Source organism: Monodelphis domestica, chromosome 1 (assembly GCF_027887165.1).
Source record: "Monodelphis domestica isolate mMonDom1 chromosome 1, mMonDom1.pri, whole genome shotgun sequence".
Lineage (NCBI taxonomy): Eukaryota > Metazoa > Chordata > Mammalia > Didelphimorphia > Didelphidae > Monodelphis > Monodelphis domestica.
This window is the reverse complement of record NC_077227.1, coordinates 387053710-387125798: the sequence shown is the minus strand read 5'-3', so window position 1 is coordinate 387125798 and position 72089 is coordinate 387053710. Positions and strand designations below refer to the sequence as shown.

The 72089-nt window shown below is 37.8% G+C and overlaps 1 protein-coding gene across 1 annotated transcript; it reads left to right on the top strand.

Annotated features, from left to right (window-relative positions):
- Positions 1-25972: 25972 nt before the first annotated feature.
- LOC103105631 (serine protease inhibitor Kazal-type 1-like) lies at positions 25973-47556 on the top strand. Its single transcript, XM_007474088.3, has 4 exons — positions 25973-26063; positions 41098-41129; positions 42230-42327; positions 47435-47556. The coding sequence occupies exons 1-4, from the start codon at positions 26009-26011 to the stop codon at positions 47478-47480; spliced, it is 231 nt and encodes a 76-aa protein (XP_007474150.1). The 5' UTR covers positions 25973-26008; the 3' UTR covers positions 47481-47556.
- Positions 47557-72089: the final 24533 nt, after the last annotated feature.

Sequence of the window (72089 nt, the reverse complement as noted above, 5' to 3'; positions counted from 1 at the left end):
TTGAGTGCTAATATTAGAGGGCAGTGAAGCTGACCACTCAGTGGTCAATTCTGTGACTACAGCAGCTACAGTGTAGCATATGCCCTTCCTCATAAAAGGGGAACCATCAGTAAATAAAACCAGATCTGGTTTGATTCAGGGAGTGTCTGAGAGATTATCTCAAAGCTTTTCTGCCATGGACACTATTGTTTCACAACTGTGTAATGGTTCTCCTGAAGTTGGCAAATCTGGAAGCAAGGTGGCAGGGTTAAGAGTTGTACAGCATTTCAAGGTGATGTTTTTATTGTTTAACAAGGTTATTTCATACTTTGTAATTTGCTGATCTGAGAATGCCTGCATTCTATGCCTTAGCAAAAATGTTTCTACCTGACGTGGGCACATAATTGTTAATGGGCATCCTAATACTAGATCAACAGTTTTTGTCACTAGTAAGGTTGTAGCAGCTACTCCTCTAAGACATGGTGGTGTTCCTGATGCTACTGGGTCCAGTTGGGCAGAATAATAAGCAATTGGGCACTGAGAAGGTCCCAAAGTCTGAGTTAAAACACCTGAAGCTACCCCTCTTTGCTCATGTACATACAATGTAAATGGCTTGTTGTAATCTGGGATGCCTAGAGCATGGGCAGACAGGATAGCCTGTTTAAGATCTGATAGAGCTGACAGGGGTTCTGGCTCTAATTTGAGGGGTTCAGGGACTGAATCCCTTGTTAGTGCTATAAGGGGTTTAGTAGTTTTCCCATACCAAAGAATCCATTGTCTACAAAATCCTGTTGCTCCTAAAATTGCTCTCAACTGTTTCTTAGAAGTAGGAGCTCTCAAATTTTGAATATTTTCAATTCTTTGGGGAGAAATAAAGCTGGCATCTGCAGTCAGGATGAAACCTAAATAATCTTCTTTAGGGAAACACTACTCAACTTTATTCTTTGAGATCTTATGCCCTCTTTTGTGTAACTCAAAAAGAAAGTGTTTACTATCTTCTTGATATGCTTCTGCATCTGTTCAAGCCAAGAGTAGTTCATCTATGTATTTTATTATTTTTAAATGTTATGTTTTTTAATACTACTTTTAAATGTTATATTATCTGTGTCTTGGTTCAAAATTTGTGGAAATAAACTTGGGCTTTCCACAAACTTTTGTGGCAGATGACTCCATGTAAATTTAGAGCCCTTCCAGGTGAGAGCAAAGATATGCCTGGAGTTCTCATGTATGGGTATGGAAAAAAAGGCTAAACACATGTCCACTACTGTAAACTATGAAGTTGTGCTAGGAATACAAGAAATGATCCTATGTAGGTTGGAAACTACAGAGTGTCTCTTTATAATGTAATTGTTCACAGCCCTCAAATCCTGTATGAATCTATAGAGGTGTGTGCCATCGGTCACTATTTTTGTTTTTTTTAATGGGCAGGATGAGTGAATTGTATTCAGATTTACAAGGGATTATTATTTCCTGGTCAATTGATGAGTTTATTACTGGAGTAATACCCTCAATTGCCTCTTTTGAGAGGGGATACTGAGGAATGGAAGGAGGTGGGCTAGATTTAGTTTTTATCTGCACAGGAACAGCTGACTTACATAAGCCTACATCAGAAGAAGATGTGGCCCAAAGTGACTCCAGTATATTTGCAGGTATTATAAAGGTGGGATGCTCTTTTTCCTCTGGACTCTCAGAGAGAATTATAGGGAGTCATTTAAAGATTCCTCAGGTACTTCCAATGATAAGGAAACATCTGGGAAGCAAGTTATTGTGGCTCTGAGTTTGCATAGAAGATCCCTCCCCAGAAAATTTAAAGAGAAGTTAGGCATCAAAAGGAAAGAATGTAGGGGTCCTACAGACACCATTATAGGGGAAAGCTTTTTAACTCTTTGGGGTATCCCTGACACTACCATTACATTCTCTGAGCCAATTGAATAGCAATGTAAATCAGGTGTACTCTTTAATATAGACATGGAAACCCCACTGTCCAAAAGACAATCATAATAGGTGTTACCCACTTTTAAGGTAACATGGAGCTCATCAGTATAGGGGATCAGTGGATAGGGACAATGGGTAGTAGGACATCAGGGTCCGGAAAATCAAAGGTTGTATCCTCTGATTCCTGTGCCCCCCCCACCCTGGACACTGTCATAGCATTTGGGAAGTTCCTTGGGCACCCCCCTGAAGGCACCCCCCTGAGGAGCATTAGTACCCCGAATATTTTTTGGACAAGCACCACATAAGTTATATTGTTGTGGATTCATTTGGTTTGAGTTATCATTTTCCCAATATCTATTCCTTTAGTTATCATTCCTAAAGTTGTGGTTTCCATTATCATTATTAGAGTTATCTCTATAATTATCATGTCTATAGTTGTTATTAAACAGCATATTCCTTCTGATTGCCTTGAATAAAGTTCTACACTCTTATCATTCTGTGTCCCTTTTTCTCACAGAATTGGCTGGTAATGGATCAATAATTAGATTTTTGGAGAGGGGAAAGTGCCATTGGTTGAATATCATGCCCTTTTTCCAGTTTAACAACCCTATCTGTTAAATATGTTAATTGTTTCTCAGTTTTCTCCATGAAATCATTATTCTCTTCCTCCTTTCTTTGTTTCCCTTTGAAACATATAGAGCTGTTTTTTGCAATTCTTCAAGGTCCATCTCTGGCCATCTTTGGCAATGTGTTCTAAAATAATCCCTAATCAGTTTGCAAGAGTTATTGACAAAGTGCCTTCTCATTTGTCTTATGCAATTTTCCTTAGAAAGGTCAAAATCCAGGTATCGATCCCCAAACTCAATTATTCTGTCCATGAATCTGGAGGGTGTTTCTTCCTCATTTTGCTCAAGTTCTGCCCACTTATCTGTATTGTCTGCACATTCTCTCATTGCCGTTAGGATGGCCTCTCTACAACGGTATAGTTGTAAAAGATCCACAGAGTCATTATAGTCCCATTTGGGATCCTGAGATGGCCAATGTGCTGCATTATGCCCCTGGGTTTTGTTGACATGAACAATTATTTTATTTTTCTCACATTCAGTTAAAAAAAGCCTGTAGCAAGTTTTCAATGTCTTTATAAGACGGATTATGTTGAAAAAATATATCTGTCATCTTTTTCATTACCAGAAAGGGATCTTGTTTATATGTGGGAACATTTTGCATGCATTCATTTGTTTCTTGGGGAGTAAATGGTTTATTGTGCCTTAGAGTCACTATATCCCCATTGCGTCCTATTTCAGGTACTTCTCTTAGAGCAAAAAGGCCTCTAGTTGAATTTATTACTGTAAAAAAATTGACTTGAATACAGGACTTCAATCCCCAGAATTCCTTGCTCCACTTCCCCAGAATGCTTTGTAATATCACTGAATTCTCACCTGGGCTGAGAGCGAGATGGGGTATTTAAACCTGGTTGTGAATAGGCTCAGCCTCTTTTGGACTTCCGTTTTGGAGTGTCGCTTCCATGATGTGAGGTTATCCTGTCTAGGCCTCTCTGGTCTAGGCATGTGCTTTCCTATTCTGTATTTTCTTTAATCCTTAACCTTTAATAAACCTCATAAAAATATAATACTCCTTGCAGAGAGAAACTAATTTCTACCTGCCTCAGTCTCCCCAAATTTTAATCTTTACAGTACCTGTGGGTCAGTTTGACTAGAACGAGTTTTTTTAGAAGGATGGGATTTCCTTGGGGCTGGAAAGGGTTTGAGGGCAGGAGGACATTTCCTTGGTGCTGGGATTGGTTTTGGGGTAGTAGAAGGAACAGCAGAAACTGGGATTTCAGAAGTTTGAGTTTCAGGTGAAGGGTCTTAGGGATTAAGTTCAGCCAAGATTTGCAAACCATGAGAGAACAAGTCTGTTAGCTGAGCATTAGGAGAGGTGTTTTCCATCTCCATTTTGGGGGAGGGAATTTCCTCATTTATAGGTTCAGAAACAGGTTTTTCAGGTTGAGACATGTTTTTGGTGGGGTTAATATTTGCCAATTGATCCTGTAAGAAGCATTTAAATTATCCAATTGGTTTTGCATGCTTTCCTGCATTTTAGCTTCAAATTTTTGCATGTTTTCCTCTATTTTAGCTTCAGATTTTTGCATGTTTTCCTATACTTTAGTTTCAGATTTTTGCAAGTTTTCCTGCATTTTAGCTTCAGATTTTTTCAAGTTAGCATTTCTCATCATAGTATTTAGGAGTATAAAAATGAAATTACCTTATAACATAAGAAATTGGAGGTATTATGAAATCTTTAATGTCCCTAATTCTTCAACTGCCATACAAATGTCATAGAATGTAGTATTCATTTATGTATATATATGTACATGCATATATATGTGTATGTATGTATGTATTTATGTATGTATGTATTTTGTAGTTGTTTTCCTAGAGCGCCTCACAGGGTTTTTTGTTTTTTGTTTTTTTACTCCTCACTTAACTTTAAAACTACAGACACATGGAAAGCAGGACAAGGGCAAAATTTCCTCCAGGTTTCTCTCACTGCTAATTAAGAGTAATCTAGGCAGTATTGCCTAATTGGGTTGTTTGTTCCCTAAGGGAAAGGGAATTGGTAGGTAAACAGCTTCTCAAGTCCTGACACTTTTAAATTAAAAAAAAAAAGGCTGTGTTCAATTCAAATTAAGGAAAAAAGAGAAAAAAATATTTTCTACTCACCTGATCTCGCAGCTGTTTCAAACTGCTGAGTAGATGCTTAAAAATCTGACTTGAGGAAAGAGAGAAAGGAAAGAGGTTTCACAGAAATTTGAGGGTCCTGGTCATCCCTTCATGGTTGTCAGACTATAAGGGTAATTTTAGGGTTGTGACTTAATCTAAATTAATTTGGTCATCAGAGAATATCCCAAATAAAATACCAAATTCAGTTTGGAAATTTTATGGTAGTTTAATTGATATAGAGGGAAAGAATTAAGGAGAAGAGAGAGGGAAAGGGTATAGGATTTCTCCCACCTGCCCTGTGCCAGGGGGAGTTCAAAGACCTCCGCCACGAGGTTTTTTCAGAAGATTAGAGGCTTTCCTAAGAGGATAGTGTTTGGAAGGTAAAGGAGAAAAGAATCAGCCTAAACTCCAAGAGAGTTCAGTGAAGATTCCTCACCTGAACTAGGCTACTAAGCTTCTACCAGTATTGTATCAAGGAAACTCACTGCATAACCTGGAAAATAGCTGCTGCCATGCCAAGATGCCAAGACATTCAGCACACTGCTTCTAGAGCCACCTCTCTGTGTAAAGAGGCCAGAGAGAGGAACTGACGTGAAATATATAGAATGTTTTTACATCACCTTCCTGCATCTCACATGTACCAATGGTAGCTTAAGCTTGACTTAGGACAGCCCAGGGGTCTCTCAGTTGTTTCTGATATGTCATTTGCTAGCCCATGTCTGTCATAGGCCATCCTCTTCAATACTTAATCCTTAAATAGGGGTGTAGACATTGCTGTTTTGTTAGACTAAGCAAGGTGGAGTAAATCTAAAGTTCACACAGAGGAGAAGAGAACCACCTTCAGGTTATGGATAATAAGGGATAGTCTCTGATATTCCCTCACTAATGCCTACATCCTGAATGCTAATATTCTCTTTCTGCTTTTGGTAGAGACTCTGACATCAGGTAGGAAAAAAAATAACCAGGACCTTTTAATGGAAGGATGTTCTGAATACAAAGCAGTGGTGAAATCATAATGTAATATGATGCTTCTCTTTTATCTCCATCCTATTGTAGTAAGTAAAGCCTTCTTGCAAAAATGATTGACAGGGATATGTGACACAGAATCACATGAGAGCCTGAGTCAAGATTCTAAGGTCCTAACTGAAACCAGACTTCTTGGGGAAGGTTTTGGAGGTAGCTGTGACTTCCACCTATTCTACAAGATTTTGTGCCCTTTGTGAGATACCAACTTGAGAGGAGAGAGAGACTGTTTGAACAGGCTGCTGGCAGCTGGATTGAAGACCAAAGAAGAACCATCAAAGATCTACTGGACCTAATGTGGACTAGGATCTTGGCTCATTTCTGGACTCATTTTGTGAGGTTCTGTTTGTGGGGAACTTATTTAACTTAGGTAAGTTAGCCAATAGGATAGTATTAAGGGAAACTAGTTTTGGGGATAAGATTAAGAATTTTTCCTTCTCCTTTGTTACCCCCATTCCTATCCCTTTTCCCCATCAATAAACTTAAAATATTTAAATATTACCTCTTGTCTCTTCCCCTTAAAAATCCCACAATAACACTATAGATGGTGGAATATAGAAGTCCATTCTACTGTCTTTGGACACAGCACCTGCAGAGGTGCCAGGAAGTCATTACCCTACCAAATTACTCAGTATTATCCCAGGGTTTCCTAGTCCTACATCTCCTATACATCCCCAGGTAAACTGGGTCTTCTGGACCAGGTGGGAAGATAGGTGCCCATTGTTTGATGATAGGGCCACAACCCAACAGCTTTCCCTATACCCTAGTCACATATACCTGGCCCATAAAGATTTAAAGAACCAGGGTACTTTCTACTTCCTTTGTCTTTCTGAAAGAAAGGAGGACAGTAGAAAGACTGTGAGATGTGTGGTCAAATGAACTGGTTCAGATTCTGATTTTGTTCATTTGTCCATCTCTGTGACCTTAATAAATTCAACTAAATTCTTAGCATCTCAAGTTCCTGTAAAATGTGATATTTGGGCATCAAAGATTTCTTCCAACTCTAAATCTATGATCTTTTGACTGTGAATTCAGTACATTGATTACTTATATTCTTTTGTAAAAACTAAAATTATTCTCAATAATAAAATATTATATTTTAAGAGACTTATTAATAATCATTAGAAATAAAGGAATAAAAGGGATACAAAATAAAAACCATGTGCCCATGTCTAGTTAGCCTGTTCAAAATCCTTGCACTTACCACCACCATGCTTGGGACATCAAGCCAAAGAGAGACCAAAGCAGGACTACCCACTCAATTTATTCCCTGTCTACAGGAAGTACATAATGACAGGAAGTCAGTGGGTTCCAGTGAAATATAGTTCTTTGTTTAGGGTAATAGTTTTTCAATTATACAGTCCCCCCTGATGATCAATTTGGAGGACTAGTTTTCCCAATTTGATCATTTAACATAATCAACTTTTAAATTACAGTAATTTGGGGATAAAAGGGAAGAGAACAAACCCATGATTTCTAGGCACATGGACAAAAAGCCAGATAGGGGGCAGTCCCCTTTGGCATAATAGTATACATACTAAACAAATACATTCAACCCCACACAGCTCAGATCACCACATCCCAATGTTCACTCTGGATCTTCTGGTGCAGCATGTTGTCTGTGAAAGCATGTTCATGGTGCCTTCTCCAAACAGTTTTGCTTTCTGGATTCGGAGAAGCAGCATGTTTCTTATCCTTCAATTAATTTCAAAAGAATTTAAACTTTGCAATTTAAAATAATAATACATTCTTCCCTGAGGAGGGCATTGAAAAAACACAGGGATAATTTAGGGATGCATGGCTAAGTTATGAGGTATATGAATCTACTGGCAAGAGAAATAAAAAAAAATAAAAAATCCAAATAAAAGGGAAAAGATAACTTCTGTATGAAATAGAGACTATCAAAGTCTTATGTGTAAAAATTTAAGTAAAGGAAAAATAAACCTATAACAGGTATTTGAATCAGGGCCCAATTAAAGTGATTTAAGCAATTATGCACTTTCCAAATCAGTAGCCAGGACTACAGAAAGTTTTTCACTCTATGAAAGACAGAAAAGGGACTAGATTATAGGAACAAATGGGAGCCAGGATGGAGATGATATAATCAATTTATGCATTTGATATAGAATGTGTATTACAAAGAAGTCCTGCATTTAACACATGTTAACCAAACCCAACCTAAAGTCTTACACATGATCAAGCCCTTGTGTTCTTTGCACAGAATGTCATCAGTGCACATAAGATTGGTTTGGTCTCTTTGACCTTGTGCTCAATTGGCACTATGTAAGTAGCTTTGTGCTTCTTTGGCATTGTATAATGGCTCTTTTATATTCCCTTCTCCTGGAATCAGACAAAATCATTAAGCAAAGTCCCATAGCTTTTTTAAACAATCAATGGCATCATTTTTGATAGTCTAAAGCTTTTTTGGGTATGCATTGACATTAGGGAAAATATATTTTAAACTTATATTACTGCAAAATCAAAAAAGTTAAAGAAAATCTTCTCAATACTAGGGTAACATGTGCTTCAAATACAAAAAGGAGAGAAAAAATGAAACTCAAATAGTATATTGCACATGCAAGCCAAGACAATAATAAAAAAAAAAGTTTTAAAAATCAAAACTATATATCTTACAATCAGTGACACACTGTATTAGCTAAGGAAAGGTAGAATACAAAAGTTTCTCAATACACATTCAAGAAGTATCAAAATCCCCAAAAATATAATAGCCCATTTAATGATAATAGCAAACAAACCTACTATCATTAGTGTAGCAGTCCACCCCTAGCTATGGGCAAGAGAAACAGTATGTACAGAGTGGCTTAGAAGAGAGCATGCTCAGTCTAGAGCATGGCTGGGAAAGCCTCTGACCCTTGACCCCAGCTTCCCCCAGGTTAGGTGGGAAAACAGGTATCTTTGTGTTCACCTGGCTAAGAGAAACCACACCTATACCTTGTCATTAACCAATGATAATCATCCCTATGTATTGTGTATATTTGCATATCAAAGAGATCAAATACAGAGCTGCAGCAAGTTCCACCCTCTTCCTCTCTTGGATCTTAGCTCTCACTGATGTCTGTCTTTAATTCCTTTCCTTATCTACCTCTCCCACCTGGGACCTGGCTTTTGGCCAGGCACTCTCTTTTCTCTATCATGGCTCCGACCTGTGTGGTATTAAATTTGGATCTTTGGACGGGTATAAGCCTTCTGAGTAGTCCACTGATCGGAGTTTTTGCTGTGGCTCCTTGATAATTAATAAGACCTGGATTTCTGACTCATTCCTGCCACCTCATATCTCTAACTTGGCTGCCATCCCCCTGGCAGCATCCAGAACTTCTATCCTTCTTCTATCTTCCTACCTTGAGGCTTCTCGCTGGATCAGAAAGCCTTAATTAGGATTCACATGAGTCTGCTGTATGAATTTTAAAGCTAATGGACACTTGTCACAGGTTTTTCAGATGTATGAATCTTTCAACCTTGGATGAGATTTTTTTAAAAATCTATTACTGCCATAATTACAAAAATGTGGCAGAGAAGTCCAGAAAACACCAAACCTCTGTATTTTTGATGTTGGGTCTAAAAATGTCACCAAGAATCTAGATCATTCTGGTGGAAGGGTAGAATAAACATAAGAGTTACAAATGGGATATGCTCAATCTTGGAAGCCATCCAAGGAACAACTTCCCAGATCCTTTGGTATAAGACTTTTATGTCTTACTCATTATAATTTACAAATGTAAAGGTGGGGATATAATTGCACTTCATTTCAGTTACTAAAATGGACCATTTAACTCAGAGTTAGGCAAAATTGTCAGTCAGAGATATTGAAAAAAAAACCTAAAAATAATGTCTGAAGACCCCTTAAAATCAATTTGAGATATTTAACTCATTAAAACTTTCAAAGGTTGTTAACAAGGTTGACAGAGACCATCTATTATCTATGTGACAATTAACAAAGCCAAAATGGGGGATAAAAGCTGTTTCTATGGGCTTTTACAATGATATTTTTTTCATTATAGTTATAGGGGAAAGGTAACAGAACATATCTAATAGTTAAAGCACAGTAGATTAAAATATTTCAGTGTAACAGAATAGTATTGATCAGATTAATATGTGAACTTAAAACAACAAAAATAAATCTTGAAGCAAATCATCACTAAAATATGATAAAATACAGACTTTTATAAAACAATGGAGTCTGAAAAGGCATAAAAATTTTACTTCTAGACTCTTTATAGTTCCTTTCTCTATTTGTTCAGAATACTTTTGTCAGAGTTCTGGGATCTCCCTTAGTGAGGGAGAATTTCTTGCTGAACATGGTTTTGGAGGAATCCCAAATTGGATGAATGTTAGAGACTGGGTCAAGCCCAAATGACAAAAGGTTGAAGGGAGATGGATTTCTCCCCTGAATCTCAGACAAGATAATTGAAAGGACCAGTGCACCCAGGAATGGTAGAAAGAAAAAAAAAATCCTAAAACTGGAAGCTGTTTGAAATAGGCAAGGTACTGCTCTTCCATAGAGTGAACCATGCTTGCAATTTTACTTCCTGTTTGTAAGAGTAAACTTTCCTTCCCCTTCCCTCTTGAGGTAAAACACTAGGGAAAAGACTAATTGTTGTCCAAGGAAAACACACTCATGGAGAACAGCTCCATGGACTCCCAGTTTGTGAGTTACCCACAGCACTGCAGGATCAGTAATAGCAGTCAGGATTGGGGCTGGAGATGATGGCTGGGACAGCCCAGGAGCTGGATCAGCAGCAGGAACAGGAGCAGGAGTTCAGCTATAGTGCTGGTGCCAGAGGCACCAGTGTGGGATGAGGAACACAGGCTCAAGTAGATGGGTGACAGAAGTGGCTTATTGCTTCTCTGCCAAGAGTCCCAGGCTAAGTCCCTCAAACTAAAGCAGCTGGGCCAGTAGGGAGAGCAACTGGCAAAAAATAGGGAAAGAAAAAAACCAGCAGAAGCAGGAGCAACAGCTCCAGTAGAGAGTTTGGAATTCTCTCTGAGTTTGTGAGGGGATGGGGGTAGGGTAAAAATCCTTAGCAGGATAAATGTGGCTTAAAAATAATTATCTACACCATCTTAAAAAATTGAGAATTCATTTTTCAACTAGTGTTTGCCATCATTGTAAAAAATAAATTTTCTCTCAATAATAAAAATATAATATTTTAAGAGATTCATTAATAATCATTATAAATAAAGGAATAAAAGAGATACAAAATTAAAACCACATGCCCATGGCTAATTAGCCTGCCCAAAACCCTCAAGCTTACCACCACTATGCTTGTGACATCAAGTCAAAGAGAGGTCAGAGCAGGACCGCCCACTCAATTTATTCCCTGTCTACAGGAAGTATGTAATGACAGGAAGTTGGTGGGCTTCTGGGAAATGAAATTATTTTTTAGGGTAACAGATTTTCAGTTATACACTTTGCAACATTTTATTTTATATTTAATATTTGTATTATAATAAAACTTATAATAATGTCCTAATTTTATTGGAAAAAATGATGAGCAAAGAAAAACGTTTGCATAAATTTTTTTAATGAAAAGGAAGTGTTACATTTTTTTTTTGGCTTAAAATGTAGTGTCAAACAGGAGAGTTTACATCTTATTCTAAGGACAATTGTAAGTCAATAGAACTTCTGGAACAAGGGAGTAATATGATCAGATCTGGGTTTTAGGAATATCAATTTGCAAACAGGGAGGAGAATAGAGTAGAAAACATAAGCATTAGATTCATGAAGATCAATTATGAAGTAATTGAAATTGTTCAAGTAAATCACCCAGGAAATTTGCCAAGATGACTAAAGAAGGGAAAAAGGGAAAAATATTTCTTAAGCTCCTACTCTGTGCCAGCTCTATGCTAAACCCATCATAATTATTATCTCATTTGATTTTCACAACAACAGTTAGTTAGAGGTAGGTATTATGATCTCCACTTTGCAATTGAGAAAACCGTGGCAGACAGAGGTTAAATGACTGACCCAGGGTCATATAGCTAGTGTCTGAGGCCAAATTTGAACTCAAGTCTTTTTGACTGCAAACCCAGTCCTCTATTTGCTGTGCCACCAGTTATTATTCAAGCATTCAATGGTGTCTGACTCTTTATGATCCCTTGGATCATTGCTTAACAATACTGTCCATGGGGTTTTCTGAGCAAAGATATTTTTTTCAGTGGATTAAGGCAAACAGAGATTAAGTGACTTGCCCACAGTCACACAGTGTCTAAGGTCAGGTTTGAACTCAGAACTTTGTGACCCCAATCTCATTGTTCTATCCACTGTGCCACACAAACTCCTTCTGTGAAATAATCCCTATAAGAAACAATTAATATAAAGACTACATAGAATCCAGGGAGAATCTTAGATAAACTAATATAAAGTGAAGTAAACAGAAACAGGAAAACAACATACAGAATGATTAAATAATGTAAAGGGGAAGAACAATGAAAATAGCAAAAAAAAAAATTGATGTACACTGTGTAATTATGATGATCAAACATGGTCACATGAAGAGAAAAGACAAGTCAACTCCCTCACTTCTATATAGAGATGAGGGACTATGATGTCAAATATTGCATATACCATTAAACATGGGTCAATGCACTGGTTAGGTTTTGCTAACCAATCCAATGCTCTCTTTGCTATTTTTGATACATTTGTAATATAGGAATGACCAATGAGGTTATAGTCCTTACAGAAGAACATTTGGTGAGACTACTTCAAGAATTTCCATATAGGGTCAAGTTTTCTGCCATAGATACATGTAATAATTTTCTGACTATTCCCTAGCCAGCTGACAGAACATTTTACTTGGCTGCTGAGTCAGGACTAAGTATCCATAGGAATGGTATTTCATAGGCAAATTGGACTCTTCTTTTTCCTGAAGACTGAAGTAAGGATTTCTGTACTATAACGTCTTGGAGGGGGAAAGCAAGATAATATCCTTGTCCCTTACTGTCTCCACTTATGTATCCATGAGCTTGGCAAGACTATTTTTCTATCTCTTTTGTTTGTTATCTACCCTATTCTTAAATGAAGGAGAATAAGGGAAAGGTGCTAACTTGTGAACTTTAAAAAGTCAGCAGTGCCAGCTTCCAGAGATCCAGGAAATGGAGGCTATGATAGACTTGAGTGATGGCCAAGCTTGAGTTCTGCATTATTAGTATATACTCAAGAAGAGGCATGCTTGACCTGACCCAGTAGTAGATGGATGCCCAAGTACTGTATCCCACAAGTAATATAACCACTTATATTAGATACCCCTCTTGGGAGAATTATGGTAATAGGGCAGGAACACCAGGAAGCAAGCTAGAGGAAAGACTGAATCTTGCACTCCTCTCCCCACACCACTTCCTGTTCTCTTCTCAACTGATTTGAATGCTCTTCTCAGAATGGTAAGGTTGAAGGTTTTTTTTAATAACTAATTCTCACCCTCAAATCTTTTAACTAAGAGGTTTTATTCTTTAAGGTAGAGGAGGTAGGGAGAAGGGAGATTTCCCTAATCTTATAAATTATCCCTGTTGATTGAAGATTGAGATATAGATTTGAATTTAAGAAACACAGGTTTCCTAAAGAGAGATGTTGACAGCAAGGAGTTGACAAGGTTTCTCCTGAATTAAAGTCAAAGGACTCCTCAACACTCAGTCTCATGAATACACAATGCCCAAAGAGAGTCTGTTTTTCCAACCTTCCCTTCAACATCCAGAGAAGGAAGTAAGTTCAAGTAGCTGGGCTTCCCAACTGCCCCATTCAAGATTCCATTGGAAACTTGTCTTCATCTGGTTGATTGGTGGTTCACCAAAATTCCAAATCTCTTGCTTTTTATTGCAGATCACTTTTGTGCTGCAATGTCATCAATTACACACTCCATCCATCACCTATGCTACTTTTAGAAGTGACCTTGATAGAATACTTTTCATGTTCTGCTTTAAGTTTGAATTCACTCTCTCCAAGAACTGAGGTTTAGATAAAATACAACACCCATTCCTATTAAAAACACTAGAAAGCATAGGAATAGAAGGGTCATTCCTAAAAATAATAAACAGTATATATCTAAAACCATCAACAAATATCATCTGCAATGGGGATAAACTAGATGCATTCCCAATAAGATCAGGAGTGAAACAAGGATGCCCATTATCACCTCTATTATTTAACATTGTACTAGAAACACTTGCAGTAGCAATTAGAGAAGAAAAAGAAATTGAAGGTATTAAAATAGGTAATGAGGAGACTAAAACCTATGACAAAAGTCTAATCAAATTTATAAAGAGCTAAATCAGTTGTACAAAAATTCAAGCCATTCTCTAATTAATAAATGGGCAAGAGACATGAATAAGCAATTTTCAGATAAAGAAATCAAAATGATTTATAAGCACATTAACAAGTGTTCTAAATCTCTTATAATCAGAGAGATGCAAATCAAAACAACTCTGAGGTATCACCTCACACCTAGCAGATTGTCTAACATGACAGCAAAGGGCAGTAATAAATGCTGTGGCAAAGATGGGACATTAATGCACTGCTGGTGGAGTTGTGAATTGATCCAATCATCCTGGAGGGCAATTTGGAATTATGAACTAGAAACAAGAGGGCAAAATAGACAATGAATTCATGGATCACCCTCTATATTAAATTCTCAAAAGACAACCCACATGAATGTAATTGCCAAATTCAAGAGCTTCCAAACTAAGGAAAAAATATTACAAGAAGCCAGAAAGGGACAATTCAGATATCAAGGAATCACCAATCAAGATTAAACAAGATCTGGTACCCTCCACAGAAAATGACAGCAAGGCTTGGAATATGATATTCAACAAGGCAAAAGAATTAGGACTAAATCCAAGGAAATCTACCCATCAAAATTGACTATATACTTCCAGGGGAAGGTATGGGCATTGCACAAAATAGAAGATTTCCAAATACTTGTAAAGAAAAGACCAGAACTAAATGAAAAATTTGAAATACAAATACAAAAGTCAAGAGAAACATGAAAAGGTAAATAAGAGAGGGAAATTTTTATTTTTATTTTTTCTTCACAGGTTTAAATAAGGCCAATTTTTTTTATATTTATCCAAATGTTATTTGTAACTCCCCAAAATTGTATTCACTATTATAGTAGTTAGAAAAATTATTCATAGGTAGGTATTGGAGTACTACATGGTTTAAGATGATATGCAAAAAAAAAAGAGAGAAAAAATAAGGGGTATAGAAGATGGCACCAAGAGAAATTTAAAGGAATTAAAAAAAAGGATAATCTATACCACACAAAGAGGTGCATGGGAAGGGAAGTGGAAGAATACGCCTATAAGTAGGAGAGGAAGAGAGTACTAATGGGTAATATTCAAACCTTACTCTCAGTGGAATAAATTCTGAGAGGGAAAAGCATCTAGACAGATTGGGGTATCAATTTCTATCTTACACTACAGGAAAGTTCAGAGCAAAAAAACAAGGGGGGAATGGTGTGGGGAGTACAAAAAGGGCAGAAAAGAAAGAAGAGAGGAAATTTAATAGATCCTAAAGAAAAATAAGAGGGGAGTAAGAAATGAGGGGGCAGAAAGGCAAGAAAAATAAGGGTGGGGATTAGGGGAAACTGATTAAAAGCAAACCAGTGGTGTAGAAGCAAATAGTAAAAGAAGAAAGGGCAGGACTAAAAGAAGAGATCAAAATGATGGGGAATACACAGGTGGTAATCATAACTCTGAATGTGAATGGGATGAACTCACCCATAAAACGGAAGCAAATAGCAGAGTGGATTAGAGACCAAAATCCAACCACATACTATCCACAAGAGGCACACATGAGGTAGGCAGATACACACAGGGTAATGGTAAAAGGCTGGCAGAAAATCTATTGGGCATCAACTGAGAAAAAGAATACAGGAGTCACAATCATGATATCTGACAAAGTCAAAGTAAAAATATATCTGATTAAAAGAGATAGGGAAGTTAAGGCAGTAAAGACAACAAAGAAATAGCAGTATTCAACAAATATGCACCAAATGGTAAAGCATCAAAATTTTTAAAGGAGAAACTATTGGAGGTTAAGGAGGAAATAAATAGTAAAACCATACTAGTTGGAGACCCTTCCTTTATCAGATATAGATAAGTCAAAACACAAAATAAATAAGGAAGAGGTAAGAGATGTGAATGAAATCTTAGAAAAATTAGAGTTAGTAGATATGAGGAGAAAAATAAGTAGAGACAAAAAGGAATACACCTTCTTTTCAGCAGCACATGGTATATTCACAAAGATTGACCATGTACTAGGGCATAAAAACATTGCAAACAAGTGCAAAAAAGCAGAAATAATAAACTCAACCTTCTCAGATCACAATTCAATAAAATAATAATTAGCAAGGGTAAATGGAGAGGCAAATCAAAAATTAATTGGAAATTTAATAATATGATTCTCCAAAAATCATTTAGTTAAAGAACAAATCATAGGAACAATTAATAATTTCATTGAAGAGAATGACAATGATGAGACATATCAAAATCTACAGGATGCAGCCAAAGCAGTACTCAGGAGGAAATTTATATCCTTGAGTGCATATATTAACAAATTAGTGAGGGCACAGATCAATGAACTGGGCATGCAAATTAATAAACTAGAAAGAGAACAAATTAAAAATCCCCAGATAAAAAACTAAATTAGAAATCCTAAAACTTAAAGGGGAAATTTATAAAATTGAAAGTGAAAGAACTATTAAATGAATAAATAAGACTAGACGCTGGTACTTTGAAAAAACAAATAAAATAGAAAAAGTGCCAGTTGTTCTAATAAAAAAGGAGAGAAGAAAACTAAATTAACTTTATCAAAAATGAAAAGGGAGACCTCACCTCTAATGAAGAGGAAATTAAGGCAATCATTAAAAACTATTTTGCCCAATTATATGACAATAAACATGGAAATCTAGGTGATATGGATGAATGTTTTAAAAAATATAAATTGCTAAGATTAACAGAAGAAATAGAATACTTAAATAATTCCATATCAGAAAAAGAAATTGAACAAGCCAACAAAGAGCTACCTAAGAAAAAATTCCTAGGGTGAGATGGATTCACAAGTAAATTCTACCAAACATTTAAAGAAAACTAACCTCAAAAATATATAAACTCTTTGACAAAATGAGCACAGAAGGAGTTCTACCAAATTCCTTTTATGACCCAAATATAGTACTGATTTCAAAGCCAGGTAGATTAAAAACAGAGAAAGAAAACTACAGACAAATCTTCTTAATGAAATAAATGCAAAAATATTAAATAGAACACTAGCAAAAGTCCTCCAGAAGGTGATCATTAGAGTTATTCATTATGATCAGGTTGGATTTTTACCAGGAATGCAAGGATGATTCAATATTAAGGAAACCATCCACATATCTGACCATATCAACAAGTAAACCAACAAAAATTAGATGATTATCTCAATAGATGCAGAAAAAGCATTTGACAAAATACAACACTCATTTCTATTGAAAACATTAGAGTATAGAAATAGGACCTTTCCTAAAAATAATAAACAGTATGTATTAAAAACCATCAGCAAGCATCATCTGCAATGGAGATAAATTAGAAGCCTTCCCAATAAGATCAGGATTGAAGCAAGGCTGCCTATTATCACCTCTATTTTTTAACATGGTACTAGAAACACTAGCAGTAGCAATTAGAGAAGAAAAAAGAAATTGAAGGTATTAAAATGGGTAATGAGGAGACCAAGCTATCACTCCTTGCAGATGATCTGATGGTCTACTTAAGGAATTCTAGAGAATCCACAAAAAGCTAGTGGAAATAATTAGCAACTTTAGCAAATTTGCAGGATACATAATAAACCCACATAAATCATCAACATTTCTATATATTTCCAAAACATCTCAGCAGCAAGAGATAGAAAGAGAAATTCCATTTTAAAATCACCCTAGATAACATAAAATAATTAGAAATCTATTTGCCAAGACACAGGAATTATAAGAACACAATTACAAAACACTTTCCACACAATTAAAACTAGATCTAAATAATTGGAAAAACATTAATTTCTCATGGGGAGGACAAGCTAACATAATAAAAATGACAATCCTACTGAAATTAATTGACTTATTCAGTACCATAGCTAAATTAGAAAAAAACTATGACAAAATTCATTTGGAAGAACAAAAGATCAAGAATATCAAGGGAAATAATTGGAAAAATTTAAAGGAATGGGGCCTCTAATTACCAGATTTTATACTCTACCACTAAGCATTGGTCATCAAAACAATATGGTACTGGTGAAGAGACAGAAGGGAGGATTAGTGGAATAGACTTGGGGTAAATGACTTCAGTAAGACACAGTGTATGATAAACTCATAGATCCTAGCTTTTGGGACAAAAATCCACTATTTGACAAAAACTGGGAAAATTGGAAAATAGTCTGGGAGAGATTAGGTTTAAATCAACATCTCACACCCTACACCAAGATAAATTCAGAATGGGTGAATAACTTGAATATAAAGAGGGAAATTCTAAGTAAATTAGGTGAACACAGAATGGAATACCTGTCACATCTTTAGGAGAGTAAAGATTTCAAGACCAAGAAAGAATTAAAAAATATTACAAAATGTAAAAAAAAAATAATTTTGATTATATTAAATTGAAAAGGTTTTGTACAAATAAAACCTATGCAATCAAAATTAGAAGGAAAGTAACAAATTGGGAAAATTTTTTATGATTAAAACCTCTGACCATGGTCTAATTATTCAAATATATAAGGAGCTATATGAATTGTACCAAAAAATCAAGCCATTCACCAATTGATAAATGGGCAAGGGACATCAAAGGCAATTTTCAGATAAAGAAATCAAAACTATCAATAAGCACCTGAAAAGGTGTTCTAAATCTCTTATAATTAGAGAATGCAAATCAAAATAACTCTGAGGTACCACTTTACACCTAGCAGATTGTCTAACATGCAAGCAAAAGAATGTAATAAATGTTGGAGTGGATTTGGCAAAATGGGGACATTAATTCAATGCTGGTGGAGTTGGGAATTGATCCAACCATTCTGGAGGACAATTTGGAACTATGCCCAAAGGGCTTCAAAAGAGTACCTGATCTTTGATCCAGTCATGCTACTATTGGGTTTATGCCCCAAAGAGATCATAGGGGAAAAGATTTGTACAAAAATACTTATAGCTGTACTCTTTGTGGTGGCAAAAAAAAATTGGAAAATGAGGGGATGCCCTTTGATTGGGAAATTGGCTGAACAACTTGTGATATCTGTTGGTGATGGAATACTATTGTGCTGAAAGGAATAATGAACTGGAGGAATTCCATGTGAATTGTAATGACCTCTAGGAATTGATGCTGAGTGAAAGGTACAGAACCAGGAGAGTCTTATACACAGAGATAGATACACTGTGGCACAATCAAATATAATTAACTTCTCTACTTGTAGCAATGCAATGATCCAAGACATTTCTAAGGAACTTATGAGAAAGAATGCTATCCACATCCAGAGAAAAAACTATGGGTTTAGAAACACAAAAGAAAAACAACTACTTGATCACATGGGTTGATGGGGATATGATTAGGGATGTAGACTCTAAATGATCACCCTAGAGAAAATATCAATAATATGGAAAGAGGTCTTGATCAATGACACATGTAAATCCCAGTGGAATTGCATGCCAGCTTTGGGAGGAGATTAGGGAGAGCAGAGGGAAAGAACCTCAGTCTTATAACCATGGAAAAAAATTTTCTTAATCAACTAAATAAAATTTAAAACATTTAAAAAAAGGGGGGGAAAGACAAAAAAATTGCTCTACTACCTTAGAGAGGAACAAGGATTCTAAACTCCAGTGTAAGAAGTAAAATTCAGTGGTTATTGACTGAATATTTTATACAAGTGGTTGCCAGGGATTAATTCAATCCCAATAAATAACTCAAGTCAGTTTGGGATTTTTATGGTGGTTTTAATTATAATATAAGGAAGAAATTAAAAAGAAGAGAGAGAGGAAAGGGAAACTGTACTGCTCTGGCAAGCCAAACAGGAGTTGGAGGTCAAGGAAAGGAGGAAAGGAGGAATCAGTTGCCTCACCTAACCCACACTACAGAGCTTCTTCCAGATCCTCACTAGCAAGTTGCAAACACCAAACCACCAAAACACCAAGCACCCTGCCACAACCTCCCAATGCACAAAAGTCCAACATCTCTGCACGAGAGAGCGATATCTCCAAGCGAGACCCTGGAGAGCATGACGCAAAATATATAGACAGTTCTTTGCATCACTTCCTGCATCTCACATGTACCAACGGTAGCTTAAGCTTGATGTAGGACAGCACAGAGGGTCTGTCAGTTGTTTCTTATTTGTCACTTGCTAGAACATGTTGGTCATAGGCCATCCTCCTCAACACTTAATCCTTAAGTAGGGGTGTATACATTTTTGGTTGCTAGGATTTTAAAGATTAATCAGGGTGGAGAAAATCTAAAATTCACCCCAAACTTCTGGTTGCCACAATGTAAGATTAAAATTAATATCCAATAATTCTAAGCATTATATTAGACTTATTAATAATCACTTCAAATAGAAGAAAATAGAAAAAGAAGTAAAACCTGAGTAAAACTCTCCTGCTTCTCACTTCACCCTAATTCCACAAACCACCATCATGGGGGGACAAAAGAGGGGAGGACCCCACACCCCACTACAAGGAGATAAGTCTTCCTGATTCCTGGCATTTTATCCATTGTGCCACATGCCTACCACAACGTATCCTTAGTCTGCATTGATAGAATTATTGTTTCAGAATAACAGTGATAATGGCTCTACTGTTTCTAGAAGGATTCTAACAGCTGAAATGTGTCTGGAGGAAGTCAATGAGGATTCTGGGAAGACTGGAGGCCATGCCCTGAGGCTCAGTTGAAAGAAATGAGAATATTTAGCTGATAAAACTAGGCAGCCATCTCAGAGGGGACAATTTCAGCTCCATTCAAGGAGAAAATTTCTAACAATGAGAATCATGCAAAAAGTGTCATGAGCTGCAATAGGAGGTTCTAAAATTCCCAGTGACAGATTTCTTGAAGCATAAATTCTTCTGACCACCTTTCAGGTTTGCTGAGAAAGGGGCTCCTGCTCAGGGAAAGGTTAGATTAGAGACCTTAGAAGCTCCCCCCAAGTCTGAGATTTAGTGGTATGTGGATTGAATGACTTGTCCTCTTTCTGCTTTGCTGATGTCATCTGTAAAATAAGTAGAAAACAAGACTAGATGGTATCAGATATCCTTTAGGCTTCTGAAGCTCTATAAAACAAGTTGATTTAAAGAAGGCTCAGAATGTTCATTCATCCTGACCTGGGGTCTGCAAGCAGGTGTGTGCTGGTAAATAAATGTTTAAAAATAGGATTGGGGGAGGCACAGGCAAGAGAGGGAGAGAATACATGTATATACACACACATAAGTCTAGAAAATAATAATTGCTAATAATAATAGTTAACATTTATATAAAGTTTACTGTGTTCCAAGCACTATGCCAAGAACTTTACAATTATTATCTCATTTGATCATCACAACAACCCTGGGAGGTAGGTTGCTATTCTTATTACCATTTTATGGATGAGGAAACTGAGGTAACCAAGATTAAATACCTTATCCAGAGCCACATAGCTATTAAGTGTCAGAGGTTGACTATGAACCCAATACAGGACAAAAAACTATTAGCAAAACAATAAATCAAACCCTGATATATAGTGATGATAGATTTCTGAGATGTAAATACTCATACTGAAAAGTAGCAAATGAATAGAGCTGGCTCCTGCATAGGTAACCCTGACACTTAGCTAAAGCAGTCTCAAGAAATTTCCTTTCTCAGATTGAACCTTTCTGAGCAAAAGATTAAATAGACATTTTCTCTTTCCCCTCCTTTTCTTTTTCTAAAAAATACTTTCATTGAAACCTTTTGTTTTGGTGGTTGTTCTGTCATTTCAGGCATATTTAACATTTTGTGAGTTTGGGGGGATTTTTTTTTTTTTTTTGCTAAACATTCTGGAGTGGTTTTCCAGTTGCTTCTTAGCTCATTTTACAGATAAGGAAACTGAGGTAGATGGAGTTAAATGACTTGCTTAGTGTCACATAGTTGGTGTCTGAGGTTAGATTTGAACTCAGGTTTTCTTGATTCTAGCACCAGTGCTTTAATCATTGTACAATCTAGCTGCCCCTTGGTTTTTGCATCCTCTTTATTTCTAAAACATATCTCTCTTAGCTCCTTGAGGCAGAAGACAATCTTTGTCCATAATCATAGTCCCCTACCACCATAAAGAAGAAAATAAATGTTCTAAGGGCACAGAAATGAGGTTTGAGTCAAGGAAAAAAAGGAATTTAATGGCCCTTTTTTCTACCTCAGGCCAATTGAGGAAGAAGAAGAGGAATAAGAATGTGAACTGAGGCAGGCAAGAATTTAGGAGCAAATCAGACATCTTTATTAGGGACTTACACAAGTCAGGCCACTCCAATGCTGGAGCATTAAAATCTCACAATGCCTTTTGTAGCTTAGGGATCTTTTATAGTAGAAAACTAGAAAGGGGATGAAGGGATAGAGGGAGGAATAAACAATGATTGGATGGAAATTAGGTAATGGGACTAGATACAACCCTGGCTTCCTTATCACATGGGACATCAGGTACAAGATAATGGTCAAGACTTTGGAGAGCAAATGAGTCCAAAGGAGGAGGCTGGGGGTGAGTATCTTCTACCCAGGAAATGTGAGTAAATTCCAACCCAAGGAGCAGGTCTTCTCTAGTTAATGCTGATCTGGGGGAAACTTCAGGATTGTAGCTACAGGACTTTCAGCTTTGGTCAAAAGGTACTGGCACTGGAGGGAAGAGCACTTCTTGAGACTGTTAGCATTAAAACACTCTGGAGACTGAATATTAATTTATAACTACTTATTAGATTGTAAAAACTGTTTAGGGAGAATAAAGACACATAATCACATGGCCTAGCTAATCTGAGTTTGCCTGCTCACTTTATGCCTCCATTCCCCTCCTACTGCTTCTTAGCCAAGAGATTGCAAACTTCTTTGATGTTGGGAGCTGACAAACTCCCACTGACTAAGTCAGTTTGGGAAATGGGGCTGCTATGAAGTCTCCAGAATAATGAGGCACCCACTGATCCCCCTTTGTGACTTCTCTGTCTTTAACTTCCCTCACTAATGGATGATTATTGTTCTCTCTCCAATACAAAAGAAATGATATAAGAGCAAAGGCTTATAGAATAAATATATATCCCACCTTAATCTCCCCAGATTATTACCCTAAAAGAGGATATTCACTAAATTAAAACCTAAAAATCACTACCCATTACCCCCCTCCTTTCCATCTCCACAGAGTAACATTCACTCCTTTTAAAAGCCAGGCAAGCCAAGAACATCAATCACCTTCAAGACACACTCCACTGAAGACAGAAACCAGGCAACATTGCCAGGTGCTTTAAAATAAAACAAGAAAAATAGAACTTGTAAATTGAGGAAAACCGCAATTCTGGTCTGTGATTAAATTACCCTCTGACCTTGTACCTAGCTACAAAATGTTTTGTTTTCCATCTCCTAAGTAATTGTGATTGATTGTGAAAGCTGACCAAAACTAACAATGATTCTCCTTAGGTCAAGAGGGACTAATCTCCATATCACCCTACTTATGTCATTTATCTCCATCTCTGTTGTAGCAAAAAATGTTTTGTTGACTATCTCCTTAGACTTCTTGTCTGTTCTTAAGTTCCATGGAAACATATATGTAGAAAATTGATTGTGTGCCAGAAAAGGATGTACTCACTGAACCTATAACATAAACCAACCTCATGCCATGGCAGAACACTATGTGATGCCTATGCAACTAGGAACTGAGCATGTAGTGCTTCTCACTCCAATATTAGACTGAAATCGTCACACCTAGACAGAGTGGACCCTCAGAGAGACCACTGGATGCCTCTTTAAACTGTGATCCATCACTTATAGTCCAGGTGATGGCAGTTTTTCTGGGTCTCCCTGGTTAGACTGGGTCAGAGAACAGGCTTCTCCACACCAGGAGTCACATGGGAAAAGAGGTGAGCATCTTCCAAGACAACAGGGAACCAGGAGACCTCCAGCTTCTTCACATAGTATGCATGTAAGTCCAAATGTTGGGACTGACACAGAAATTGAATTTCAAAACTTTCTTTTCTAAAAGGAAAGAGGGGTACACATTTATGTTAAATTCATGGAAAATCTATTCAGTTTTCACTTCAAAAAAAGGCAGGAAGACATGAATTGACTAGCATCTAGGGAATATCCACAAGAGACACATGCAAAGCTCATAGAATCTCACAATTTATACCTAGAATCAGACCAATACTTCAGATATAGTCTGACTAGGGAAACATAAATTAACAACTCTTTATTTATAACATGATATTCCTATTTGACAAGTATGATTCTGCCTTATTAAAGAACATATGGGGCATCCATGTGGTACAACTGAATAGAGTACTGGCCCTGCAGTCAGGCAGACTCGTCTCTCTTAGTTCAAATCTGACCTCAGTCACTTAATATCCTGTCACCCTAGGCAAATGATCAATCCCAGGTCCCTCCCTCAAAAAATGAATATTATTTATATTATATTTATATATAGTTATTTATATATTTAGTCATTATTTGTATAATGTATTATATACAATTACATATATTATTATATATAGTTATTTATTTATATATAGTTTTCGCTATTTGGAGAGTTGGTTGATGGTCACCATCTCTCCAGGTGGGCCAGGAAACAACATCTTGTTTGGGTTTCAAATGCTTCCATTGTGAGAGTTCCCATCATCTATTTCATTAGGAATGTATACTAAAGGTTGTTAAGAGAGATTCTTGCTTCTCATATGTTTCTCTATTCTCTCCCCAAACCCCAGTTTGATGACTTACTTCCCAAAGAGTCAAGAGGTCAAGATTTTTGGCTCTGACTCAGCTACTAACTTTTCCTTGTCCTTGGGGATTTCATTTTAGCTCCCTGGAGCTTAGTTTCTCATCTGTAAAATGGGAAGAATACTTCCTGTATTATTTCCCTCATGGCTGCTATGTAGATAAGAGAAAGGAAGGTTTCCATACATTCAAAAGAGAAAAGAAGATTCTTTTCCCACTAGGAGTATAGGAGGGCACATGGAACCATATGTTGAGTGCTGAAAGACACTTCAAAGTTTTTCTAGTCTTCTATCCCATCTCCCAATTTACCAATAAGGAAACCAATGTTTGGATGGCCTAAATAACTCATTCAAGCTCATACAGAAAAGAGGAACAGAAGAGGTAGGATCTGAACCCAAATTCTCTGAGGTCAAATATCAGTTTTACCATCATATCATGTGTTTTTAGTACCATAAAAAATCAGATCTATATGAAAACTGTAGAGATTATCTAGTCCAATTCAACCTATTGATGGAATAGATGTCACAATGATTCCCTCTATGAAAGACTGGGGGAAAGAAAGAAGGAAACAAGCATTCATTAAATTTCTACTATGTTCCAGATCAAGTTAAAAGTGCTTTACAGATGTTTCATTTAAATCTCATAATAACCCTGGGAGGTAGGTACTATTGTTATTCTTATGATAATTAAGGAAACTAAGGCAGACAGAAGTAGAGTGGTTTACCCAGGGTCACATAGCTAGTAATGTCTGGAGCCAGATTTGAATTCAATTGTTCTTGCCTCCAGGCTCAACTCTATTTACTTCACTACCTAGATGTCACACATGTAAATATACAAATTACATATATATATACAAAAATAGACATACGACCACATACATATACTAACTGACCACAGACACACACAGGGGATGGAGATCTAGAGAATGGGGCAAGAACAAGGAAGGCTCTGGGGCACAAACAGGTATGATTCTGGGGTCACACACACAAATTCATAAAGGATGAAGCCTGAACAGAGGGGTACAAAGACAAAAGGGACACAGGGGATAAAAAGGGCAGGGGAAGTTGGGGGCTAAGGATGGAGGCATAAACAAATCCCCTCACTAGATTCCTCAGGTGGACTGGAAGAGTAAGTCACCCACAACCCTAGATATGCACCGACAGAAGTTGGGGTTGAGTCGGGGCAGGGCAATGAAATTATTTGGCTATGGACAGTGTCTCTCTCAAGACAAGTCAGTCCAGAGGGTGAAGATCTGGTTAGGGCTGGCATATGGCAGTGGGTCACCTGAGAACATGTAAGTCAGCAGGTGGCATCCTCAGGCCCTGTGTGAACTATATATGGAGGACTTTCAAGCGCCTCTGAACACCTACACTCTGTTAAAAACTTTCAGTTTCAGGTTCAGCTAGAACTAAAGAAGACTGATCATGAGGCCCCTCAATATATTCCTGCTGCTCTCCATGGTTCTGTGCTGCTTCTTGGGTAAGATTCCCCTTCGGTACATTGCCCATGCTTTGGAGCCAGTAGCCCCCAGATGGCCCTTCATCCAGAACCCAATTTGACTTTAGCTGCACCCTACTGGATGTTTTTAAAAACAGTGTACAGGGATTAAAATCTGGTAAATTGGCTACATTAAGAATCTCCTGAGGCTGGAAGCTTCCTCCACAACTCTGCTGTGTGAGAGGGAATGGAAGATTGATTAGTTCTGCTTTACATAGGGGAAAACAGACACCAGAGAAGGGAACTAGCCCTCCAGTTAGTAAGTGAGAGGACCCAAAAGACACTGATTGGGTAATCATAGACAGGATTATTGCACTAAATGGAAGGATGAATGAGAATATCAACTTTAAAGAAAATGTGAGACAGAGACAGAAAGACAGATACAGAGAAAAATAAAAAGAGAAGTTGTACTTTTGGAGTCAGGAAGACCTAAGTTCAAATACTGTCTGAGAAATTCACTAACTCTGTGATCTCATGCAAATCACTTAAGATCTTTCAACCAGTTTCCTCATTTATGAACTGGGGATAATTTGTTGTTGTTCAATCATTTCAGTTGTTTCTGACTTTCCATGACTCTACTTGGGGTTTTCTTAGAAAATATCCTGGAGTGATTTGACAATTTTTTTTTCTGTAGTTCATTTTACACATGAACAGTTCAGACAAACAAGGTTCAATGACTTGTCCTGGGTCAAAGGCAAGGTCATGGCTGAGGCCAATTTTGAAATCTAGAAGATAAGTCTTCCTGACTCCAAGAGTGACACTATCAACTCTGCCATGTAGATGCCCCAAAGGTGGTGTAAGTGTTAAAATTAAATGGTTGAACTAAATAAATAAAAATGTGGTTGCTGAAAATATATTACTCAAGTCAGAATGACTTTTTATGGTAGTTTATTTACAAAAGGAGGCAGAGTAAAAGTAAGGAAAATGAGAAAGTAGATAATTCTGGCCTGGTCTGAACCAGGCAGAGCTCCAGAGGCCCTAGCAAAAGGGGTCCCAGAGGTAAACTAAACAAGGGTTTTAGCCAAGAGGTTTCCTCCAAGATGAGGGGCCTCTCCCAAAGGCTAGTACCTCCAGAAAAGCCAGGAAAAGGAGTCAGCCTTTCCACTCACCCACATGGCAGTTCTAAGGGAAAATCCAAGACAATCTGAGGTCCTAAGCAGGAACTACTTCAAGGTCAAATTCAAAGGTGAAAGAAATGGTCACAGGAAGTTACCACCATTTTTAAAGACAGTTCTTTGTGTCACCTCCTCTGTCTTCCTTCCATTTTAAGTGGACCAATTGTAGTTTTAGCTTTGCTTCAGACTGCACTGGGGGGTGGGGGGGAGTCAAATGTGGGTCATAGACCTCCCCCATCCCACTTAGGAATTAAGGGATTCCTGTTTGGTAAAATCTAAAAACAGCAAGGGGAGAGTTAATTCCATCTTTACAGTGGACAATAACTCCCAACTTACAAAGATGCTTTGATGATAGAATTAAATAATATGTAAAGAGTTTTGAAAACATTGAAGTGCCACATAATTGTTAGCTACTATTCCTTATAATCTACTATTATTCATTATTGTTTACTTAATCTAGTTTAATCCTAATGTGAATTTTAGATTTACCCCACCCTGCTTAGTCTAACAAATAGGAATGTCTATACCCCTACTTAAGGATTAAGTGTTTAGAAGGATGGCCTATGACAGACATGTGCTAGCAAATGACAAATCAGAAACAATTGACAAACCCCCTGGGCTGTCCTAAGTCAAGCTTAAGCTACCATTGGTATAAGTGAGGCATAGGAAGTGATGTAAAAAACGGTCTATATATTTTGCGTCACTTCCTCTCTCTGGCTCTTTTCCCGGAGAAGTGGCTCTGGCTCTTGTCAGCCATGGAGTTAACTCTGAAACAACAGCAACAAAAACTGGAAGCTTAGGACAGTACCTCCCCAATGTTCAGGTGAGCAGAGTTCAAATTTAACATAAAGTTCAAAGTAAGAAAATGGGCTGTACAGTGTAAGGGCCAGAAATGTAAGGGGTTAAAATTAAAGGGCTGAACTAAATTATATTAAGAGTATGGTCACCAGGATTTAATTACTTAATTCCAAATGATTTTTTTATTGTAATTTATTTACAAAAGGAGAAAGAGCAAAAGTAAGAAAATCAGAGAGAGGATAGGATTAGATATCTAACCTAATACACTAAGTATTGTGCTCTGGCCCCTGGCTCAACCCAGGCAGGGCTAATTATTCCTCAGCCTGAGAGGACTTCAGCAGAAGGCCCAGAAATGACTAAAGCAAGGGCTTCAGTCACAAAGCCTATCTCAAGAGGGGAGGTCTCTTCTGAGGCTAGCCTCTTCAGAAAATCCAGGAAAGGAGTCAATCTTTTTCATTAATCCACCTGGTAGTTCAAAGGGAGAGATTAAAGACTAGTCCAAGGTTTCAGGTCCAGTAAGCAGATTCTTCACCAGCCTCCAACTTGAACTCAGAACTACAAAGAACTCCTCATAGGAAGTTATAATTCCTTTTAAAGATGCGTCTTTGCATCACTTACTTATTACTTGTACAAATTATGGTCTGTAGTTTTGCTTAGGATTGCCCAGGGGACAGTCAGTGGTTTCTGATTTGTCACCCACTTTTGCACATGTGGGTCACAGACCTCCCCAACTCAAGTGTAAGTGCTGGTGATTAAATCTAAAAATGGGCAGGAGAGAGTTAATTCCATCTTCATATATCATATCATACATGCATATAGTACCCTAACATCACATTTACATATATATAATATCATCATATATCATCCGATACATCATATTATCATAATCAGCTTGCTTCTTTACCTTCTTTCTGAGTAAATTCCTTCTATCTTGTCTACTACTAAGAGTAATTTTTGGGAATTACAGAAATACCCTTTATATGTAGAAATATAAACATTTTTACCTTAATGAATCCCTTAAATTTTCTTTTTTTTATTTTCCTTTCTGGGCTTCTCTTGTGTCTCATATTTGACCTTCAATTTTTTTGTTTAGGTTTGACTTATTCCTCAGGAATGCTTGGAAATCTTCTATCTTATTGACTGACCATTTTACCCCTGAAAGAAAATACTCAGTTTTGCTGGATAGGAGACTCTGGGTTGTAAACTCAAATCTTTTGCCTTCCTGAATATCATATTCCATGGCTTACAATCCTTTAATGTAGAGAGACTTCTGGTGCTAAGTGATCCTGATTGTAGCTCCATGTTATCTGAATGGTTTATTTCCGGCTGAAGTATTTTTTTTTTCCTTGGCTTGGAGCCTCTTGAATTTAGCTATTACAATCCTGGAAGTGTTCAGTTGAGAATTTCTTTCTGGAGGTGATCTGGGAATTCTTTCAATTTCAATTTCAATTTCAATTTCTTGTTCAAGGATCTCTGGGCAGTTATCTTTGATATTTCTTGTAATACGATTTCCAAGTTTTTTGTCATCATGGCTTTCAGGTATTCTAATAATTCTCAGATTGCCTCTCCTATTTTCTAGGTTAATTGTTCTTTCAATAAGATATTTCATGTTTTCCTCTTTTTTTTTATTCCTTTTTTTCTGCTTATTGTTTCTTGATTTCTCTTGAAATCATTAGTTTCTGGATGGTCAATTCTGATTTTTAAGGCCTGATTTTCTTATGTTCATGTTTTGGTTCTCCTTTTGCAATTGGCCCATTTCTTCTTGCATTATTTTCCTTTCCTCTTGTATCACTTTCATTTCTCTTCCCTACATTGCCTCTAACTCTCTTAATTGTTTTTTCAAATCTTTTTTGAGCTTTTCCAGACTCTGGGTCCATTTCATATTTTTCTTTTGGAAATTGTATGTGTTTCCTTTGCTTTAGCTTTCCCCTTCTGGTCTGAACCTTGTTCTTTGACTCCATAAAATCTTTTAGAGCTGGGTGCTTTTTTGGTTGTTTGCTCATTTTTCCTATCTAATTATATATACGCTCTGTTTTCTGTAAAGTTAGAGTACTTCTTATACTTCAATCCTTCTTTGATGCTATTTTTGACTTATTTTCTGGGTTGTTACTAGTTTACCAGATGGTCTGAGGGCTGAGAGCTCTGATAGTCATCTACCAGTGCTGATTCAATTGACCCTTGAGATATTGCCAGCTCAAAGACTTTAGTCAGGCTTGGGTGTAAACTTTTGTTATCAGTCTGAATTTGATTAGGTCCGGTCCTGATAAAATTCTAATACCAGGCTTAGGCTCAAGGTTTTTGTTTTTTGTTTTTGTCTCAAGGTATTCTTGATTAAATCAGGTACACTCTTGATTGCCCTGTGCTGGAGATCCACCTTTAGTTTTGGTCAAAAAGATTCCTGGGAGGCTCCCCATGAGAACTGTGTCCTCACCGGAAAAGGAGGATTATGTTCTCATTCCAATCCCAGACTGGGATTCCTGGCTTTGCTCTGGGCCCATGCAGATTAGCCCCTTTCATCCCAGATTGCCTTGGTTGGGACTCCAAACTTCTCCACAGGTATGAAATTTAAAAGGGTGTGAGTAGGCTTGGACCACTACTTGCCCTGGCAGAATATCAAGGTCTGCCCTCTAGAAAGGGGACAGAACCTGTGAGAGCAGATGTATGTGTGGGGTGTAGTTTGCTCTTGGCTTGCTCTTCACTTGCTGCTAAACCTTCTTCTAGCTCTGCTCCCCACTTACTTCAGTTTCACAGTTGGTCTCTGCCTACCTTTTGGGTTTTTCTTTTTTTGAGTGTTGTTTCACTCTGTTTTCTTGTTAGTTCTTTCACTCCTATATTAGTTTTGTGGTGATATTTTACTCTTGTTCTGAGAGAATTTTCATAGTGAAACAGCATGGCTTTCCTAGTTACTCCTTCATCTTGGTGCCACCACAACATAAATTTCAGAAGAGGTAAGGAGTTGTGTGGATTGGGATCATCAATCACCATAACCATCATACCAATCATAAACAAATTATCAGCCCTAATAATTACCATTATATCTAGTATTTACTATATCCTTAATAAGAATACCTAAATGGATGAAATTTCAAATGTAAACACTGTCTCCAAGAACAAATTTATATAAGTTTAAAGAATTAGATTAGACCTCACAGGACATTAAGTGCATCCTTCCTCCTAAAGCAAGAATCCTTTCTACAGATGACCTGAGAGAGAATCACTCAATCTCTGCTTAAAGAATGCCAATCATAAAAAGCTCAGTTCTTCTGAAGCTCAGTTAAAAATATTACCCTACAGTTACTTAAGTTCTCACTCTTGGTGTCACATTAAATTCACCAGTCTCATTAACCTCACACATTGTGATAGCGAAAATATGGTTTCAAGACTGTGAATTGCCCAAACTGTAAAGATAATTTTTAGTGTCTTGATTTTATATCAAAAATAAGTGGTCACCATGAGAAAAATTCCCAAATATGAAATACCCGAGTCAGCTGGGTTTTATGGAGATTTTAATTAATACGAATGAAGGAATTAAAGAAAGGGAGAGAGAGAGAGGCAGAGGAAACAGTAGGAAAGGGCATAGGCCTAAGCTTTAAGAGAAACTAGTCAGTCCTTAATCACTCACCACAAGATCTTGTCCCAGGCAAAACTCTAGTGTTCAGAGAGACCCTCCAGTTCAGCTCCTGAGCTCAATTACGTTCAGCCACCAAGAGACCTTCAATTCAGCTTCCTAAAACTAAGTCCAGAGGCCTCTGACATCCTTTTAAAGAGAATTTTCTCCTATGTTGCCTCCCCTAAATTTTCACATCTACCAATCACAGTAGATGTTTTCCAAAGGACTGATCATTCTTAATTCACATCTTGTTATCACCTTCTTAATTCACATCTTGTTATCACCTTCTCTGGGTAGACTAAAACTTCTGAGTATTTCACACCTCTTTGCTAAGGTTGTCCCTTGCAAGTTGCCTGAACTTTTAGTGATTAATTTGACCTTCATAGGTACTTAGCACCCTTTTGTATTAGATCTAAAAATAGACCTAGCTTAAGGGCTTTTGCCTCACTATAAGTATGGATTAAGTACTTTTTCATTGTTCAGTAAGGAGTTTACAACTTTATCTTCCCTTAAAGTATGCCTAAGTATGGGTGGAGTAATTTTAAAGTTCCCAATACATTCCTGATCAAGTACCTCCATTGTATAAATGGGGAATAACCTTAACCAAATGTTCCAAGGTAGAGTCTGAGCAGTTTTAAGATTCACAACATCCATTACCAAATCTTTTCATTTCTACTTCCTCAGTGTCTGTTGAATTTATCTTCACTCATCTAGTCACCACCCTTATTTAGTCTCTTCTCCAATTTCATTTTGACTCTTTTTTTTAAACCTTTACCTTCTATTTTAGGATCCATACCAAGTAAATAGCCTGAATTTGACTATTGCAATATTTGCTCTACTCTCATCTCTCCAGTCCATCTCCCATCTAGTTGCTAAAACAACTTCCCTAAAGCTGAAGTATAACCAGGTCACACTTCTACTCAAATAGTTTTCAAAAGTCCATTGATTTTCTGTTACCTTGAGGATCAAATATAAACTCCTCCATGTGCCATTTAAAGCTCTTCTCAATTTGACTAACCACTCCTTGCTTCTCTCATTTGCACATCACTACCTCATTCCCTCCACATGCTCTGCAGTCCAGCCATTTTAGAACTATTTGTTTCTCACACCAGACACACCATCTCCCATTTCCTTCCCTGGGCCTGTAATCCTCTTCTTCACCTCTACCTCTTGAAATCCCTGGTTTCCAGAAAAACTCAGTCAACTTCTGCTGAAGACTTTTCTTATCTTTCTAGTAATTAGTACCTTCCTTAGCAAGGTTACATTGTTTCTACTTTCTGTGACATCTGTATACCTCCATATATGTAAATTGTAGCTTGACTTTGGGTCTTTAGTGATTTTTAGCATCTAATAGACCTATAATAAATATATATTGATTGACTGATTGAAAAAGCCTATGAGATAGTGATTGTCCCTATTTTGTAAAAGAGAAAACAGAACCATCAAGTGAAAGTGAAAGGGACCCTCTCTAGACCACACAGTTAGCTTCAAAGGAAAACCAACTCCATGTCTCTAATTCCCAATCCTGCCTTCTTTTAGCTACCTCAACTCATTTTCCAAATAATACATCCTTAAGATAAGTATAGCAGAAGAAATGCTTTAAATGATAGAGCATACTTTGTATTCAATCATCACTTTATACTTTCTGGAGCACTTTTGAACCTATTATCTAATTAGTGCCTTATTACAACCCCTTTGTGTTATGCAGAACATACATTTTTCAACTTGGAAAAATATAGAACCACTAAATAGTCAGCAAAACCAAATCTTTAATCAGGAAAGAGACAGGTCCATAATCATTGGCCACTACATAGAGCCAAGGGCCAAATTCTAGAGTCGAAACCCTGGGGTTCTGGGGACAATATCTCTGAGAGGATCACCATACTGGATGATGCTCCAAATAATAATAGATCATATGCATCTTATACATGTTTTGGGGAATTAAGTACATCAAATATACAATGATAGGATGTAAGCAGGTTTGGGAAAGAGACTGAAGCCAGAGGCTGTGGTGTCAGGGAGTGGTCTATTACAATGGATACTAAAAGGATGGTTCTTGCACAGGTGTTGGTCTTCTTGGGAAAAGATCTTTGACACAATGTGGGAAGTTTCTAAGACTAAAAGGGTGATTGAGCATTTGAGCATTTAAATTACTCCTATTTAGGACACTGAATGGGCACTGGAAGATCCCTTATTCAGTCTAACACAAAGTCATTTGGGGACTTACCTTAAAGTAAGTTCCCAAGGGAAATGGGCAAACTTGAGACTTCCAGAATTCACATTGATGTGTTGCTATTTCTATTTAGAAAAGCAGGTGAGTTCAGGTCTAAAGCAGAGCTGATCCCAGATCACATAGCTTAAGACAGAGCCATGCCTGAAGTCTGGGTCTTCTTCCACCAAATGTTCTAGCTTTAAGGCTAGCTAATATAATACTATTAATAATATTTCATGCACCATGGGAATGGCAGAGACTTTGGATTACTCCTTATCTATCCAGACATTAGGGTTATTTTTCTCTCAGCTCAACTACCCTTTTGGAGACATCTTTTCAAAACCCTGAGAAACACAATAATCCAGCTGGAAAGGAGATTGATTGCCTCAAAAAAGGAAAACAACAGTAAACAGAACTCTGATGATAATTAAGATGTCCAGAGATTTTAGATTTCTTTCATATGTATTTTTCCCTTATTGACTGGGAAAAAAACCACAGAACTATTAAATAGTCAAAATCACTCTTTAATCAAGGGCAAAGGGGGTTCAATGTAATAGTAGGCCTCGAACATAGAGCTGTACACCATACACAACTGCACAGAGTCCAAGGATTGAACTCTGGCCTCTCTGGACACTGTCCCCTGGGAGTGCCAAACTTGAGAGAATAACAATTCCAAAGAGCCATTGAAGTCGGGGAGCTTTAATATCTTTCTAGATGAAATTTGGGTGCTTAGTATGAGAGGGGCAGTTAATTGGTTTTACAATGACAAGAAAGGAAAATGAGGAGTTCAGGACAGGAATAACAGTGAGGGGCTGATGCTTCACAATGGACACAAAAGGGAAAGACCCAACCCAGGGGTGGGCCACCTTGGTAAGGTACTTTAGCCTAGGGGGAGAAACCATTGGGACAAAAGAGATACTTAACCTCTAATGGGATTAGCTATTTCTACCCAAACTACCAGGATGTGTATTGTTAGCCTGAGACCAGTGAAGTAGGACCTTCCCTCAGAGAGAAAACTCCTGTAACAAGGTCAAAACCTGGGGTTTCTACCTACCTCCAAACTAAATAAACTGGGGATCATCAAATTCCTCTAAGCTATAAGTTTGGGGACTTCTAGATTCCAGGTTGATACCCTCTACCAGAACAAATTTGCTCCTTCTGAGACCACCAACCATACATCACTTTATTAGATTGTTTCATGAGTTATTATGGCTAAAACATGCAGCTCCTGGGAAACAAACTTCTTGTGACAAATATTAGCACAATTAACTCTGCTCTATGCTCAGACCACAAAACACCTTCCAAGATTATTCAGAAAGCATTACCAGCTTGAAAGGACTTGCCAAAGAACTTCACTGTGTCACACCTCGGTGAGTTAACAGAATAAGGTTTTAGGGAAGACAGAGCAAAGAGTATACATTGATTTAGAGAAGAGAACTGAGATTTCAATCTTCCATTTATTACAAGGGTAACTTTGCGCCTCAATTTCCTCTTTTATCAGATCAGTAGTTTGGAACAGATGACTAAGTTCCTTCCAGCTTCATGCCTATGCTTCTAGGAAGGAAAGCTTTTCTTTACCAAGCATTTTGTTTACAACAGCCATGCAAGGAAGGGAGTATGAGTGTCATTATTAATAGTGTGCAAATCAGGAATCTTGAGTATCAGAGAGGGGAAATGATTCTTCCTATTGTTAACCTGGAAAAAAAAACAACACAGAACTACTGAGGTAGTTAGAAAAACTAAGTCTTCCATCAGGAAAGAGATAGTGTTCACTATTTCAGTGCACCTGTATCTCTTAGAGGATAATTGCACTAGATTATTCTCTGAAGAACAATAGAACCTTGGGAATTTATATACTTTTGGGGGAACTGGAGACAGGGAAGTATGATTGTTTGACATTACCAGGGTTACAAGGGAAAAAGCTCAAACTATACTGACAGGGTACAAACAGGCTTGGGAAAGAAAACATAGCCAGAGGTAGGGACATCAGGAAGTGGACTAATTATAATAGATAGTAAAAGGATAGTCCCTGCCCAGGTGTTGGCCTTCTAAGGAATGGATCTCTGATACAAAACTAAAACTAAAAGGATATTTAACATATGATTAGGTTGGCTAGCCCCACCTAAACTGGGATTATCCATTACTTTAAGGTCTATTGTTCAGTCTGAAATAGGGAGTCTGAGACCTCCCTCAAGGTGAACTCTCATGGGACAAAGGGCAAACTTGGAGTCTCTATATTTTAAATTGACACTATCTTCCACAAAAGAGTTTCAGGCAGACCCAAGACTGAAACCCAATTCTTTGTACTGAAAATCCAGTGATTTTCCCAATCCTAAAATCCCTTCCAACTCTCAGATCTGAGGATTGGAAGCCAAGAACGAGAGCACATAAGGAGTCAAATTAAGCTGAAGTCATTTGAGAAGTCATCTAGAAAAGAGAAGGAAAAACAAGCTTTCAGAATTCTTTACTTTATCCACTTTGAAATAAACTTATAGAATGTCAGAGGGAATTGAGCCCTTGACATGAAAGATTATAGAGAGCTGATGTATTTAAGGTATGGAATAAGGTATATATTCTTGTAGACAGTCATTAAGGGAATTTGCTTGGCTTGACTAAGGATTTATATTAAGAGAAATTATTCCTTTATTTTTTTTCTGTGAGATCATGGGAGGAAACAATAGATTTCTTTTTAATATATTTTAGAGAAGTGGGAGGATGTGACATGTTGCCTACACTTTCAGATGAGGTCATTATATTAATAAAATTGAAAGTGACCCCCCAAAAGAGACAGTAAAAAGTGATATAGAGAATATTTGTCTAGTTCACATTTTTGTTTGGGATAGATTTCCTCTAGTCAGATTCCTTAAGAGTACAGTGGTTCCTAGATACCTTAGTTTAATTCATTCCATAGCTAAGCTTGTAACTCAATTGGCTCATGGGTCAAATCAAAGTTCCCCATTTAAATGAAAAGAAATGCAATTAATCCATTCGGGCCCTAGAAAAAAACACTCAATTTTTTTTGTTTGTTTTATATGCTTTAAAATATGAAAATGTACTTTATAATAACAACTATATTTATGTATAATAAGAAAGAATGTAAGGAACTAACTTGCTGATGAAATGTTTTTTACCTTCAAGATCAGTTTCAGATGCTGGAGAAGATCTTTTTGTGCTGTAATAGTTAAAATTAAATTATGAGGCTGTTAGTAGCTTTAGTAGCTTTATTACATCAAAGTTTACATTCAGAACTAATATGTTCAACTCCCTTCAGTTCAGTTCATTATATCCCAAAGTTGACTCTGGATCTTTTATTACAGTTTGTGGTTACTGCAGACTTCCTTATGGCACCTCCTTCAAAAGATCTTTCTTGATTTAGGGTGTTGGTGAGTTTCTTTTCTGTTATGGGCGGGAAGGATACCCTTGGGTTCGGGAAGGATACCTTTTGCAAGCATGCAAGACTCCAAAACTTAGCTTAAAAACAAAAAAAGAGATTTATTAATTTAGAAGGTAATGTTGAGAGTGGCCAGGAGGATAACAAGGTGGGGAGCAGTTCCTTGGGAGGACAGCATGAAAGGAAAGGCTGTTCCCCCATGGGGATAGCATGGATGGAAAGGCTGTCCCCTAGATGACATCAGTTCTGGGGTTTATATACACTTTAGATGCTAGGTCCTGTGACTTGGAGAGTGTTAGTCCCTCAGGCATTTGGTGGGGGTGAGGTGGTCATCTGACTGGGGTCTGCCTGGAGGCATAAAGATTCATTTCTTTCTCCATCTTAAATCTAGAGGACAATCAAGGAGGATAAACATCTCAGGACCCTAGGTGGGGTCATTGGGTGTTTCTAGGTTAAGAGTCACAAGGATGCAAAGGCAAGGGAGTTTCCCTGATAATAGTTGGCCTGGGTTTCTGGGGTACAGTGCCCATGTCATTTTCCTTGGATTTTAGGATAATTATGCAATCCCCCAGAGGAGGGTGTTGACCAACACCAGAATCACTCTGGGGTACATAGTTGAGTTATGGGGTATATGAATCAATTGCCAAAAGAAAACCAAAACCCCTCAAAAGAACCTAATAGAACAGAAAAAAATTAAATTCTGGGGAAAATATATGTATATATCAAAATTTTATAAAATTATGATAAAATCATAACAAGTCCTTGATTTCAAGGCCCAAATAAAGTGATTTATGTCCTACAAGTCTGCAGGACAAATGCAGCAATATTGCACTTACCCATCCTCAAACAGAACTATAGAAAATTGCCATACTATAAAAGAGAAGGGAATAGATTTTGAGGTAAAAGGGAAATATGTGATTCCCTAGTCTGATTTTTTCTTCAATATCAGGGATAAGGGAGCCAAAATGAAAGCCAATCTAAGGTACTTGTAGGAAATTTGGAATGGGGAAGTCCTATGTCTGAAACTGTCTAACAGTGGCTTCCTCAAACCTCAAAACAAGTCCCCTGTCTTGGTGCGGATCCTCATCAATCCCACAGGGATTGGTGGTCTTCTTGACCTTGTGCTTCTAACATTGTACAGTGGCTCTTATGTGATCCCTTCTTCTGAAATCAGCCACAATTATTAGTAAAGGCCTCATAATACTTAATTATTGGCAGGTTTCCATAGTCTAAAGCTTTTGGATATGCATTGGTATTAGGGCCTTTGTAAACTTATCCTTCAAAATTAAAAACATCAATACTGATTCCATGTATTTCAAGTACAAAAATAAGAAGAAAGGGAGAAAAAATCAAATATCCCATTGCAAATAAAAAAAAATCAGGAAATTATAATTCACAATGTGTCAGTCAAGCAAAGGCAAAACACAAAGGTTTCTCACTCAAAAGTGAGGTCTATTTCCATTATAACTTAGCCATGATCCACAGTGTGAGTGCACAACTATTTTTATGAGGTAAAAGTTTAAAACAAAACAAAAGTACAACAATTAATGCAGATTCTAAGAAATACCAAAATCCACAAAATCATAAAAACCTATTAAAATCAATTGATATTTTTTGCTCATTTTTTTTTTGCTTCTGATGTAGGTTGTAATCATTTTGATAGAGTCTATCCATCATTATCTATGTGACAATTAACAAAGGCAAAAGGAGCAAAAGATCATTTAGACAACATGTGACCTCCTTGTTTTGCAAGCTGTAGTAATGTCTCATTACTGTGGACTGGAATTGTCATCCAGGGCAAAACAGAGTTCCAATGTATCTGGTGACAAACCCAACATCCATGAGGACCTATGGTTTTGCCATGGAAAAGAGTTTGTCCAACTTGTCTATGGACTTTTCTAATGGTATTATCTCCAATCCAGTCATAGGAGGAAGATACAGAGGAAGACAATGTAAGAGAACATATACCTAATAGCCAAAACACAGTAACTGAAAGTGATATAATGAGATGGAATATTTGTGTGTGTGTGTGTGTGTGTGTGTGTGTGTGTGTGTGTGTGTGTTTTATTTTAATTTAATTTAATTTTTTTGAAAATTTTATTTAATTAGTCAATTTAAAACATTTTTCCTTGGTTACAAGAATCATATTCTTTCTCCCCCCTCATATTCTCCCCCTACCCCTTCCCATAGCCAATGAGGAATTCCACTGGGTTTAACATGTGTCCTTGATAAAAACCTATTTCCTTATTGATGGTTCCACTAGGGTGGTCATTTAGAGTTTACATACCAATCATATCTCCATCCAACCATGTAATCAAGTAGTTGTTTTTCTTCTGTGTTTCTACTCCCACAGGTTTTCCTCTGCATGTGTATAGTATTTTTTCTCATAGATCCTTCCAGTTTGTTCAGGGACATGGCATTGCCACTAAATGAGAAGACCATTACATTCGATTATACCACAGTGTATCAGTCTCTGTATATAATGTTCTCCTGCTTTTACTCCTCTCACTCTGCATAAATTCCTGGAGGTCATTCCAGTTCCCATGGAATTCCTCCAGTTCATTATTCCTTTGAGCACAATAGTATTCTATCACCAGCATATACCACAATTTGTTCAGCCATTCCCCAATTGAAGGGCATCCCCTCATTTTCCAATTTTTGCCACTGCAAACAGTGTGACTATGAATATTCTTGTACAAGTCTTTTTTCTTATTATTTCTTTGGGGTACAAAACCAGCAGTGTTATGGCTGGATCAAAGGGCAGACAGTCTTTTAATGCCCTTTGGGCTATGGTTAGATCAATTCACAATTCCACCAGCAATGTATTAATGTCCCAATTTTACCAGATCCCCTTCAGCATTTGTTACTTTACTTTGCAGGTCATGTTAGCTAATCTGCTAGGGAAAATTTGGGTTAGTCAGATCAGGAAGGATCAGTGTAGCATGTGAAAACAGGAGAGGTGGTTCCTTGCAGAACCAGGGAGGCTTTTGCTTAAGGCAAATAAAACACACTTCCTTGTTAGGTAAAATCACCCCTCAGGGTATAGCCTGAGTTTTAGTTAAGAGGTTGGGAAAAGTTCTCTCTGTTCCTTCCCCCCAGGAGTAAAAAGCCAGTGGCCACATGCTTTCAAATGGGCCTACAGGGTAGAGGACTGGGGCACTAACTCTGAGGGGTCTAGATTCTGAGGGTCTACTGGGGAAAGACTTTGCAGGGAGCTACTTCACTGCACTGGCCTGGGAGGGCAAAAGGAAAAGAAAATAACTGATATGGGGGTGCAAAAATCTTGGGTGGAGAGCACAGGCTATGGCCAGTGTCCCTGGGATTTTACCATTAGTAGGCAGCTTTAGAGATCTTTTTGCTATACTCCCAAATGCCCCATCTAAGCTAATAGTGGAGGATATGGGACTCAGAAAGGCCTTAAAAAAAGAGAAAAAGAGAAATGGACTCTCAGGAGGAAGATAATTTCCTTTAAAGGGCTAGAAACTGTGGAGATTTGGGTTATATCTGGGTTTTGGGTCAGGAAATCAGAGCTTAATTCCCCAAACCTGGTTCTATTTGGGGAAAAAAAAGTTAAGCTTGCTCCCCCCCTCCCCCCAATACTTAACCCTTTCTCTCCAATCCTAGGTATCCTGATTCCCAGATTCAAGGATTTGAAATAATGGATAGAAAAACGCCTGTGCCTTTGTTTAGGCAACTGAACTTTTATCTCATTTTGCCTCATTTCAGGGGGCTGGGGTTTGAAGAAAGACCTGTGCAGTGGCAGAGGGGTGTGTGGAAAGAGTGGAAGTGTAATCTGGACTCCTCTGTCTCCCTTACTTTTCCTCTTCCACTCCCTAAGTATCTGTCATGCAGACAAGACAATTCTAACCTTTGTAATTTTTATTTTCTAGATACTGTTCAAGTTAAAAAAGAACCCCGAGAGGTAAGAAAAGTTTCTGCTTTGTCTCTGTCCATTAAGCATTCAGCACATAATGGGAATGACATATCACAGATCCATCATTCTTTGACCTAAGATCATTAGTGTGTTCCTAACCTTAGACAAGAGAGACAACCGTCTCTCTGGACTTCAGTTTCCTTCTATCTTAAATGAATAGAAAAGATAAAGATAATCTCTGAACTCTCACATACTATGTGCTCTATGTTCTCTTGTCCCTTCTTGCTTCTAACATTTTGTGTATTCTGATGTTGCTTCTAGCTCTAACATTTAGAAATGTGTATCTGTACACTGAGGTCTCTTCCAGCTTTGATCTTTCGTGTTCTGTGCTCTGACATCTCATGTCCTATATTCTGGGTACCCTTCCAGCTATGATTACTGTATTCTATGCTCTGACATTCTCTGTTTGGAAATCTTTTTGTTTGGAAAAAGCTTTGACATTCAGTGTTCCATACTCTAGGTAGGCTAACAGCTCTTACATTGTTCTGAAGTCCCTTCTAGGTCTGATGTGTTCTGTTCTAAAATTGCTTCCAGCCCTGTGTACTCCATTATTTGTTCTAAGAACTCTCCCAAATCTTCAATTGTAAGACAATGACATTCTGTGTAATGAAGCTAAACAACTTCAGAGATTGTTTTCTTCCTATTGACAAAAGAAGAAAATAATTTCAGTGTCTTTTGTGATTGTGAAAATCAGCTTGTTGATAAAAAAGAAAAACAAATGGAAGACAGGAAATATTCTTGGAAAGAGAAAGTGGCCTCACTCTATCAGATCCAAACAATTCACAGAGGTATTTCCATTATTTGTTTTGTGGAGAATTGGTTGTATGTTATTCTCCCCATTAGATTGTTGATGGCAGTCTTCCTATGAGCATGGCATCTTGCCTCCCCACTCCTTGAAGAGATGGAACTGTCTTTTACCTTTCTTTGTATCTTCAGTGCTAAGTACAGTGCCTGAAACATAGTAGGTACTTCATAAATGTTTATAGCCTGACTGCCTAAAATGGTTGGTATAGATCCCTTCAGGTTTTCCAGCTCAGAGTATATGAGTTTCTGTGATATTTGTTCATTTTGTTTCATGACTGTTTTAGGCTAATTGTGATTTTGCTAGTGGATGCAATTATGACCCTGTCTGTGGCACTGATGAAATTACCTATGCCAATGAATGTCTTCTGTGTATTGTAAATAAGTAAGTACCAACATATTTTTAAGAGATGACGTTTTAAAGCTTCATTTAAACTAGGAACTTGAGGGGGCCCTAGAGTTCTTCTACTCTAGAAGTTCTTGTTCTGTAGTCCACAGACCTCCTACCAATTGATCAGTGGAAACATTTCATGGGATTGTGACAAGGAAATCACTTTAAAAGACTGATATATATTAATTTAAGGTCGCCAAGGAATTCAGCTATGTAATTCCTAAATGAAAACTCAAGTCAGCAGTCAATCTTTTATGGAGTTTAATTACAATAGGAGGAAGAAAGGAATTAGAGATAGAGAGAGAGAAAAGGGAGAGAAGGGAATAGGGCTTAAATACCCCTTCTGTTTAGGCTGGGCCAAAAGGCCCAAGCCCTTAGATAGCTGGGGCAAAGAAAAGAGATCAGTCCCTATTACTCACGTGACCAAAATGGAGAAACAGTCTCAGAGGCCCCCACCTTCAGCTTCCTTCAGAGCAAGCTTCTCAGAGCACACTCCAACCACCCCGACCAACTTCTCAACCACCTCCCCTGAGTCTTCAGACCCCTCTCTCTTTAAGGAAACCATCCAAGTTCCCTCCCCTCACTTCTCATATCTACCAATCACTGTCCATCAATTTCCCTGTGCCAATGGAGGCTCTAGCTTAACCCAGGACCGCCCAGAGGTCTCTGGCTTTTGCACATGTCTGTTGAAGGTCATATTTTCAAATAATTAAATCTTTGATCCTTTGCTACAGCCCTTTCTAAATCCTGTTAACCTGAGTAGGGTAGAGATTGGAATAATTAAATTTTGATCTAGGCTGCAGTCCTTACTCAATCCTGTTAGGACTGAATAGGGTGGAGATTGATTCCAAGTATCTCCATTGTATCAATTCTAAAATCAATCATGACTCAAAGAAATTCCTGTTCTATGCTTAAGCATAGGTCAAAGTCCTTTCCATTGTTCAGCAAAAGGTTTCTGTCCTAAAGTAATCTTAAGAAGGGAGGAGGAGGAAACTCTCATGCCAATGGGGTTCACATTCCAATAGCCAAGACCCACTATCAATAGGGAATTTTTCAAGTATGAAATTTCCCAATGGTGAAATTTCCAACATTTATAAGTCTAAGAAATTTTGAGGTTTACAGGATCCATGAGGAAAAAACTGACATTTTTATTTTTTCTAGCCTCACATTGAAAATTCTCATTTCCTTCAATTATGAAAGTAAGCAACAAAAATTATTTTGACATGGGGACTACAGGCTTCACCAAACTGCCAAAGAGGAGTGCTGACTCACCCAAGATCTCCCAGGAATGACTCTCATGGGATTCCAGACTACCTCTGCTAGATTTTAATCCAGTGTCCTTACCACTATACAGTGCTTCTTCCAATTATGCCTGGCTAGATTCTACCAAGCCTCACACAATGAGTTAGGTCAAATGAACAATGAGAAGGGAAGGTTGGAAATTAGGTGACCACTATAGTGATGTCAAGGAAAAGGACAGGGGACAGTGAAGAGTATCCCATGAAGAGTTCCCTTGAGTATATTTTATACCATGGAGGAGATAGGGAAGAATCCTGATCTTATAGTCAGGAAACTTGTTATCTAGTCACTCCATCTCTAAGATTTGGATACCTCTTTGGTAAAATGAGGGATTTGGGCTAGATGAACTTGAAGGTCACTTCCTTTAGCAGTTCTCTGGGCTACAGCTTTATGTTCTAAAATCCTCCTATCAGTAGCTCAATGTACATTAACTAGAGTGGATGCTGATGCATAGGTTAAGGGTACAAGAATGAGTTTAGAGCATGACTTCCAAATCAAAGCCCATGGATCTCTACTGTGATTCCCCTCTGCCTCAGTATCCTTTGGCCAAGATATGGTATATTCCTTGTCCTCCAGGGTTCTCGACAGTATAGCTGGAGAAACCAAACACATGCACTTGAAGTAATAGGATATTATTTCTAGAAATAATAGAAGAATAGAAGAAATAATAAAAGAATCAGGAGGGCTGAATAACATGGTGGGTACTCATAGCTTCATTGTAAATCTCTGGTTTACTCTAAATTCCTGCCAAACTATTTACTGGATGTTCCTAGCACATGACATTCCATCTTCTCATTTTATGTCATTGCATAGGAAGTACCCTATTCCTGAAATGTCCTTCCTCCTCATCTCTGCCTCTTGGACTCCCTAGCTCCATAGACAGTCTTTTCAATTATCACTTACTGCATAAAGTAGGTGATGTTCCCAAATCCTACCAGTACTTGAGTCATTCTCTTCATTCCTCCAATCAGTTTCTTTGTACTTACTGAGTGTACATTTTTAAATTTCACTCATCCATGAGGGCAAGGATTATTGTAATTTTTAATCTCCAGTGTCTAGCAAAGAATATGTACATAATAAATGCCTACAGAATTAAATTAGATCAAACTTGAAAGACCACTTAGTATAGAATAGAGAATATCATATCTAGGGGTAGGGGTTCTAATAGAATATGAAAGTCAGGGGCAGGTAGATGACTCAATGGATTGGGAATCAGGCCTAGAGATTGGAGAGCCTGGGTTAAAAATCAAACCTCAGTCACTTTTTTTAGCTGTATAACTCTTACCAAGTCACTTAACCCTCACTGCCTAACCCTTATTTCTTTTCTGCCTTGGAACTAATACTTAGCATTGATTATCAGATGCTAGAAAAGAGTTTTGAACAAAAGAATAATATATAGGACAACTATGTTATTTTTTTTAAACCCTTACCTTTCTGTCTTGGAATCAATACAATATTGTATTGATTCCAAGGCAGAAGAATAGTTAGGGCTAGGCAATGGGGGTCAAGTGACTTCCCCAGGATCACACAGCTGGGAAGTGTCTGAGGCCAGATTTGAACCTAGGACCTCCCATCTCAAGGCCTGACTCTCAATCCACTGAGCTGCCCAGCTGCCCCCAGTGATGTTATTTTAAAGAGGAAGAAATTGGATTCCAAGGAGGATAATTTGTTTGTCCAAAGTCACACAAATCATTAGCAAAAGAGCTATAAGGCAAATCAAGTCTATAATTTCCTGTTCAAAGGAGAGAGCTGGTTTTGACCTGTGTGAGAAGCAAGGGAAGTGAAAGAGATAAGACTTGAAGGATCATTATATTTTGTAGGAACAGAAAGGAAAGAGGAGGACCTTTCTTTAGGACTTTAGCAAAGGAAGACATTGATGAAGGAACCAAGGGATGGCTGTGCCTATTGATACTGTGGCATCTGAGGGCTAAATGGAGAATGAGGATTAAGATTTGAAGTTCTTCTGTGCACAGGACCTATTTCCAAATTATCCTGCATCTCTAACCTAGTTTTGTTTCCCATTTTATTGAGGACTGTGACCTTCAATGAGGCGTATGAAGAATTCCCATTTCCTGGGATGCACCAGACAGCTGATGGTTTTAATCCCTTTACAAACTGAATTTGGAATCATTTGGCAATTTCCCATGGTCTGGCCAAATGGCTGAGACAAACCTTTACACATCTTTTTTCAGTATTTCGAGGGAACAAGCAGATATAAGCCAACTTTGACATTTAAAATCCATCAGGTCCCACAGTAAAATCCCTTCATAAAACACAAAATGTGAGAGCAGAAAGGACCTTAGAACCCAGAGCATAAAATGTCCCTTAAATATATATGTTTTTACTGACTAGAAACTCTAAGGCTGTTCTGTGTAAAAGTCTAGATAAAGAATTCATGAACCTCTTTGACAGTCTAGGGGAAGTCTTCTCAAAATCATATTTTTAAAGGCATAAAACAAAAGACAACATAGGATTACCAAGGAAGCTAAAATAGTCAACAAATTATATTAAAAAGGGTTCACATTTCCCAGTTAAGAACAGTTGTTAGTCTTTTGCTGCCAAGTCTATTGTCCTAGTTCAGGGTAAGAAAAATGTTATATGTGTTTTGTATCAAAAGTAAGGTTTATAGTTTTTAAGTTTCAGGTGTGTTAATTTAAAAAAAAATAAAAAGAGTAGATAATAGAGAGTTTAGAGGATGTCACTGAAGATGATTAAACTGAAGGGGACCATGAATACTAGCATTCAATGGATTTAATTCCTGTGGGAACTAGGATAACTAGAGGAAGAGAGGCAAGGAAGAACCATAGGATGATAAGGCACTTAAAAATAATAATAGTTTCATTTCTACAGCATTTAAAGGCAGCTAGATAGCATAGTAGATAGAGCACTGGGCCTGGAGTCAGGAAGATATAAGTTCAATGTTGCCTCCTAATACTTAATGGCTGTGTGACCCTAGGCAAGTCACTTAACTCAATTTACCTCAGTTTCCCTATTTGGAAAATGAATTGGAGAAGGAAATGGCAAACCCTTTCCAGTATCTTTGCCAAGAAAACACCAAATGGGTTCCAAAGAGTTGGACAATACTGAAACAACTCAACAACATAAGTATTTACAGTATTCCAGGTACTGTGTTAAACACTCTATAAGTATTACCTCACTTTATTCTCACAACAACCTTGTCACAGGTGCTATTATTGTTCCTATTTTGCAGATGAGGCAAACAGAGATTAAGTGAGGTGTCCAAGGTCATATAGCTATTGAATGTTGGAGGCTGGATTTGAACTCTGATTTTCCTAATCCAAGGTTCCCTATCTCTATCTACTCTGCCTCCTAATTCCACTTGAACTTATCTAAAGGAAAGAGATAAACTAATAATGATGTTTGAAGGGACTTAACCCATTGAAAAGAAAACTGAAAGAGAAGAGGATATTAATCACTGCTTTTGATACCAGATGGGCTGTGGAGGTACAGAAGATGCTCCTTGTTCTGCTTGACCCCAAAGGGCAGAAACAGACTAATGAGCAAAAGTTGCCAAGAGGCTAATTTTTGTTCCAAACAAGAAGTTTCCTATTTAGAACATCTGGCCATCCATGAAATAGCTGACATTCTGGTGTTCTTTGTTCTAAGCTTCCTTCCAAAAGTTTTAATTCCACATTTTAAGGTTCCTCCCTATTCTAATGTTCTATTTTGACCTTGTTCTGCTGATGACTTTCTAGGCAGAGGTTTTATTACTCTTTCAAGATGTAATTTTTTAAAAAATAAAGGTGATTTATAGTGCTCTCTCTGTTAACTTTTCTTCCAGGGGAAGAAATTTTGATGCCCTCATCAGAAAATCTGGGAAATGCTAAGAAACCAAAATATCTTGGAGCCCCCAGTAGGGTGGTACCATGGCTAGCCAGCCTGAGTTATTAATAAATACATGAGATTGACTGCTGCTCTTCATGTGATTTCTTGTGAAAAATATGTTGGGAAAAGATAGTAGAGCATTGTGGCTAGAGTGCTGAGCTCTGGATCAGTTCAAATCCTTCTCCTGACCCCAACTGCTCGTGTGACACATTATCTGACAGTCCTCTGGGAAACTCTCTAAGATTATAAATTTCAGAGATAAAGTGACATGAATTGCCCAGAATAAAACAGTCAATTAGTGACACTCAGAATTAGAATATACCTCTTTTGGCTGCTGGTCCATAGCTCCTTATATTACATAACAATGTCTTTAAAAAAACCAAAACTCTTACTTTCTGTTTTAATAAGAATTCTGACCCTGGAGGACAAGAGCTGGGCAAACAGGGCTAAATGACTTGCCCAGCTAGGAGTTTCTGAGGCCAGTTTAAACCAAAGTTTCCCAGTTCCAGGGGTGGCACCCATCCTGCATTGTCTGTCTTTTTTTTTAAACCCATATCTTTCATCTTAAAAACAATTCTGCTTATTGTTTGCAAGGCAGAAGAGTGGTAAGGGTGAGCAATGGAGGTTAAGTGACTTGCCCAGGGTCACAGAGTTAGGAAGTGTCTGAGGTCAGATTTGAACCCAAGACCTCCTATCTTTAGGCCTGGCTCTCAATGCACTAAGACATCTAGATGCTCCACCTGAGTTGTTTTTCAAAATCATGACCTACAGAAGGGTGAACTCACAGGATCTCAATAGTTTAGAACTGGAAGGAACCTTATATATCAAAACCTTAATTTTTTATAAATGGAAGATCAGAGAGATTCAGTCATTTTCCAGAGATCACACAGCAAGTATACAGAGATGAGATTCAAACTGGTTATCTGTTTCTGAATCAATTAATTTTAATATGTAACACGGTATAACACTAAGATGAGAGGCAACATGTGATTTTACCACCCCGGCTTAAATAAAAGTTGCCTTTCATGATTAAAAGAAATACTCATTAGAGGAAATCCAAGATAGAATGGAGAAAACATTGAGAGCCTTCAGGTGGGCATATATAAAGGGGAAAAAAAGTAAAAAACAACAAATGCGATATTGTTGGGTTTGAAGAAAAGAGTTCACAAGACCAGAAGATAAAGACAGAGTTCAGGAAATGAAAACCAAATATGGCATGTAAATATTCTCTAATCCCAAATGAGGACTTCATTGGATTTTCTGCCTCCTCCCCCCCCCCACACTCCCTCTGCCCCTAATCAGGAGCTCCTTCTCCTACCTAATCAAAACAATGACACATTCTTGACTTGCCTTAATGATCATTTCATTCTAGCAAAGTACAATTCTAAGTTCAAGGCAAAGAGAAATACAGCTCATGTTCTGAGCAACTTGTCTGACTGAAGTAAATTTAGTAGAAAAACAAATGTCAGAGTAATGACTCTGTGCCACTCTCTTGTGCAGACACCCAGGGGTCTCCTGATCTTGCCTTGTAGTAGCCACAGACATGAAGTTCAGCCAGGCACTGGACAGCTCCATCAGGACAGATAGCTAATTGACCACAAGTGCCCACTGCTTCTTTCCCAGGGCACATTTGACACCACATGAAATATTCAGAGGTATTTGGGAAATTTACTAATGTGCAAAAATTTTGTCATAATGAATTTGAACAATCAGAAATTCACAAGTAAAAGAACATGGAAGCAGGCAGAATTTATTCAGGACTTACTGCTAATACCTTATACATAAAGTATGCAATAAATGAGTTATATCACTTTCAAAGATGGTAAGTTGAAAATTCAAAGGTCTCTGTCTGGATCCAGTTGACAGGCCAAAATGGTGGGCCTCAGACTTGAATCTCTGATCAACACAATCTGACTGATTTGACTATAACAAAAAGGGTTTATTTGACAAAGATTAAAACAGGGAAATGGAAAGAAGGCCTGGAAAATTTCCCTAACTCTAATACTCTATTCTCCTCCCACCAACTACTATGAGACTTGCAAAAGTCTGTGTTCTGGTCTTGAAGCTAGATATCACTCTGACCTCTAAGTCTGTACCCAAATCCCCTAAGCTTTCCTAAACTATGGCCTCTCCCAAAATAGGATCCTTAAAGGAAGTATAGTTCAGGTTTCCAGATAAGGTGGTGACCCAGATGGTAAAGTCACTTAAACCCTACAGCCAAAAGGCTGCAAATTTACTTGATCACAGAATTGTATAGGTTTCTTCAAGTTGGCTTTTCTTACAGGAACATAGAAATATTTTCAACTGAAGCTCAGGAACCCAAGAGGAAGAGGTAGATGGAAATCCAGATGAAATCTCTATTCAGTGACTGGAAAACTGCTCTGAGGGCCTCAACTGTCAGGTCTAACAGCTTCTCTCACAAATTCAGTTATTTCCCTCATAGGAAGTGATCCCTCCAAGTTCCAGAGAAAAACAGGTACTAAGCCCCAGCTTCAGCTTCAGGTCTTCTTTAAATGTCTTCCTGATATTCTTTTGGAACTGTTCCATCAAGTTCTGTCTGAAAGCCAACTTGATTTGCAACCTCTATCTTTTGTAAACTTACTTTCTTATTTCTCTATTTTAATAGTGTTTCAAGTCACTCCAGCTGTTTCTGGAAGCATATATATTCATCATCTTCTCCTAGAGCAGTGGTTCTCAACCTCTCAATTTGTAGCAATGAGAATACATAATGCATATCAGATATTTCCATTCGGAATCATAACTGTCGCAAAATTACAGTTTTGAAGTAGCCACCAAAATAATTTTTATTATTAAAAATATTAAATTAAATATAAACATAAAAATATATTTAAAATAATATATTATTATTGCTATTATTATTTTATTACTGCAACATGAGGAACTGTATTGCGGGGTCATGGCATTAGAAAGGTTGAGAACCATTGTCCTAGGGATAAAAATCAAATGTGACCAGACTCCCTCATGGGAAGACGGAACAAATGGAATAGCTATTCTAGACTTGATACTACAACATGGAGACACTAGTCACTGATGGAGGAATGATCAGAACCTTGGGACCAAGTTACTACTCCATCATAGAGTTTGTGACTAAGAACAGAGAATGTGGGTATAGTATCAAACCCTTTCTAGTTTTGGGAAGGGAAGATTTCAAAGAATTTAGAGAAAGAATACATAGGTTCCTATGTTCTAAAATTCTACATAGAAATAGACTTAAGGGAGATGGCTGGGGAGTTTCCAAGACTCCAATTTAAAAGACAAACACCATCCATTCTAAGGAAGGAAAAAAGAAATGGCTGCCTAAAGAGAGCAGTGTAACTTTAAAACAGGGTAAATACATAAAGTTTATAGTATGTAAAATAGCATAACTACATAAAGAACTTACTGAATAATTTAAAATTTTAAAAATATATAATTTATATTCATAATGATACCTAGCATAAAATAGTATCTAATATCTACCAGATATTATAAGTACTTTCCAAATATTTTCTCATTTGATCTTTATAACAACCCTAAAATGTAGTTATAATTATGACCTCCATTTTACAATTGAGGAAACTGAGAGAAACAGAGGTTACATGATTTATCCAAGGCAATAAGGCTTGATATATATGACAATCGAAGCAAGTATAGGATTTTAAAAAATTCTCACCTTCCTTCTTAGAATTAATATTGTGTATGGGTTTGTAATAAATACCACCATTAGGAGAATTAAGGTAATAGGGAAGTATTAGAGCTTTAATACCAGGAAATAAGCTAGGGGAAGACTGGGTTTTGAGCACCTCCCTTTACCATACTTCTTGTTCTCTTTTCAATGGTCTTGTGGTATTCTTCTCAGAAATGGTAAACTTAAAGATTTCCCCTAATAACTAAATCCCACAATCAAATCTTTAACTAAGAGGCATTTTATTCTTTTAGGCAGAGGAGGCAAGGAGAGGGAAAGGGGTGAGAGAAAAATAGGTTTCCCTAATCTCATAAATTATCCCTGTTGATTGAAGATTTGAGACATAAATTTGAATTTAAGAAACAAAGTTAGTTTCCCTAAAGAGAGATGTTGACAGCAAGAGGCTGACAGGTTTCTTCTGAGTTAATCCCAAAAGTCTTCTCAGTCTGATGAATATATAATGACCAAAGAGAGTTTGTTTTCCCCCTTCCCTTCAAAACAGCCAGATAAGGAAGTGAGGTTCAAAACAGCTCAAGCTGCTTAACTGCTCCCTTCAAGATTCCATGGAACTGTGACTCCATCTTAGTTGATTGGCAGTTCCCAAAGTTCCAAGCCTCTTGCTTTTTCTGCTGATCCATCTTGTATTTCCATTTCCTCCATTACAGGTTCCAAGGCAAAAGAGTAGTAAGGGCTAGGCAATGGGGGTTAAGAGACTTGGCCAGGATTCCATGATCCTGACACTATATCTATATCCTATATACTAGCTCTATAGCCAGGAAGTATCTGAGCCTAGATTTGAACCCAGGATGTCCCATCTCTAAGTTTAGCTCTTAATCTACTAGCCAACTAGCTTCCCCCCAAGTATAGGCAATTGAGGATGAAAATAAGAGTGACAGTTTTAGAAGAATAGCACTAAATTCACAAAAATTCAGAATGATCTTAGATTGAGGAAGGATGTAAAGGCTAACAAAATGGGTCTTTTTAGCTATATTGTAATCAAGAAAACAATCTGAAAAAGGAAAAGTCTTTTTCATTGGCTGGAGGGTGTAGAAAGGAAAACTAAAGCAAGTTCTGGACTTTCTGCCACCGAGTTGGAACAAACAGTTGGAGTGTTAGAGAGAAGATATTGACAAAACTGACAGTTGGTGGGGGAAGGGGCGACTGGGAGTGGCAGTTGGTCTTGTGTGAATTTTAGATTTACTCTACCCTGCTTAGTCTAACAAACAGGAATGTCTACACCTCTACTTAAGGATTAAGTGTTGAGAAGAATGGCCTATAAGAGATATGCGCTAGCAAATGAAAAATCAGAAACAATTGACAGACTCCCTGGACTGTCTTAAGTCAAGCTTAAACTACCATTGGTACATGTGAGACGCAGGAAGTGATGTAAACAATGGTCTATATATTTTGCATCACTTCCTCTCTCCGGCTTTTTTTTTTTCCCTATGGAGAGGTGGCTCTGGCTCTCCTTGGTGGAAGAGGCACCTTGGCGCGCCTGCAGCTTTTGTCTGGGTCTGGTGGTGAGTGTCCTTGATGAGGTGACTGGGAGAAGCTTAGTAGCATGTTTCAGGTGAAGTGTCTTCCCTGAGCTCTCTTGGAGATTAGGCTGATTCCTTTTTTCTTTTACCTTTCCTAAAAATGCCATCCTCCTAGGAGGCCCCTCATCTCAGAGAAGGCCTCGTGGCTGGAAGGTCTCTGAACTCCTCTTGGCTCAGGCTAGACCGGAGAAATCTTATACCCATTTCCCTCTCTCCTTTTCTTAATTCCTTCCCTCTATATTAATTAAATCACCATAAAATTCCCAAACTGACTTGAGAATTTTTTTATTGTGATTTGAATTAATCCCTGGCAACTATAAGGATAATATATTAGTCAAAAACCCCGAAATTTACCCCTTGCACTGGTGACTAGCACTTCCTTCCTGGCCCTGGAACTGAAAGGAGGCCTCTTTCTCTCTGTATCTGGTTAGAAGTGCCTCTATTCCTGAATTTCTCAACTGTGTGCTATACCTGGATCCCTGTGATCATGTTCATCAGACAAAAGGACTTAAGGGAAGCAGTCTTTAAGGCTAGTCTTTAGGGTGTCAGCCTGAAGATACAGGCCCAATTAGCTCTGAAAGTCAGAACTTTCTTCCTCTTGGTATCTACTGCTAAAGACTTTGAACTTAATAAAGCTAGCCTGTGAGGCTTGGCCTCAGCTCAAAAGCTGAGAGAGACTCAAGCCTCATCTAGGGAAATCTCTCTTCCCTCTTCCCTGATACCTCCCCAATCCAAACTTGTTATTAAAATTTATCTTTATTTGAATATCATAGTCAAATAAGAGGACTAACATTTCAGGGGACATAGAGGGAGGTGATCTCAGGATAGCCAGTCAACTATGAATAGTCCTTATTGGACTTCTGCTGGGTGACTAAGTCTAGGGGGAGGCTTGTCCCTCAGGAAGGTCCATGTTTACCTGATCTGGGGTATCTTCCACATCAATCCAATAGAGAAAACATCTCCTCAGGCTATCATAAGTGGCCTATTTCTCAGGAACCCCATTTTTCAAAAATAGTTTCTCATCAGGGACATCTCTCTCCATTTACCTCACTGGCATCCATGTTGCCTCTATCCCTCCAACTCCTCCATTCCCTATTACAAACCCTTCTGTATTCCCAGTTCTTCAATCCACCCGTTTTCCCAATAAATATTACAAGGGGCCAGTGATGCAACTAAAGGGACAAACTGCATAAAGAAAGGATTCTCTGAGACACATATTTCCTTCTGTTGTAGGTGCATTTCCCCTAGTCTTATGATAAGGGCTTCAGCATAGAGGTATACCTTCAGTTTGTATCTCAAACATCACTAGATTGTTGTAGATATATAACTCGCCCTCCTTTATAATCAGGGCTTAATATGTCATCAATAAAGTACACCAGTGCATCTACTAAACAATCTAGGTTGTAATTTCTACTCTATGTGTCTCTTTCTGGAAATCCCAACCTCAGGCCCTTGGCAGTTACTGCAGTGCCCCCAGGTATATCCACCCAGGTGCCACTTTGCACCTTCTCATCACCCTCTCTCATAGCCAAATCTCAGAGTCTTTTCTTCTCATCAGGGGTGCAACCATTAGATATAATGATATGAAGGTCTGACCAGGAGGGGTCAAATTGTAGAGTAATCAACTTAAAGCCCTCCATAAACTTGGTGAGATTTTCTGAGTAATGACCAAGTTTTTCTTTAATCTGGACTAAGTCTGTCCTAGAGAAAGGAACATGCACGGGAGCTGTCCTATGCTGAGATGGGACTTCTTGATTAGGCACAAGACATGACTTTTGCTTGGGGGTCAGCTTATCATTACAGCAATGCCAATTCCTAGGGTGGAGAGGGCTCAGTTTGGGGGTGGGTGAGATAGGGATGTCAGGCAGAGGAGGATGTTGCCACTGGGGGTAGGCAGAGAAATAGCAGTGGTTCCAGGCTTCTGAGAAAGAGTAGGATCCAGAGTTTTGGGGGTATAGGGTGTGGGGCTCAGGAGCAGAGGGAGGGGGCCAGGAAATAGACTAAGGTGGGGGCTCTGGAGAAGAAGAAGGGGATTCAGAGGAAGATATCCCCTTTGTAAAGGCTGAGGAAGTAGGGGAAGGAGCCAGCTTTGAGGAGAGGAGGTTGAGTTTTCTTTGTCCTTTTAAGAGATTTTTTTCTCCCTCTTCAGGGAAGCTAGGAATTCTGATGAGCCATTTCTTCTAAAATATCCTCCTGAGGACTCCCACCACTAGATGTCATCAGAGGCAAATTGAGGCACATGAGACAAGACTTCTGCATCCCCAGGTTCTATCTTAGAGACATAAAAGTTAAATATAGGGGACTTCTGTCTATCTTCCCTCTTATGAAATACATCAATGGACAAATGGTGTTATAATTTAAGGGGCTATTTACAAGCCAATTTTCTTATTTCTCTATGACTGTGATGGTGAACCTAATGAGTGCTAATACTTCAGAGGGTGGCTATATGATTCTACTAGATGGCTAATGGATCAAGATTTTATCTACCCTCCACCCTTCACCTCCCAGTTTCCTCCCCTCTTCTGAAGCCTTTAGCTTCCTCTCCCCCTTCTCCAGTTCACTCAGGGTACACTATGAGATTTCAGAAGAAACACTTTTTTCTCTTAATTTCTCAAGTAAGGAGGTTTATTGGGGAAGATAGGACAAGGATAGAGGATGAGCTAAGAGGATAGGGTTCCCTAGTCTATACAAGGAGGGTTAGGAGGATATTGTGAAAATGGCAGTTCTGTCACTAGCAGGGACAGTCTGAGAGAGATAAGAGGACAAATACTTTTCTTCTTTCTTCTTTTTCTTCTAACCAGTCAGGTAAATATCAGTCAGTCAGCAAAAGCTTCACCATCAGCTACAAGAAGCTAAAATTTAATTCACCAGCCTCTCCCCCAGCTCCAAAAGCCACAAACTTCTCAGCCTAGGTCAAAAGTCTCTCAGCTTAACCCAGAAATAAGTCCAGCCTGGCTCAGCTGCTGGCTTGGCTCCAACTGCTTCTCCCAGGAACATTCCAAAGGAATTGTCACTTGACTGATAGCTCTTCTGTCCTCAGCTTTCTGTCTTGCATGCATGTAAATTCTCTCTTGAATGCATGCCTCTTTGATAATCCCTCCCTTTTTTTTCTTCAATTTTGCAACCAGCAAAATTTTAATGATACTTACCTTTTAGTTATATATCTAGCTATCTATTCTTACCTCTATACTATCTTAAATATTCATTTACCTTCCCAAAATAATAAATCCTACCTTATCTTAGCTATCTTGTCTAGTTCTATGCTAAGATTGGGTATAGGAAAATGGTATAGGTAATAGGAATTTACATGAACATGTTTTTTACATAATAAGAAATCATGTAACAATTTTCAAACCATTCCATCAATTTCCATAACATTTTGAATATGCAACTGTCCTATCTCCTAATGTCTATAAGTTCAACTAAGAAAATTATCTATCACTAACACTTGCTAACCAAAATCATAAAGCAATCTAAGTTTTATACTTAAATAGTTCTGTCTGTCTCTACTTTTCTAAGACTTTCAACAAATTCATTAAGCTGTCACTATTGTTAGTAATTAGAATAGTAATAAACTATTCTAATATAGTTAGTCTGTTAGTAAATTAGTATTTACATGTGTACATAGGTTGTGTCTATACAGATTTACATATGTACATCCATATATTGTTCTATATTTCTGTGCAAACTCATGCAGATAAGAAATATATTTGTCTGCATTTTCCACAGAAATATATATATATATATATATATATATATATATATGTGTGTGTGTGTGTGTGTGTGTGTGTGTGTGTTGCAACTATGCATGTTGTATACTTACCCATTCCATAAGATATCTTCCTTTTCTATGTAGGATGTACATGCATATATGTGATGTTAACATGTATGACAATTCTTACATATCTTCATGATCATGAGTCCCAAAATTCATAGTCCTTCCATGTCCTTTTAGGTTAATTGTATAAACTCTGTCGTCATCTCTTGTCCTTCATCTCTTGTCATCTGGTCAGTATGCCAGTCGTCTCCTTTCACTCTTGATTGAAGACCTGTGCTATTCCATTCCGGAACAACTGGAACAATTACTAAATGCTGGTACAATTGGCAACGTGCATGTGTGTAAGGTTTTTACATGTGCATGTATGTAAGATAGAAATTCTCAAGTGCATGGAAGTAAGCTGAGTTCTTCATGAATGCTTGCCAGAATTTATCAGTATTCTTCATGTATGTAAGAATTACATGTATTTATCTTCATGAGTGGAAGTAAGCATGATATGTTCTTCATGTGTGGAAGTAAGATTTGCATATGTACATCTTCATGCATGGGATTAATCTTTACATGTGTTCTTCATGGGTTTGTGTAAGCATAATAGTATTTATTGTACATAAGTTCTTAGAGTTACATTAAGAATAGTGATTCGAAGTTTTTCCTAATCTTTTTGATGTGTGACTGTTTTACAAGGAGATTTATTGTATGGTTACTGTACTTATTTCTTGGAGATAGAATTTAGAGAATTATGTATTCATCTGAAATAACATTGTTCCTTTCTGTTCTGTAACTGTGGCTGGCAGAGACTTTGTATATAATGTAGAGATTATATGTGGCTGCTACTCTTTTAAATGCATAATTCTTTTTGTCTGTGTTACTGGCTGCATTTCTTTTTGGAACTGTATTATTTGCTTTAGGGGTACTTTCCTGTTGTCATTTCAACATGTGCAGTGCTCTCTTGTATGTACTATTTGTTGATAAATACTCTCATGTGTGCTTTCCTTTGTTTTTCATAGACTTTCATTCACAAGACTGTTTTTGATTACTTCTAGGGCTATTCATGTTGCTGTTCATGACTAGGGATTATTTTGTCAGATGTCATTTGTATGTATCTTTACAGATGACATGATCGTATTGTTCTTCTTGTGAGGTATCTGAAACTATGAAGTAATATCTTTATGGTATACCCACCTTTTCTTTTTTTTTAATTTTATAGTATTTTATTTGATCATTTCCATGCATTATTCATTAAAGACAAAGATCATTTTCTTTTCCTCCCCCCACCCCCCCATAGCTGACACGTGATTCCACTGGGTATCAAATGTGTTCTTGATTCGAACCCATTGCCATGTTGTTAATATTTGCATTAGTGTGTTCGTTTAGAGTCTCTCCTCTGTCATGTCCCCTCAACCGCTGTAGTCAGGCAGTTGCTTTTCCTCGGTGTTTCTACTCCCACAGTTTGTCCTTTGCTTATGGATAGTGTTTTTTCTCCTAGATCCCTGAAAATTGTTTAGGGACTTTACCCGGCCACTAATGGAGAAGTCCATTACGTTCAATTATATCAGTGTGTTTGTCTCTGTGTACAGTGTTCTCCTGGTTCTGCTTCTCTCACTCTGCATCACTTCCTGGAGGTCGTTCCAGTCTCAATGGAACTCGTCCACTTTATTATTCCTTTTTGCACAATAATATTCCATCACCAACATATACCACAATTTGTTCAGCCATTCCCCAATTGATGGGCATCCCCTCATTTTCAAATTTTTGGCCACCACAAAGAGTGCAGCTATGAATATTCTTGTACAAGGCTTTTTCTCCATTATCTCTTTGGGGTACAGACCCAGCAGTGCTATGGCTGGATCAAAGGGCAGACATTCTTTTATCGCCCTTTATGCATAGTTCCAAATTGCCCTCCAGAATGGTTAGATCAGTTCACAACTCCACCAGCAATGAATTAATGTCCCTACTTTGCCACATCCCCTCCAGCATTCATTACTTTCCATAGCTGTTATGTTAGCCAATCTGCTAGGTGTGAGGTGATACCCCAGAGTTGTTTTGATTTGCATCTCTCTGATTATAAGAGATTTAGAATACTTCTTCATGTACTTATTAATACTTTTGATTTCGTTATCTGAAAACTGCCTATCCATGTCCCTTGCCCATTTATCAATTGGGGAACGGCTTGATTTTTTGTACAATTGATTTAGCTCTTTATAAATTTGAGTAATTAAACCTTTGTCAGAGGTTTTTATGAAGATTTTTTCCCAATTTGTTGTTTTCCTTCTGATTTTAGTTACATTGGTTTTGTTTGTACAAAAGCTTTTTAATTTGATGTAGTCGAAATAATTTATTTTACATTTTGTGATTCTTTCTATGTCTTTCTTGGTTTTAAAGTCTTTCCCCTCCCAAAGGTGTGACATGTATACTATTTTGTGTTTACCCAATTTACTTATGGTTTCCTTCTTTATGTTTAAGTCATTCACCCATTTTGAATTTACCTTGATGAAGGGTTTGAGGTGTTGATCAATTCCTAATCTCTCTCACACTGTCTTCCAATTTTCCCAGCAGTTTTTATCGAATAGTGGATTTTTGTCCCCAAACCTGGGAACTTTGGGTTTACCATATACTGTCTTGCTGAGGTCGCTTGCCTCCAGTCTATTCCACTGATCCTCCTTTCTGTCTCTTAGCCAGTCCCAAATTGTTTTGATGACTGCTGCTTTGTAATATAGGTTGAGGTCTGGGACTGCAAGGCCCCCCTCATTTGTGTTTTTTTTTTTCCATTATTTCCCTGGATAGCTTTGATCTTTTGTTATTCCAAATGAACATTGTTATGGTTTTTTCTAAAGCAGTAAAGAAATTTTTTGGGAGTTCCATGGGTATGGCACTAAATAGATAAATAAGTTTGGGTAGGATGGTCATTTTTATTATATTGGCTCATCCTACCCATGAGCAGTTAATGTTTTTCCAATTGCTCAAGTCTAGTTTTAGTTGTGTGGCGAGTGTTTTGTAGTTATGTTCATATAGTTCCTGTGTTTGTCTCAGGAGATAGATTCCTAGGTATTTTATATTGCCTAAGGTGATTTTGAATGGGATTTCTCTTTCTAGTTTTTGCTGCTGAGCTGTGTTGGAGATATATAGAAATGCTGATGACTTATGTGGGTTTATTTTGTATCCTGCAACTTTGCTAAAGTTGTTGATTATTTCAATTAGCTTTTTGGTTAAATCTCTTGGATTCTTTAAGTAGACCATCGTGTCATCTGCAAAGAGTGATAACTTGGTCTCCTCCTTGCCTATTTTGATGCCTTCAATTTCTTTTTCTTCTCTATTTGCTACTGCTAGTGTTTCTAGTACAATGTCAAATAATAGAGGTGATAATGGGCATCCTTATTTCACTCCTGATCTTATTGGGAATGCATCTAATTTATCACCATTGCAGATGATATTAGCTGATGGTTTTAGATATATACTGTTTATTATTTTTAGGAAGGACCCTTCTATTCCTATGCTTTCTAGTGTTTTTAATAGGAATGGGTGTTGTATTTTATCAAAGGCTTTTTCTGCATCTATTGAGATAATCATGTGGTTCTTGTTGGTTTGCCTGTTGATGTGGTCAATTATGTGGATGGTTTTCCTGATATTGAACCAGCCCTGCATCCCTGGTATAAATCCTACTTGATCATGGTGGATGACCCTTCTGATCACTTGCTGGAGTCTTTTTGCTAGTATCCTATTTAAGATTTTTGCATCTATATTCATTAGGGAGATTGGTCTACAGTTTTCTTTCTCTGTTTTTGACCTGCCTGGTTTTGGAATCAGTACCGTGTTTGTGTCGTAAAAGGAGTTTGGTAGAACTCCCTCTTTGCTTATTGTGTCAAATAGTTTGTATAGTATTGGGATTAACTGTTCTCTGAATGTTTGATAGAATTCATTGGTGAATCCATCAGGCCCTGGGGATTTTTTCTTAGGAAGTTCTTTGATGGCCTGTTGGATTTCATTTTCTGATATGGGATTATTTAAGAATTCTATTTCCTCCTCTGTTAGTCTAGGCAGTTTGTATTTTTGTATATATTCATCCATATCACCTAAATTGGTGTATTTATTGCCATATAATTGAGCAAAGTAATTTTTAATGATTGACTTAATTTCCACTTCATCAGAGGTGATGTCCCCCTTTTCATCTTTGATGCTGTTAATTTGCTTTTCTTCCTTCCTTTTTTAAATTAGATTGACCAGTACTTTGTCTATTTTGTTTGTTTTTTCAAAGTACCAGCTTCTTGTCTTATTTATTAAATCAATAGTTCTATCACTTTCGATTTTATTAATTTCTCCCTTAATTTTTAGGATTTCTAGTTTGGTTTCCTGCTGGGGGTTTTTAATTTGGTCGCTTTTGAGTTTTTTTATTTGCATTTCCAATTGATTGATCTCTGCTCTCCTTAGTTTGTTAATATATGCACTCAGGGATATGAATTTACCTCTGATTACAGCTTTGTCTGCATCCCAAAAGCTTTGAAAGAATGTCTTGCCATTGTCATTTTCCTCGATGAAATTATTAATTGTTTCTATGATTTCTTCTCTAACTAAACGATTTTGGAGTATCATATTGTTTAGTTTCCAATTAGTTTTTTATTTAGTTTTCCATGTACCATTACTGATCATTATTTTTATTGCCTTGTGGTCTGAAAAGGCTGCATTTATTATTTCTGCTTTTTTGCATTTGTGTGCCATGTTTCTGTGACCTAATGTATGGTCAATCTTTGTGAATGTGCCGTGTGGTGCTGAGAAGAAGGTGTATTCCTTTTTATCCCTATTTATTTTTCTCCATATGTCTATTAATTCTAATTTTTCTAAGATTTCATTCACTTCTTTTACCTCTTTCTTATTTATTTTTTGATTTGATTTATCTAAATTTGATAATGGTTAGTTCAAGTCTCCCACTAATATGGTTTTACTATCTATTTCTTCCTTCAATTCTCCTAGTTTCTCCATTAGAAATTTGGGTGCTATATTATTTGGTGCATACATGTTGATTAGTGATATTTCCTCATTATCTAAAGTCCCTTTTAACAAAATATAATTACCTTCCCTATCCCTTTTGATCAGGTCTATTTTTGCTTTGGTTTTATCAGATATCATGATTGCAACTCCTGCCTTCTTTCTGTCAGTTGAAGCCCAGAAGGTCTTACTTGTTACAAGGGAATCACTTTAAAAGACTGATATATATTAATTTAAGGTCGCCAAGGAATCAGCTATGTAATTCCTAAATGAAAAACTCAAGTCAGCCGTCAGCCTTTTTTTTTTGGAGTTTAATTACAATAGGAGCAAGAAAGGAATTAGAGATATATATAGAGAGAGAAAGGGGAGAGAAGGGAATAGGGCTTAAATACCCCTTCTGTTTAGGCTGGGCCAAAAGGCCCAAGCCCTTAGATAGCTGGGGCAAAGAAAAGAGATCAGTCCCTTTCACTCACGTGTCCAAAATGGAGAAACAGTCTTAGAGGCCCCCACCTTCAGCTTCCTTCAGAGCAAGCTCCCCCGACCCAGGAACCACACCGACCACAAAAATCAACCACCTCCTTCAGTCTCCAGACCCTCCTATCTTTAAGGACACCATCCAAGTTGCCTCCCCTCAGTCCTCACATCTACCAATCACTCTTCATCAATTTCCCTGTCAATGGAGGCTCTCGCTTAACCCAGGACCGCCCAGAGGTTTCTGGCTTTTGCACATGTCTGTTGAAGGTCATATTTTTCAAATGATTAAATCTTTACTCCTTTGTTCCAGCCCTTTCTAAATCCTGTTAACTTGAGTATGGTAGAGATTGGGATAATTAAATTTTGATCTAGGCTGCAGCCCTTACTCAATCCTATTAGGACTGAATAGGGTGGAGATTTATTCCAAGTATCTCCATTGTATCAATTCTAAAATCAATCAAGACTCAAAGAAATTCCTGTTCTATGCTCAAGCATAGGTCAAAGTCCTTTCCATTGTTCAGCAAAGGGTTTCTGTCCTAAAGTAATCTTAAGAAGGGAAGAGAAGGAACCTCCCATGCCAATGGAGTTCCCATTCCAATAGACTATCAGTAAGAAATTTTCCAAGTATGAAATATCCCAATGGTGAAATTTCCAACATTTATAAGTCTAAGGAATTTTGAGGTTTACATACTCCATCCTTTAATTCTTACCTTGTGGGTGTCTACTCACCTTGTGTGTTTCTTGGAGACAACATATGGTAGGGTTTTGGATTCTAATCCATTCTTCTATTCGTCTACGTTTTATGGGTGATTTCATCCCATTCACTTTCAACGTTATGACTGTCACTTGTGGACTCCCTGGCACTTTGATATCCTTCCCTAATTCTAACATTTCTTCTTTAGCTCTACCCTTTAGTCCAGTGATTTACTTTAAATCAGTCCCCCTTGTACTTCCCTTTCTACCCCTATCACTTTTGATTCCCTCCCTTATTTTCCCCTGTAGTCTTTTTTAACCCCCCCCTCCCTTGTACTGCTTCCTTCCCCACCAGTCTGTTTTTTACCCTTCTGCTCCCCTATAGGGTGCAAATCTGTTTTCTTCCGCAATGGATTGGATTGTTCTTCCCTCTTTGGGTCAGTTTCAAAGTATGTAAATTTGAGTATTTCCTATCTCCAACCTCTTTACCCTTCCAGTGTATCGATGTTCTCCCCCCTCCCGCCATGAGCTTCTTTATGACATATAAATTTACCCCCATTTGTTTCTTTTCCCATTTCTTTTAGTCATAACTTCTTTCCTTTTTTAGCTTTAGTCATGTATATATATATATACATACACATGTATATGTATTTATGTGTGCATATATCTATAAACTTATTTATGTCTTGTCCTTTCATCCTATACAGTTTGTCACTGTTCCCTCTGAGTGTAGTTCTTCTAGCTGCTTAGGTGATAGCAACAGTTTGTAAGAGTTGCCAATGACCTCTTTTCTTATAGGGATACATATCATTTTAACTTATTGAGTCTCTTAAATATTTGTTGTTGTTGTTGTTGTTTTTCCCCTCTTTTTTAATTACCTTTTGATGATTCTCTTGAGTTCTGTGGTTGGACTTCAAATTTTCTGTTCAGGTCTGGTCTTTTATTTATGAATGCTTGGAACTCTTCTGTTGTGTTAAATGACCATACTTTCCCCTCTAAGAATATAGTCAGTTTTGATGGGTATTTTATTCTTGGCTGTAGACCTAATTCCCTTGCTTTCTGGAATATCGTATTCCATGCCTTTTGGTCCTTCAGTGTGGATGCAGCCAGATCCTGTGTTATCCTCACCGTGTTTCCATGGTATCTGAATGGCTTCTTCTTGGCAGCTTGTAATACCTGATTTTTCATCTGATTGTTTTTGAATTTGGCTATAACATTTCTTGGTGTTGTCAGTTGGGGATTAATTCTTTCAACCTCCACTTTCCCCTCTTGTTCTAGGATCTCGGGACAATTTTCCTGGATAATTTCCTCTAGTATTATGTCCAGGCTTTTTCTTTTGTTGTGGTCTTCTGGTAGTCCAATTATTCTTAAATTTTCTCTTCTTGAACAATTTTCTAAATCATCTGTTTTGTGAATGAGATGCTTCACATTTTCCTCAAATTTTTCATTCTTTTTGTTTTGTTTTATAGTGTCCTGCTGCCTTGTGAGGTCACTTGATTCTAGTTGTTTTACTCTGGTTCTTAAAGATAGGATTTCATCTCTGGCATTTTGGTCATCTTTTTCCTTCTGGTCTGATTTTCTTTGAAGATCGTCTTTCATCCTCTTTATCTCGTCTTTCATCTCCTTTGCCTCATTTTCTAGCTGGATGATTTTGGCTTTCAGGACACCATTTTCTTGTTTTAGTTCAAGTGCCTCTGTTTCCAGATGACTTATCTTAATTTTTACGTTGTTTTCCCAATTGCCTTCAGCCTCTCTTAGTTGTGTTTTGAGTTCTTCCACAGCCTGTATCTAATTCGCTGGATTTCTGGTTTATTTTTTGCTAAACTCTCCCCCTCTGTTCCATTTGGTGAGTAGTAGCTGTCTATTGTAGTTTCTTTCTTCTTTTTCTGTTGTTTGTTCAAATTCACCCCTTCTTTCCTCCTCGTATTTGTCTGTGCTCTTGTTCCTCTCATTTTTTTGTTTTTTTTTGGGACTTCTATCAGTCTCCCCTCTTGGAACTTTAACAGAGGATCATTTGGTGTAATATCTGGGGGATGGTTGTTGGGGGTTTGAGCTTTCCTGTCCTCTGGAGGCTTTTGATTGGCTTAAAGTCCAGCAGTTGATGAGGATGGATGGGGAGCCTGGGCTTCCCTGTGTTCTGGAGACTTTTGATAGGATTGAGTTCAGCTTAGTTGGGCTGGGTTTACTCTGAGTTTTAAATTTCCTGGATGGGTGGAGCAGATATGGAGGATCTCCAAAGCTCTGGCCAGGCTGCCAGGTCTATGCTCCTTCTAGGCTGCCATCTTGACTTTGCCTCTTGGTTTCTGTTTTTTCAGAAGACCCTGCTCTCTAAGGGGGGAGGGGTCGTGGCTTGCCTGGGCTCTGAGGGCTCCTGATGGGATTAGGTTCACCTGGTTTGGGCCGAATGAGCCCTGATGCAATAAGCCTCCTCCTCCACAATCTGTGTTGAATGCTTGGAGACTGGCCCAGGTTGTTTTTAAGGTAAGCCCTTCACTAGCCCTGAGGTTTTTGTTCTTTCAGAAGTTCTGAGGGCTCCTGATGGGATTAGGTTCAGGTGGTGTGGGCCAAATGATCCCTGAGCCAAAAAAAGGAAGGAAAAAAAAGCAGCAACCTCCTCGTCCACAGTCTGTGTTGAATGTCCGGAAACTGGCCCGGGTTACTTTCAAGGTAAGCTCTTCAGAGCAACCCCTTTGCCAGCCCTGAGTTTTCTGTCCTTTCAGTAGCTCTGAGGGCTCCTGATGGGATTGGGTTCAGCTGGTGCCCTAAAGCTGGGACCTCCCTTGAGACTCAGATGGAAGGACTCAGCCAGGGGGCTACTGGATTCCCCCTTCTCTCTATGTTTCCCTCCCGTCTGTTTTGGGAGCCCCGGAGACTGGCTCAGGTTGCTTTCAAGGTGAGTCCTCAGAGGCCTGAGGTTCCCGCTGCTGCCATGGGCTCAGCACTCTGGGTTGGGGGTATGGGTCCTGGGACCTTCTTTCTGTCTACCCCTTAGATCCGAGTGATCTAGGGTTCTGGCTTTTGGGGTGCGGTACCTTTTGATCCAGTTCCAGGATGAGGTTTCCCCAGGTCTATCCTGTTGTTCAGCTTGAATTTTGGTGGCCTAGGAGCACTCTGTTTGCGATCGGTAAGGAAGGTTTCTGAGGTCTGAACTTTCGCTGCTTCTATGCTGCCATCTTGACCGGAAGTCACATTATGTATACCCACCTTTTCTCCCTTCCCCCAGGAGAGATTAATTCAGGATGAAGGTTGAGAGAAATGAATAACGTTTTTCAATTCTCAACTACAACTTGATGTTAAAGTCTTTTATAACAAATTCATCCAATGTGAATCTATGCTTCCATAGCATTTTAGGTGTTTGTGTCTGTCCTAGTTATGAAGTTGAAGTTTTATGCTACAAATTTAGGAGTGTTCTTGTTGTTGAATTACTTTATCTTCTTTTGCTAGAATAATTCATTTTCCATGCTACCTAAGACTAGTCTTCATTCTCATAAGGTTTTGTGTAGTATGTTACCCTATGGAACTCCAACTAATATTGGTTTCACTGTTACAGCATGAATGGTACTTGTCATGTTTTTGAAGTTAGAGAATAGAAGTGAAGTTGTGTATCTATCTCCTCCTCCAGTCCTTTAATATATTCCTTGATAGCCATGTAATTCAAGTTATCTATAAAGTCATCTTCACTATCAACCCCCAATCTTGCATAAATGTCTTCTATGGTATGTAACTTATTCTGTGCCCAAAGACTATCTCATCATCATAATCTTGGTGAGATTTTGATTGTACTGGTTTCAAGTATTCAATCTTCTCACTTGTGTTCCACACATCCTTTTCTTTGTCTCCCTCTTCATAAAGCTTATAAAATTGATAAGGCATTGGTTCTAAATCATCTTGATCAATTATTATTATTACACCCTCTGGTATTCCTTCTGATTCTGTATCTGAATCAGACTCACTGAAACCAATGATTATGTTCTTTGGATTTTGCTCAGTGCCATGTAAACTTGTGTCAGATTTTGTTGCTAACTCTGGCTTTGTGTATTGATCTAAGCCTATGTCATCAGCTTCTGTGTTTCTCAAAATCAGTTTCTGGTTGTTTCTCACTACTAAACTTTAGTTTTTCATTTTGAATTGGTAGACTTGATGGTATGCAGTTAGCTTCTTCTTGCATACATTCAATATTATTTTTGATGATAGATACTACTCTATTACCAGTCTGAGGTTTAGGTTTATCTTTACTCTCTATTGATTGTGTATAGATGTGAATCTTCCCCTCTGTTATTATTTTCTTCTGGGAATAAGTTCAGTACATCTGCATGTTCCCCTGCATCATCAGTAGGATTAGGATATGTGCCTTCATTCTGTCCCACAATACATACAAATGTTTCTGGTTTGGTAGCTAAGACATTTATAGTTGCTAAGTCATTGGTCATTCATTCGCTACCCTCTGCCAGCTGTATATGTGGCTCAGTAAATTCTTTTTGATTCAAATCATTTCCTCTGAAGTCAACCTCTACTACATTGGAACATGAATTTAAATCATAGATGTTGTTTATCTCACATAAGTCTACTTGGCCAGATTCCCCTCTGCCACTTAGAATTTTGGCTTCATTTGAATACTCAGTTGTTTTTCCAGTTACTAAGACTTCCATTCCATCCTTCGTTTCAAATTTAATTGTCATGTCACCTCTGTTACTTTGAATAGGATTATTGTTTTCAAATGTAATTTCAGCTCCATTTTCAGTTAATTGTGTATTTTCTAAATCACTCATTGCTGGATGGAAGGTTTCAGCTTCTCGATTCAAATTAGATGTTTTTTCTAAGGGTATCTTTGCCATGTAGCTATTGGACAAATTAACTAAGTTTGGTGGGATGTAATGCAAATTTGTGAATGGTTTAAAAGTATTTTCTTCTTTAATAACAGTAACCAGCAGGGAATTGAAATTATGTTTCTGTGTATCTTTCACTAAGTCTTGCTTGAGTTCTTGTGACTTTTTCCTTATTTTTCTTTTGCACAATTCAATTCCATTGCCCACTCTACACTGAAGAAAGTCCTCTAAGAACGATTTGATTTCCTTTACAGTTTTTTCTTGTGAGGTTACAATACAGATTTTCCCAAGTTTCTCATCTCATTTACTATTTGAGATGTTATTTCCTTAACTTCTTCCTCAAATTCTTTAATTTGTCTCTGCCTTTCTCTTGATTTATTGCATGTACTATCATTCACAGATTCACTCTCTTGCACTGAATTTTCACCATTTCCCAACTTTTTTTCTACTATTTTTTACTGCAAACTCTTTCCCCCTATATATTCTATCTCCATATGTCACCCTATCTACCTTATAGGCCTGGCTTCATAACTCTTTCCTAACCATGTCTGATTACTTAGGTTTATCTCCAGTTTTAATGGCATGCTGCATCTCTTGAAAATCAGATGCTTGCTTTGTGGACTTCAATGTGCAATGAGAGCAGCAAGAGGAGTTTTGTTTTTTGTATCTATTCTGTGTAGTCTTGTTGTCAGTGACTTCATATTTCTTCTTCAAAAAACAATTTTTTAATAAGGTGTCCTTGCTTGTGACAGAAGAAGCATTTCCTAGTTTCTCTCTGCACTGGTCTTGGTTTGTAACTAGGTTTTGTGTAAGTCCTAACCATGTTTAGTTTCTTGATTTCTTCTATCTCCTTTTCTTTTAGATTTTTCTCTGTAATTTCTAATTTGTCTTTTAGGTCTTGCACCTGTTTGTTTTGTTCTGACTGATTATCATGCAAGTAACTTGCTGTCTCACGCAGTTCAATCAGACTGACTGTGTCATTCTTAGGGAAATAGTGCTTAAAGAAGTTTTTCAAATGAGTTGTACAACCCTTTAAAAATTGTCTCTGGACATGACTTTCAGATTTCTCACTATTTGTCTCTAGACTTAATATTGATTCTGTCATTTCTGACAGAGTCAATGTAAGTGGCTTCTGCATGATCTTATCAAATCTAATCCATGCATTTGGCTTTGAGCAGCACTGTTTAATCGCTTGGAGCAAGTCTTCCCTGCATTTCCTCATTGTAGCATCCCAAGCATATTCACATCTATGGAATATAGATGACTGTATTACTACTGTGTCTCCAAGCATGAGGCTTTACCGATAAGCTTTGTGAAGGTAACCTTGACCTGATCACGAGACCTATTGCCCAACACAAGTCCATTAACATGTTCGGAGAATTGCCCGGGAAAGTGCGGTTGCGTCCTACACGCCCAAAAGGTGTTCCCTCTACCTTGCCACCCAATCTTAATTGTCTATACTTTGTGATGTGGTTACTACGTCCTTGGGAGTACCGCCCAAGCAGGACATGAATAAAATCCAGAGGCAATCCCATGAACTTCCTCTTGGCCTTTCTCCCTTCCATGGAGCTCCACTGGGCTCCTCTATCACTATGTCTCTCTCTTCTTGACCTTCTCCTTCCCCGAGGCTGTAACCATCTCGGCCTGCATTCTCTATCTTAATCTCCTCAACCACCTTGTATTCCATTATCCTCATTTTCTGCCTTAAGGAAAATCATAGGGGTTGCCTGCCCTATCCAATCACTGACTTGTCCGTGTCTTTCATCTCCACCCTGGTTCTCAGTTCCTACCTCTCCTCGGGTCCCATCACAAAGGTGAGCCCCTTCCCTTGTGGGACCCTGCTGGTCAGGGAAGTCCATTAAGGAAAACCCCACACTTGGCACCCCGGATTTGGGAGCGAAATTCCTTTGTCCCAGGCATTCAAGCACGTGCAACTTGAGGAGCGATCACTGAGGTACGGAATCACAAAGGCGTGACCTTGCAGGTGGCCTCTGACGGTAAGAAACGTCTTTTATTTCAATTTCTCATTTTAAGAAATTATTCAGAACCACGGGTCCATAAGCCTCATCATATACTAGTCACCTTAGACGGTTAATGTCTCTGATTGAACAGAAAGGTATTGAGATCTCTGAAGCATTGCTTAAATAGGCACTGAGAAGCAAAGCCTGAATTCCCAGCAAGGGGAATTCCCAAAGTGCAGCTATGAGATCTGATTGGTAAAAAAAAAAAAAGAAAGAAAGAAAAAACGAGGCAGTATCAGAAAGAAAGACAAAATATCACAAGTCAGTTGGAATACTTGGGAAACTACAAGGATGGCCTTGACGGCACAACCTGTGCAGACTTCAGGCATCACAGGTGCTGGAAAGCCAAGCCTCAGTCTAACCCTAATTCTCAGAATGCCGAAGGTCCCTCCACCTGTGGAGGAAAAAGCCTCTGCTCAAACCTATCTCTTAGGGCAGATGGCTGAGAGAGCGCCATGGGCAAGTCTAACACTTTCTCCTAATCTTTTCACTATGGAGGATTCCATTCTAAAAAGCGCAGAAGCCATGACGTTCAATACATTTGGCTCACAGCTCCCTCCTCTACCTTTTAAAACGTGGGAAATGAGGCAAAGGGCGTTAAACGCAAAGCTATTTCAGCATCCCGATCATAAGGTAGAAGGATCTTTCCAAATGCAAGAGGAAGTCTCTTCCTCGGAAGCTTTCAGTCTTCTTCAGCCACATTCATCCTTTAAGGCTTCTTGTCTAGTGCAGCCCGCCCCCTCCCCCACAGAACTCTGCAAGCCAAAACAGCAATAAGGAGGCTACAGATAGCCCCCTGCAAAGGAGAAGCAGGATTTCTAGATTGTGCCATAGCATGCAAAAACATGGGAAGCTCGCAGCATTACAGAGCTGATCAAAACTCTTTAGCAACAAATTTTACACCAGATGATTGGAAATTAAGAAAAATATTACCTGCTGCTAAGAGCACATGGATTCTAATTACAATGCTACATTAAACAAGGAGGATTGACTTATCTTTCAGTCTTTTGCTCTTCCTTTCACTAAAGATACTAACAATATACTTAACTCTCTTCCTTTGACTGACTGATCTATCCTTGCTATCTCTCCCCTGTCTGTTGCTGCAGAAACAGACAGAAATATTCTATGTCAACCTCTGCCTCCACCCATGCTTAATGTAGTATTATGACCATTTAATATGTATAGAAATAAGCAGGTAGAAATGTTTCTTCTACAAAACTTAGAAATGATTCCAATAGTACAAACGGAAGTTTAATTCAGCCTCTGGCCATTGAAATCCTGACTCCTCTAGAAATCCAAAGCAGAGTATTAAGCTTCTAGCTAAAGCATACGGGGCTAGATAAGACCAAAACAGACAAGTCCTAGAACCAAACCATTCTTATCAATTAAATATAAGTTCATGGCAAGAAATTTCTTTACTTAAACATTGCTTATTGCAAAAGTGAGGCGAGAAAAAAGCCAAAAATCGTAACTCTGTGCCATAACACGGTCATCTACCAGAAGTTACCTGGCACAGGTGAATGGTGAAAGCTTAATGAGCAACGCTTAAACTTAGAGCAAACCTTTCATCACTTTGGGCTACTAGCGTAAGGTTAAAGTGCGGTGAGGAGACGATCCCTCACATAAGGACCGTAAGATCATATCAAAGCATGAAAACTATTCCTTAAGCACCTAAAGGAAGACCAGTTTAAAAAAAGCAGAGCACGCGTTTGCCCTAACTAGGAAGCAAACAGACATTTTGCTCTCATGAGGACAAACAAGCAAAAAGACTTTCTTATCAGCAAACCTCTCCACCAGTTTAGCATTTCTAAAAGGAACAGGCCTTTTGAAGCAGCACCAGAGAATACAGGAAGAATATTATTTAAATGTAAAGGTATAAACCTGTTATGCAGATCTTTGCTAAAAGATGGTATTATTATGAAGCAAAATTTAAAAAATTAAATTGTCTTAATTTGGATTGGACATGGCAAAATTACATAAGAAGGTCCAATTGTATTTCTTATAAGGCAAAGTTTTAAAGTTAAAAAGTCAGAGAAAGACTTTTGTCATATGCTACAGGAGATATTTTATCTGTAATAATATTTTAAAAATGAATTATTGTATAACTGTAGGCCAAAAACCAAGGTATAAACACAAATTTATCAAGGTTTTCAGAGGTAAAATCCTCATGGACTCTTGCAACCATGTGACTCATTACCAAAAGTATTTGGATCTGGAAAGGAAACTTAATTCAGCAGTTTCATAAATTGATCCTGCCATATAGAAGGCAATGCATCTACACCTCAGGTTACAAGTTTTTATGTCAAGTATTAAATATTATCAAAAGCAAAATTAAAAATCAGTGCAAATTTTTAATTGACTAACATCAATTGGCATATGCTTTAGAAAACTTTCATATATATTCAAATTTTAAAGATGTAGGAATCATAAGATTTTAAACAGGACATAAGGTCAACAAGGATAAAAATTAGCAGCCATTATTTAAAAACCTGTATAAAGTTAAAAAATTGTATGTAAAGCACATTACTGCCACTTTATCCAAAAAGCAAATTAATAAGAATGATTCAATATCAAAATAATATAGCATCAATTCTAAATATAAGACACATTCTCAGC

Excerpts from the sequence above, each read along its gene's own strand:
- LOC103105631 (XM_007474088.3), top strand. The coding sequence starts at position 26,009 with ATGAGGCCCCTCAATATATTCCTGCTGCTCTCCATGGTTCTGTGCTGC. Across the intron at positions 41,130-42,229 it reads TTAAAAAAGAACCCCGAGAG|GCTAATTGTGATTTTGCTAG; the intron begins GTAAGAAAAGTT and ends TGACTGTTTTAG. Across the intron at positions 42,328-47,434 it reads CTTCTGTGTATTGTAAATAA|GGGAAGAAATTTTGATGCCC; the intron begins GTAAGTACCAAC and ends CTTTTCTTCCAG.